Source organism: Oenanthe melanoleuca, chromosome 9 (genome assembly GCF_029582105.1).
Source record: "Oenanthe melanoleuca isolate GR-GAL-2019-014 chromosome 9, OMel1.0, whole genome shotgun sequence".
NCBI lineage: Eukaryota > Metazoa > Chordata > Aves > Passeriformes > Muscicapidae > Oenanthe > Oenanthe melanoleuca.
Genome location: NC_079343.1, coordinates 4390673 through 4448964, shown reverse-complemented (window position 1 = coordinate 4448964; position 58292 = coordinate 4390673). Strand labels below are relative to the sequence as shown.

The window sequence follows — 58292 nt, the reverse complement described above, 5'->3', positions numbered from 1 at the left end:
TTCTAGTAACTTGAACTTAGCTCAGTGTTCACCCATTTCTCCAAACCAGGAGCTGACACTTTCCTGACCGTTCACTTCTGAGAAATGCCCTTTCTGCTCACTGAGGTCATCAGACAGAACCATCTGTGGCTGGCTGTGTGGTTTGGGAGTCCTTGCTAGCAGAGAATGTTTTGGGAGGAATTATCTTACTGTATAAAACCTCCTCTTCAGCCCCAAACCTGGCAGCTTTCAGAGAAAAATCAGAAGATGTGGGCAAAGCTTCTTCCCTCAGTCTACCCACCTCCCTGCAGATTTCCTAAATCCATGAAACTGGGTGGAGGAGGCTGTTCCTTACTCTCAGAAATGCAAGGCTCAGGTTGGTTGTGCCAGACTCTTGGCCAGCCTGGTTCCTATGAGCATGAAAGAGCTCATTGAGAAGCTCTCCCCATCACATCAGCCCATATGAAAACCTGCTTCTGGAAAAGTACTTTCTTCCTGCCTTTTAAAAGCCAACTGCAGGGTGTTCCTGGCGGAGCAGGAATATTTTCCAAGGGCTAAATAATTATGTTTAATTAGTTTTCATTAAGGTGATGCCAATCCACCCTTCTCTTTGGAAACTCAGCTTCTGAAAGGGCTTGAAAACAATGAAGCAGGGAAAATATTGTACCTGACTTGGAAAAGGACCATCACACTCCCAAACTCCTTGGGGAAAGGGACCAGCAGGTTGCACATTAGATGTCCATCTAATCTTGGGAAGCTGTGGAATGTCCTGCTGGGGGACACAGGGGTTTCCCCTCTGGCACACTGTCTGCACAGCCAGGCTGGCACAAAACCAGCTGTGGCAGCAGATCCTTGGAACACAACTGAGTCACTGGTTTCCAGTTCACAGAATCATCATTCCATCTGGAGCATTAAACCCTAGAAACACAGAATGGTTTGGGTGGGAAGGGACCTGTCCATTCCATTCCATTCCATTCCATTCCATTCCATTCCATTCCATTCCATTCCATTCCATTCCATTCCATTCACCTTCCACTGTCCCAAGCTGCTCCCAGCCCCATCCAACCTGGCCTTGGACAATTCCAGGGATGGGGCAGCCACAGCTTCTTTAGAAACCCATGAATGAATCAACCCTGCTTGAATCCATGGTGTTTGATCAAAAAATGATTTCCTCAAGTTCTGCTCTTATTGGTCTCATTTCTGCTGTTTTCCATTGAGCTCGAGTGCAACACATTCCCATTTAATTGAGGAATTGAATTTGGGAGCAAAATCTCTTTGGATCTGCTTTTACCTGGGTGCACACTTGTTTTGGGCTTTTCTCAGCTGAAATCATTGATTTTCTTCCTGAACCCTTCCCGAGGAGAACCCTTCCTGCAAGAGTTTCTTGTACACAGTGTAATGGGAGAAAACAAATCCCACAGCCCAGATGTCTCCACTCCTCCAGCTGTGTTACCAACCCAGCAACCTCTGTCTGGTCCTGATCCAAGCCCCAGCAGTGGCAGGGGAAGTTCCCTGTCCAGAGGAAGCCATACCAACATTCCAGCCAGCCTTTTCAAAATACTTGCTGAGGAAGGGCACACACCCTTGTTTGAGACCATCCAGTGTTCTGTTTACCTTTCTTCTTGGACGCTGCAGGAGAATGTCCCTGCATCACCCAGAAAAAGGGAATTATCCATGAGGGCTTAAAAATCCTCTGTCCTGGCACTTCTCTGAGTTGAAGAGGTGCCAGCAGCCCAGGTGAGAATTCCTGGGATGGGGATTGCAAAAGAGGCTAAAAAACATTTGAGACTTGGCAGTGCCACTTGTGGCTCTGCCCTAAGGAGCTACAGGTCTGCTTTCCCTTTCTGCATCCCATGAGATTCTGCTTCTGTGAATTGTGTTGTCCAGTGAGTAGAAAGGGAGAGGGAAATGTTTGCCTGGGAACCCATCAGAGTGCTCCTGGACAGGATGGAGGGGCTGGATTTCCCTGGGTATGTTGTTGTGCAAAGAATGAGAAATTGCTTCTTAAAGGACCTCACCATATAAACACTGATTGTGTTGAATCAAACCCCACATCACACTCACCATTCCTCTGTGATTCCCAGAGAGCCAAGCTGGCAGTCAAAGCACAGCACCCTGCACGCTCCATGTGGATGGAGCCTGGTCTAGTGGAAGGTGTCCCTGCCCTTGGAATGAGGTGGTCTTTGAATGAAATGGTCTTGAAATGATCCCAAACCATCCTGGGATTCAGTGGTTCCATGATCTGCCTGCAGCTCCAGGGAACTGCAAACTCTCCGTATGGAGCAATTTTGGAGTGTCCCAAGGGTAGCTGGAACCCCCAGGCTCCAGTGAGACCCCAGCCCAGTACTGTGTCCCCAGCAGGGCTGTCCATTCCCTGGGAGGGAGCACTGCCATGCCCTGGGATGTGTCCAGGCAGGAGAAGCCCGTGGGTGCTGGTGGGAGACCTGCAGCCCCCACTCTGTGCCCTCCTCCCCACCAGGGGCACAACCTGCTGCCCTCCCCGGGGTTTGGGTGCTGAGGGTGATGCTCCCCAGGCTGTCCCTCCAGGAGAGGTGTCACCCAGCACTCCATGAGTGGCTGTGCCGCTTATCTCTGGCGATGGAGGGCTGTGCTCAGAACAAGGAGTGCCGGGCCAGCATCCAGCTGGGGATGCCAGCAGCTCTGCACGGGCTGTTCACAGAACGATCCCTCCCGGCTCGGTGCTCCCTTGTGAAACCTCCTGGCTGCACCCAGCCTCAGGGCTGGGAGGCAGGGAAAGGCTGGGGGGCAGAGGCAGTGCTGCCAATCCTGCTCTCCCTGTGCCCATCCCCTGTGAGGAGGATGCCCTGTGTCTTTCATCAATGGTTGTTTTCCCAGGATCTGTCTCTAGACCGTGGCACAGCACTGCTCTGTGAGAACACAGAAATTGGGTCCATCTGATGGCACCAACTGCATCCAAGTGCCAGAGAGCTGCTGCCTGTGCCCAGCTGTCTGATGGGCTCTGTCCACACCAGGCTGTGATCTTTCCCCTCTAGGTTCCACTTAGCCCCAGGTTTCCATCATGTCCTTGACATCACTTCTGGGAGCTCTGGCTGACAGGACAGGTTGATGTGCCTGTCCTTGGGTCTTCCCCAGCATTCTGGAGGGGCAGCAGCTGCTACCAGCTCTAGCAACCTCTGCAGGAGTTAATTTCCCTTAATTTGGGTGAGTTGGGAACCTGCTTCCCGATGGATGGACCAGGCAGGATCTTCACTGCTGTTTGTAGCAGCAGAGGGGAACTGGCTGAGTCTTAATTTCTGATGGCACCTTCCCATCCCTCTGCTGCTGCTCTGTTGTGCCCAGACTGGGTTTGAGCTGACATGGTTCACCTGCTGGGGCTGGAAAAGGAGATGAGTCTCCAGGTGCCTGCTGTTGCCATCAGGATCCCACAGAGAAGGCAGCTTGGGTCCCTGGAAGACCCCAAATGCCAGAGCCTCTGGGGATGGGAGGAGGTACAGCCTGAGTCATGCAGGGAGGAACTGCTGCTGTGCTCCACCTATTCCAGTTATGTTCCATCCCCTGCCCTGCTCACTCTAGCAGGGGAGCACACGATGAGTCAGGCATTGTCCAGAGAGTCCCCACGGGACAAACATCATGCTATCATCTTTCCTTGGCCATCTCCTCAACAACTGCATCCTACAGCTGCTCTGGCTTCTCCTCCTGCTTTGTTTGCTTCCTCCTGGCTGCAGACTGCTGTCGCTGGAAGGGGAAGTGTCCACGGTGCCTCTCAGTCTATTCTACCTAAATTTAAACCACTATTCTTGTCTTTCCAGGCACATTGTGTTTTAAATTTGGAATAAAGAAGTCACGTGAGGGAAGCTGTTGTCTGATGTTTGGTGCCTTGGTGATGAAGACCTCGGGCTGGGACAGCCCAGTCTCTCCACTGAGCATCCTGACTGTGAGGGACAGAGTTGTGGTGGGAAGGTTTTATTCTGAACCCTTTTGTTCTTTTAGGTCGTTAATAAAGGTTTTTCTTTACACCCATCAAGTTTTAAGCCTGCCTTGCTTTTGCTCCTAATCCTATCTCACAGGAGGAAATGAGTCTATTGAAACTGGTAAATCAAAACCACCACATTAAATTGGTGTTTCTGCCTGGTCTGGAGCTGAAACCAGGACACAGACATTCCCCAAAGGAGCAGGGAGGAGGCAGGAGCAGGATGGGATGTCCCATTTCTCTTCCCAGTTGAGTGTTTCCAGTCAGGAGGCTCTTTCAGCAGCGTGTCAACACAGAGATAACAGAGGTGGGCACGTTTTGGGAAGCAGTTCCCAGAAGTGGGTTGACAATTCTCACTGGTGTGACCTGGGCTGAGGGGTGACCTTGCAAAAGAAGGAAAAGCAAAGCCAGAGGTCAGACAGCAGGAACAGGCATTGAGGAAATGACCCCTTGCTGAAATTACTGAGCTCTTGTGGGCAGCATGTCTTTGGGTGTGAGTCAGAGCTTTTCCCTTGGTGCTGAGGGAGCTCTGGGGTGGGGGATCCTGGGCTGCCATGGATGCTGGGTCTGGGCTGGATGGGGTGAGCACTTTGGTGGCTCCTCACCAAAGGAAGGGCAGTCCTTGGGTTGGGATGGGATGGCTGGGCAGCCCCCTACTGAAATCACCCCACAGGAGGTTTGTGGAGAGCTCAACTGGCCCCAAAAAGCATGGTGGTGTCCAGGCTGCTCTGCCTAGACTGTGCCTACCCCTGCCAGGTGAGGCCAGTTCTCCTGAACTCCAGCTCCCAAGGAGATCTGAGAAGGGAGGGAGCTGAAGGATGAGTGTGAATTGCAAATGCTGACCAAAGCCCCCAGTGCTCTGCCATCCCACCCCCCCAGCAGCAGTGCATGGGTGAGCAGCTCAGGGAGTTTCTTCTCTCAAGAACAGCAGCTCCTGTCCCTCTCCTTTCTCTCAGGATGCAGGGAAACTTTAAAATGCCACTTCCAAGGGAAAGCAGGCAGCTTGTTCCACGAGCTGGCAGCTCACTGTTGCAATGGATGATTTTGGGAGAGCTTCAGGGCAGCACCATTGACCACATCCTTTTTACTGGAATGTGTCTCCCCTTACAGCCCTGTGCTGGGGTCTCTGTGCAGTATGGATCCAGCTGGTGGGATTTCAGCCATCCCTTCTGCTCTGGAATTCAAACCTTATCACAAATCCTTTACCTGACTGTCAGCTGTCAGATACAGATGAGGAACACAATGCTCCTGATCCAAAACAAATAATTTCTAAGGTAAGTAAAGTCAAGCCCATCAGGAAGAGGAGTTTTCTGGGTGGGAGTGCTCCATCAGAGCTGTCAGAACAATTTACTGATTTCCCTGTAGAAATAAACATCTGCCCCAGTGTTTGGGGTGAGGCTGAGCAGCCGTGGCAGAGCCAGAGAAGTCACTCAGCCACTCTCCCTGTCACCTGTGGGGTGGCTCTGGAGTGGCTCAGGTGAAGGCAGATTGTGTGTGATGGGAGCTGGCAGCTCCTCACCACACCTGCCCTGGCCCCAGGGCACTCCCTGCTTGTGTGACCCGGTCCTTGCTGCCCTGGGAGCAGCTGAGGACAGTCAGATCCCCCTGCTGACCCTGATGTGCTGATTCCCCAGGCAGGGACTGTGTGGAAAGAATCCTCTTTCCAACACATTTGACTGGAATACTGTGATTTTTTTTATCCTGTTGATGTTAATTTTTTGTTCTTTTTTTTTTTATTTCAAACCCAAAGCTTTTCACAATCATTTAGAGTGTGGGTGGGGGAGATGAGGGGAGGAAGGTGTTTCAGAGTCCTCAGCCCATTTTTGAAAGGAAGCAGCAGCAGATTATTTTGTTCAGAAATGATTGTTTAGGAATGTGAGCTAATCACATAGTGCTAAAAAAACCATCATCTAAAGGAAATGTTTTGAAATTGTGAAAGGGCAACGCTGCAGCCAACCTGAGACTGCAACTTTCTTCTGCTGATGAAGCTTTCCAAGAACAGAGTTTTTGCCTGGATTGGAGATGGGAGGGGCTGGAGGTTCCTTGAGTTCTCCAGGTACGAGAAACCTGAGACTACAACAAAGCAGGGCTCAGATTTCTCATTGTTACCAGCTTTCTTTATGGAAAACTGACTGGGGTTTTCCTGGAAAACTGACAGGGGTTTTCATGGAAAGCTGACAGGACAGTGCTCCTCCAGTGCCCTGGATGTGGGTGACAGGGATTTGCTCCCACCCAGCCCATGGAGGAGATGCAAAAAGAAACCAAGAGCTTTAAGATCCATCCCCAGCTCTCCTGTTGACCTGTCCTGTGATATGTCACATCCCAGTACTAATTTTCTCATTTGTTGGCCTTCCCTCAAGGTCTTGGGGCTCCTCAGTCCAAAACAATCCCACTGGATGTCTTGCCCTCCAATTCCCCATTTAATGGGTGTTTCCATGAGCTGTGCCCATGGAGGGCTCTCCATCCCCCTGGATGGGATGGTTGGATGCCTCTCCACCTCTCCTGCTTGTGGTTCCAGGGATCCCTCCTGCTGAAGTGGGAAGGGCCAGAGAAGGATGGAAACTGTGATGGGAACCACTCCTGTGTTTATCAGCAGAAACAAAATGTCATTTCCATCGGAAAATATTTCAAGGTGTTGCAGCCTTTCAAGATGAAACAAAATCTTTCCTTGCAAAGTGTCGATTCCAGCCATTGTTCCACTTGGACTTGGCTGTTCCAAGGAAAACAAATTTCACTTGCAATGGCTCATGTCAATAGCAGCTCAAAATCAGCTCTTCCCTGCCCACACTCAGAGCTTGGAGAGGCTCTTGAGATCCAAAACCTTTTCACTGTTTTGATTCCAGCTTCTCCAAACAGAAAGTTTCCAGCACTTTTTTTTTTGTAGGATGGACATTGAATTTTTCCATCCTGCCTTGGGCAACGCCCTCGTTCTCCTCTTGGAACAACCCCTGGGATGGAGCCAGAGCTGCCTGCACCAAGGTATGGCCAAGCCTTCACCCTAATTTTGGGGTCTGAGCTGCTAAATCTCAGTGCTGGAGGGAAGAGACACCCTCCAAAGGAGTTTTGTGTGGGGATGTAAAGAGCTCAGAGTGGTGTCTCCTTGGGAAATCTGGGAGGAATGAAAAGGTGAAACTGGGAGGAATGAAAAGATGAAACCTGGGAGGAATGAAAAGGTGAAACTGGGAGGAATGAAAACCTTGGGGAGGAATGAAAAGGTGAAACCTGGGAGGAATGAAGAGATGAAACCTGGGAGGAATTAAAACTTTGGGGAGGAATGAAGAGATGAAACCTGGGAGGAAAGAAAATCCTGGGGAGGAATGAAGAGATGAAACCTGGGAGGAATGAAAAATTTGGGGAGGAATGAAGAGAGGAAACATGGGAGGAATGCAAATCCTGGGGAGGAATGAAAAGATGAAACCTGGGAGGAATAAAAATATGAAACCTGTGAGGAATGAAAATCCTGGAGAGGAATGAAAGGGTGAAACCTGGGAGGAATGAAGAGATGAGACATGGGAGGAATGAAAAGGTGAAACTGGGAGGAATAAAAATCCTGGGGAGGAATGAAGAGATCCAACAGCTTTGAGCATCCAGAATTGGGTCTGCCATCCCAGATTCCCAAATCAGGGCTCTACCAAACTCATGCCAGCAGGGCTTGGTGCTGCCAAACCTCATGCCCAGCCTGAGCAAAGCAGGTTTTGTGGTTTTGCCCTGGGGTTTGCTGCCTGAAATCCAGCCTGGATTATGGAGGGGCTGACCCTTCCCCAGTGACAGCCAAACCATGCAGTGATACCCTGCAGCACTCTGGAGATCTGCAACATTTCCAACCAAACAAGGAGTTTTTATGGAACTTCTGAGCAGCTGAAAAACAAAATGGAAAAAAACCAAAAAAGATGATTATACAACTTTGTTGGCACTCCTGCTGCCATCATCATTTATTAAGTCAATATATAGTATAATAAAAATATTTTGCTGCCTATTAGTGGAGAGTGAAGCATTTTCCTTGCAAACACATCACTCTCATTCCATATTTAACAATGCCCAGAGCTTCAGGACTTGCAGCAGTGTGAGTGCAGCCAGAGCCAGAGATATTAGGAATGAGATGTGCTGAATTCAGTCTTGCTTATCCTCTTTTTATTGAATTTAACCTTTTCTCCAGAGGGAAGCCTACAAGCATCCAAAGTCTGTGGTTTTACTGTCCTTAGAATGGCTTCAGAGCTGTGATCTCTGCACAGTGCTTGGACCAGCTCCTGTCATGTAATGGGGTAAGAGCCATTAAAGCTTTTGGATATTTTGCTTTTTTTAGCTTGATTTCCATTCAGTGGTGGCTGCCAGAGCACTCTGAGGTCTTTTAAAGGAGGTAAAACAGCTGAAGAGAATAATTTCCACGTTTAAGGGTGGTAGAAGCTGTGGCTGCAGGGGCAGCTTGGGCAGGGCTTGGAGCACCCTGGGGTGGTGGAAGGTGAGGTGTCTCCACCTTCTTCCTGGGCTGGGATGAGGCTCTGGGTGTCCCTGTGGACAGGACCCTCCTTGAGCTGCAAGGATTTGGGACATTCCTACAGGTTTTGGTGCTGCTGGATGCAGCAGCTTTGCCCATTTTGGGGCAGAGGAGAGCCTGGCAAAGTCTGTGTCTCCAGCCCATGGAGGTGTGGAGGTCAGGGAATTTTACATAAACACTTGACTCTGCCTTTTTCAGGCAGCAGAACCGTGGCTCAGGGGCACTGTTCCTGAAATATTTACCAGCTGTGCAGTTCACTGGCAGTGGGCAGGAGCAATTTAGATTGTCTCAAAGAGATCCCTTGCAGCAGCTTCAAGGAAATGCAATCCTGCTTTGAATGGCTCCGTCAGATCCTTGTCTGCCTCATTTAATTGCTTTTCCTACAGGATACTGATGCTTTAGATTGCAAATCCTCTTGTTCTGGTGTGCAGTGAAGGCCAGGCTCTGGCTGAGATGCTGGGTGACCCCTAGAATGCCCAGCACCACATCCCACTGAGGGATGCACATCATCCTCCCTCCTCCCAGCTGCTCCTGTTCACAGATGGGCAGGCTGTGGAATCAATAACCTGAACTCCAATCTCCCACCTCCTCCTTTAAGCAGCCAGAGGAGTTTCTCCTCTGGAGTGTCCTGAGCTGAAGGTCCCACAGGTGACACTTGGGGGGCTGGCATCTCCAAAAGCTCCTGAGGAGAAAGGAGAGGGGGCAAGGTGACATGGAGAATGGAGAGTTTGGCTGTGTCACAGCACCAGCCCTGGGGTTGCTGTGCTGCTCTGCAGCCCCAGGGACTGCCTCTGCTAACGTGGAGGGGGTTCTGATCTTTGTACTTGCAATTCTGAAACCCCCTGGGAGCCCAGGGGCTTCGTGTTTGCTCCCCCAGCAATTAAATTAAATTAATTTCCATTCTGTGGTGGCTGTCAGGGCACTCTGAGGTCTTCTAGAGGCAGGAGAAGCTAAAGGAAAAAATTTCTTCAGCAAAATAAGTAAGTAAATAACTAAAGTTCAGGGAAGCTGTGGCTGCCCCATCCCTGGAAGTGTTCCAGGCTGGACAGGGCTTGGAGCAGCCTGGGATGGTGGAAGGTGTCCCTGCACTTCCAGGCACTTTAACATCAACCCCATCACCCTGACCAAGCACAACGAGGAGAATGTGAAACCCAGCTCTCCTCCCCTTGTCAGGACCACCACAAAACACTTCTCTCCTGTGCACTCATCTTCAGGATGAGCCACTCCTTGCCAAGAAAGTGAAGTGCAGCAGACAATGCTCAAAAAGAGGCAAGAGTCCCCCATTTTCTCACTTGCAGCTCATTTTGTTAACTCCTGTTGCACAATCTGATTTAAAAGCAGTGTTGGTGTAAGAGAGCTGGAGATGAACGTGTGTCCCAGGGCTGGAGTTTCTCTTCCAGCAGAATAAAAGCTTTGGAGATGCCAGCAGTGTCTTCTGATGGTCAGAGATGTGTGGACTTTAAATTCAGATTGTCAAATTTTATTGTCACTATGGCTATTTCAGCTGCCAAGGCTCGACCAGCTCGGGGGAAATGTTCACTGGAGCAAACCCAGGACGTGGAGTGGGGTGGGTCAGTGTAGGAAATTCTGATCCCAAATCCCAGCTACAGGTCAGCAGGGTGTGCAGCCCCTGGGGTTCCCTGAGCAGTCCATGGCTCCTGGCTGAGCAGGAACCAGCTGCTTTCTTGCCTTGCCTATTGCAAGAGCTGCAGGTTGAGAAATACAAGGGCAGTGTGGTTTGCCAGCAGCATTTCTCCCTGTCCTCCAGCAAAGCAGCCACCCTGGGACACCTCTCCATGTCTGGGATCCAGCAGGGGCTTGCTGGGGGTGGCCAGAGCCAGGGAGGACAGTGGTGCCTGGGGGCACAGGTCCTGTGCTGAGTGGGGTGTGTGGTCATTCCCACTGGAATTGCATCCATGAAGGATCTGGGGCACCAGGAGAGGCTGAGGGAGCTGGAAAGGGGCTCAGCCTGGAGAAAAGGAGGCTCAGGGGGAACCTTGTGGCTCTGCACAGCTCCCTGACAGGAGGGGACAGCTGGGGGGTCAGGATCTGCTCCCAGGAACAGGAGGAGAGGGAACGGCCTCAGGCTGTGCCAGGGAGGTTTAGGTTGGATATTGGGAAAATTCCTTCCCAGAAGGGGTGGGCAGGCATTGGAAGGGGCTGCTCAGGGCAGTGGTGGGGTCCCCATTCCTGCAGGGATTTCAGAGAGGTGTGGATGTGGCACTGGGGACACGGGTTGGGGCTGGGCTTGGCAGTGCTGGGGGAGCAGCTGGACTCCATGGCCTTAGGGGGCTTTTCCAATGGAAACAATTCCAGTGGGGCAGGACATCCAGCCCCCAGAGGCAGATGCAGAGGGTCCTGATTCCCTTTTGGCCCATCAGAGCCTTTCTCCTCCCCTTGTGGGGGTCACCAACCCCTCTCACAGGATGTCCAACCCCTTCCATGGCACAGGACATCAGGGCAGGAGAGTTTCCCTGCTCAGGCTTGTCAGGCCCCTTCCCTGCTGTGTTTTGCTGCATGGAGACAAACGAGCAGGGAAAAGCTGGAGCCAGTGGCCAGAACAGCTGCTGCTCCAGGGGGATGTTATGACAAGGGGAGCGTCACGGCTGCTGCGGGATAAACGGAGCAGGGAGAGGGTCAGGCACTGCCTGAGAAACCAGGTCAGTGGCACTCTGGCTCCAGGGAGGATGGGAGAGGAGCAGAGATGTTGGTTTGTTTGAGCTTTTCTCTTGGTAAGGCTGAAACTTCCACGTCCTGCCATAGAATGTTGGGTAGAAGGGCTTGGCTAAATGATGGGGGATAAAGGGTGTCTTCCCCAGATCTGGCAAATTCGGGGATGGGACAGAAAAATAAAACTCTTTTGCCACCCCAAAGCTGGTGATACCCACCCATCCTGGGCCAGGGATCAGAAGCTGGGAAGCTGGCTCTTTTCATGAGCTCTTTTTCTGTCGGCAGTGCCGATTGTCAGGCTGCCCCCGGCAGGGTCAGACCGCAGGGTCCTCACCTGGGGGTCGGCAGGGAGCTCAGCAGCGCTGGGAGCGCTTCCCCCGGGCTCCAGGCACCCTCTCGTGGCGAGGTGGGCGGGATGTGGGGCTGGGGGTGGCACTGAGAGCCCTTGGCACCGCACACAGGGACCCTCCAGGGACCCCATCCCTGCAGCTGGGTTTGTTTTCCAGCCTCAGCACAGCCAGGGTGGGTCTCGCTGTCTGGCGGGGGTCCCCCGGCTCTCCCCACCTGCTTTACTGAGGATAATGTGGACAAAACACTTGAAGCTGGTTTCTCCTCCGGCTGGATCAACCTGCCCTTCTCCTTCTGACGCGTTTCCCCCTGAGAGGAGCTTGCAAAATAAATCAGTGCTTTGCATAAACAAAGCCCCGAGAGGTGTTGATGAAAAAAAACAGCGCTCAGGAGCTTCACAAATGCAGATTTTTCTATGAAAACAAACACAGATTTTTTTTTTTTTTTTTTTTTTCCCTCCAAAACCCCTCGGCCCAGGGGAAGGATTTCTCCATCTCCCCCTCCCACCAGCTGGAGCTGCTGCTGAAAGGTGCCTCCCCTTCCTCTCGCCCCTTCAGGGGGGCTTTGAATTAAGATCCCAGCGCGTTTTCCCCGCTCCGCTGCCGCTTTCCTTGTCCTGCAGCCTGGCACACGAGCACAGGGGTGGCTCGGGTGTCCCCAAGGTGGGTAGAGCACTGTCCCCACCCCGAGTGTCCGACCCTCGCCCCACCTGCTCCGTGCGCGCTGCCTTGGCTCCCTGCGGCTTTAAAGTTCCCTCGGCGAGCAGAGCGAAGGAGGGAGGAGGAAGCGTTTCATCATCGCTCCCGGGAGCTGCTTTATAAGAAGTTGGCGCTGCCGCTGCCGCGCTCACTCGCGGCTCGCAGGGGCTCGGGCACGGCCCGCCGATCCCGGGATCCCCTCGCCATGGGAGTCCGCCCCGAAGTTGGCAAATCGCCGGTCGACATCCCCAAGAGCTCCAGCACCTGCTCCAGGAGTGTCTTCTGCAACATCAAGGTGAGGATGGGGCCGGGATGCGGGGAGGGAGGGAGGGGGTTCCTGCCCGCAGCGGGACCCCAGCCCAGCATCCCGCGGTGGCACCGGGGGTGTTTGGTGATGCGGCATCTGAACGTGGCTCTGGGGCAGCCGTGGGGACCCTGCCCTGCCCGGGGGGCTCTGTGGGACCGGAGCGATGCCCTGCACGGCAACACGGGCGCTTCTCCCCATGGAGCAGCCCCACGGCGGCCGGGACACGGTGTGCGGCTGCCCGGGGAATGATTAACCACAGCCTGCTGCGGGAGAGAGCGCTGCCCTAGAACAGCACGGGCTTGCTTTCAAAAACTTGTGTGAGCGGGGGTTTTGAGCGACAGAAAGGAAAGCTCGGTGGGTAGAGGTGAGTTTCCCGGTGCTGGCTGCCCCGCTCCTCACCTGGTGTCACCTGAGAGCCACCCTGCCTGTGTGACAGCACAGGCTGAGCCCGGCTGTGTCACACCCTGCGGCCGTCCTGCCTTCACACCGCTGCTGGAGTCAGTGGGTCAGGGGTCTCTCTGAATTCTTCAGAGAGCAGGGGTTGAATTAAAGCCTTTGGAGGGATTGAAGTATATTAATCCGCTCACACATAAAGCAGGCATTTAAGTAGAAGCAAGTCAGTAGTTTTAGGGTGAGTTCTAATGCTTTTAGTAAGTGAAAGGTCTGGATTCCACAGCAGTAGCTCAAGTTCTAGTGAAGGTTGAAAACACACTGATATTTTCAGCAAAAGGCACACAGTTGTAGACAGGACTTAAACATAACAGAGCTATAGTAAGAATATTGCTTACATTTTTTAGGTAGAACAAGATAGATTGTATGTGTAGTTCTATACATAACCTGGCGTGCTAAGAAACTAGAATTCTAATAGGTTAAAGAGTTTGTGTTTGAGTCTGAGTTTGTGTCTTAGCTCGTTGGAAAAATCCTATATAAGAGTTTGTACTGGGGAGAGTTGGTGCTTTTAGCCATTCTGGCTTCTAGTCATTTGCTTATTGCTATTGCTTTGCCATTGCTGTTGCTATTGCCTTTTCAGACTGATGTGCTTTGCAATAAGATGTGCTTTGTAATAAATAACCTTTTTAACTATTAGCTGCTTTGCTTATTTAAGATAACCCAACGAAGTAAGAGCCCAAGAGCTCTGGAGTTGGTGCCTGGAGCACTGGAGGTCCAAGAACCTCACACACTGCCCCTCACCTGCCTTCCCCCCGTTTTTGGATGTGCACCGTGCTGGCTCCTGCCCTGGGGACATTCTCCTGGATGTCCCTGGAGCTGGGGGATTTCCGTGCCTCGCTTGGCAGCAGCTCTGCACATCAGCACCTGGAGCAGCCAGGTGTGGATTTTGGGAAGGCTCCAGGGATGTGCCAGGGGTGGGCAGAGCCCCTGGCGCTCCTGGATCCGTGGTGTGTCAGCACTTCCCAGCCGGGGGTTTCAGGATGTGTGGCCATGGATCAGGAGTCAGGATGGGTTTGGGGTTTGTTTGCCATCAAGCTTGCCTCACCTGGATGGTGCTGCCCGCTCCTCCCTGGCTGTGCTGGGTTCTCTGGGAATGCTGTAGGGTCCAGCTCCTCCTGACAGCTGGAGGCATGATCCCAGATGTTGTCTCCCAGCCCCAGACCCTGAAGGTCCCCACTGCCCAGGCTGGTGACTTGGTGACACTTTCTGTCTGTGGGCTCCAGGGGCAAGAGCTTGAGGTCACCCTGTGTGATTTGGGGCTGCCTCTGTGCTACACTGATATTCCTCTGTCCCCTGCTCTGCTGGAGGTGCAAAATGTGCCCCCAGCCCCCTCCAGGCTGCTGCAGTAATGCCCCTGACTTGGGGTGAGTCAAGTCACCCAAAACCAGAGCCCTTCTTGCAGTTCATGCTCCTTCCTGGAAACTGGCAGCAAGCAAAAATATCCTGGAGTGAAAGAAACATTGCCAGACCCTCTTTCAGGGTGTCAGACTTCTGGATTAAAAGACAAAAGCCCCAACAAATAAATGCTACTCCATTTGTACAGCCCATAGGCAGCCACAGGGTGTGGGGTTTGGGGTGTGGGTGCCCCAGAGTCAGGCTGGGTGCTCAGCACCCCACGTCCCACACTTGGATGGGAACTTTTAGGGGCAGATGGCTTGGGGGTGTCACTTTGCCAGTGGCAGGAAAACCATTGCTTGAAGAAAAGCTTTAAAACTGCTTTTAAAAGGTCTAGATTAAAATCATTTCTGGTTTAAAAAGTCAACAGTCTGGCAGTGGCACCGTGCAAGAGCGTGAAGGGACAGTTTGAGCTCTGCCCAAACCTGGTCCTTGGCATCAGGGGGGTGATGTGCTCCATCTGGGATGGTGGGCAGTCAGGACACCCACCCCTCAGAGAAATATTCTTGCTTTTGAGAGCAAATGTATAAATTGACAGGCAGCAAGATCCCCCACCCTTTCCTGACCTATTCACTCTTCCTGTCCTGTGATATTTGCATTAAAAATATACATTAACAGAAGGGCTGCTTCAGGGTCAGAAAGCACCAGCCTGTGTGCAGTGTCCTCTCAGTCCCCAAAAATGAGTAGGGAGTCAAAGTGTCACAGTTGAATTTCCAAGTTTGGGGAGTTTTGGAAAGAATGGTCATCAGAGGGCGAGGTGTGGTCAACATCTGGATTTGAAAGGGTTTGTAGCTTTTATTTGTACAAGAAGCCACTGATGCTCTGAATGATGGATTATAAAAAAGCCTCATCCAGCCCCAATTTTATGGGAAGCTGTGGACATCTCCCTGCCCAGAGCCATCAGACACATACAGGCCATGGCAATTTCTGATGGGGAGAGTATTTCCAGCACAACAAAATTCCCTACTTTTAACAGGCTTGGAAGGACACGATTAAGACTTGGAAGACTTAACCACAAATTTCATATTTAATCCCCAAAGCCCATGTGATGGGATCATATTCAGGGTGTCTTTTGCAGGGCTGGGGCCAAAATAACAAATTATTTTTCCATGTGAACAGTCTTGCCCCTCCATGATCCCTGGGACAGGGACCTGCACCTGACCCCGTCTCTCTCAGGGTGTTTTCCAGAACTGGATCCATTGGCACTGACATTTGGAGTGTGGGAATACAGTGGTGCCAGGGATGGGCATCAGGGAAGGAGGAGTCCTGCTGGGAAGGGGCAGCTTGAGGGATTCTGAAGAGTGGGATGGGGTTGGAGTCATGGGGACACTGCTCGGGATGCAGGAAGGAATTCCCTGGGATATTGGGTAGAAATTCTTCCCTGTGATGGTGCTGAGGCCCTGGCACAGGTTTTCCAGAGAAGCTGTGGCTGCCCCATCCCTGGAAGTGTCCAAGGCCAGGTTGGACAGGGCTTGGAGCAGCCTGGGACAGTGGAAGGTTACCCATGGCAGGGGGTGGAACTGGATGGGCTTTAAGATCCCTTCCCACCCAAAACATTCTGGGATTCTGTGATTTCTGTGCTGAGCAGAGAATCCCAGCTTGGGCATCCACCAGAGCTGCCAGGGTTGAGCTGGCTGGCACTGGGGCTTGGGGGGATCTGCAGCTGGGCTGCTCAGCAAACGCAGGATGAACCCAACCTCCAGGTGGATGCCAGCACTTGGTGGCACTGGGGACACCAAGAACCTCACAGCCTGAAGGATTAAACAGGTTTAAAAGGTGGAGAAGGTGCTTGGTCCTTTTGATACCCACACATGGCCAGGGACCCCCTCAGAGTCCCCCAGTCCAGAGCCCCAAAAATGTGATTTAAGCTCATGCTTGGCTTGATGATCTTGGAGGTCTTTTCCAGCCTTAATGATGCTATGATTCTAAGTCCATTTACTTCTCCCAGACAACCACTGGAAAAGGATTATTTCACAGGAATTCTCTGTTTACAGAGCCTCAGATATTTTGGCTTCTTCTCCTTCACTGTCTCATTCGTGGTTTTGAACTATTTTAATTGATTTTGGGATCCCCAGAAAGATGACAAGGAGGAGAGCTTTATAAATATCTTTTGATTTAGAGGAGCTGGACTGGTTTCAGCTGGAAGCTGGAGAGCACAGAGGAGCAGTGTGAAAGTGATGTGAGTGCAGGCAAGGAGAGGCTTTATTTTCCATGCCTGCAGACTGCCTGGCATGGAAAAAGAAACAGGAGGACAACAGAGAATTATTCTCACTTATGTCAGATCCAGAGAGAGATTTAAAAGCCTTAGGGGAGGTTTAAATTGGGTGTTGTGCTGGGGCAGGGAGAGGGAGGGGATGGGAGAGGGTAGGAGAGGGGACAACAAGGTCAGGAGGAGATTCTGGACTCTCAGGGTGTGGCAAGGCTTGGAAGCATCCTGGGCAGAAGGTGTTGGGAGCACTCAGGGAGCTCCCACCTCCCTGGATGGATGGGAGGATGGATGTCTCCTGCAGAGGAAATGGAGCCTGGCCTTGGGGGCTGAGGGCCCAACAGCAGCAGGGCAAGTTCTTTGTCCCTTCCTTCCAAGGGACTAAAGGAATTTGCTGAGGAGTGTATTCCAGAAGCCTGGAGATGTACCAGTTGTGCTCTCACATCCTGTTGGAAAAGATTATGAATTGCTGTGTTTACCCAGAGCAGGAGATTCATCAAGTCACAGATCTGGAAGCAGCGTGGCTGTAGGTTTGGAGAGGGAAACCCAGAAAGGAGAAAGCCATGGCTGGTTAGAGCCATTGATTTAAGCAAGAAAACCAAAGCAATATTGCAGCCCTGGCACTGTGCAGGCAGGCAGCAGGGGTTGGATGAGACAAAAAAACAACCCCCAACAGACACAAAGAGGGTCCTTAGTGACATGAGGAGAAGAACCTGCAGTGACCAGGATCTTCCAGCATTTGTGGTGATGGTGCTGGCACCAGACAGGTTGGCTTTGGATGGTCCAGCACTGTGGTCACATCTGCTTTTGGTGGGATCAGGCTCCAGAAGGGAAGGACCACCTGGTGCTCACCAGCACCACCAGCAGCGGGGTAAGGAGAAAGATGGGTTGGAAAGTTCAGTGGGATCAAGGTCTAGGAGACCTGGGAGAAGGTAATTTTATGAGGGGCGAGGTGGTTGGGTGCCCAAACACAAGCAAGGAGTGGTCAGCCCAGATAAGATTATGGGGAGCAGGAGGGGAGAGGAGTGACGCTGATAGGGAGCACGAGGCACGGGCTGTTTGCACACACTTCTGGGTCAGGCAAAGCCCAGCCAGCCTGCACCTGCCCTCAGGGAACCCTGAAACTCACATCCTGATGGCCCAGAGTGGAAAGAGACCTTTGGGAAAGAATGAAGGAAAGCTGAAGGCTGCGGGATGCTCAGCATCCCGTTTTTTGGGAGCATCCCACACTGAGGGTCTGTCTCAGCAATCCTCCACAGCCAAAATCCTCCATTCTGGGCAAAGCTGGGCTCACATGGGCCTTGCAAAGCTATCAGGATGCAGTGCCAGGAAATCTTGTGTCTTGTGTTGCAAAAAGAGCAAACATTGTCTTTGCACGTGACAGCTGTGGGGTGTGAAACGTGCGTGGCTTGGCAGCAGACAGTTGTCATTCCAGCATGCTCCAGGCAATCCCTCACCAGGTTAATTTTTATGTTGTTATTTGCAGTGGAAGTCCCACTTAGAAGCCAGCTTCTGCCATCAGACCAGGCCCAGGGCTCTGTGCTGAAGGATGGGCTCTGTGCAGGGTATTTGGTGCCTTTTTTCATCTTTCATGGTGCTTTATGATCCACAAATCCAGGCAGCTGCCCACAGGAAAGTGATGCCAAGGAGGCATGTACTTCCCCACATATCCCTACACTTTCCATGTCCAGCTGAGACATTTCTTTTGGACTGAGTGACCTGAGCTATCCTACTGCAGGAGGATCTCCCAGTGGAGTAAGAGCTGATCATTTGCAAACTCTAAAATAAACACTCTGCCTTCTCCCTATTAAAATTTTGGGGATATTCTTATCAATTCCTACAGTGCCCTCTAAAATAAACACTGTCTTCTCCTTATTAACATTTTGGGGATATTCTTATCAATTCCTACAGTTCTTCCCTCTCTTTCCTTTTTTTTTTTTTCCTCTTGCTCAGGAGATTAAAGTGGAGGGAGTCTCCAGAGGTGGGCAGCTTGGAGTCTGCTGCTTTGGGAGGAATGTTCCCTGATTTTAGAAGGAAAGTCTTCTGACTTTCCATTCAGGTCAAACAATTGTGCTTTGAACTCAGCTCCAGTTGTACCCTGCATAGGGAAAGAACTAATGGAGCATCCTTACTCCTTTCCAAAGGTTTGCTCCATCCAGCCAGACTAATTTTGCTCTTGGCCACGTCCTTGGTGTCATCAGTCACCTGGAGCAGTTCTGTGAGGGTGTCCAGCTCTCCAGGCAGTTCTTGTGTCCATCTGGTGAACAAAGCCCTGGCTCTTCCCTCCCCAGGGCCGTGGGAAAAGTGCTGGGCACGGAGATTAGCACAAGTGCCGTCAGCATTTCCACCCTCTTTATCTCCAGCTGGGGCTGCCAAGGGGAAGACACTGAAAAATGAGGTGAGGGATGGCTGTGGGCATGAGCTGTGGAAGCAGAGCAAGGGATTAACCCTTAACTCACTCCTCCAGGTGGAGCAATGGCCATGCCACATGTGGCAGGATCCTACCAAACCTGTGTTAGGCTCCTGCCTGGAAGAGTTTATCCTGACTCCTGGAGAACCATAGAGATGGTTCACTCCTATGAAACAAAACCTGAGTATTTGTTGGACACATCTCAGACAGGAGTTTAGGCTGGGGTTGGCTGAATCCTTGCCAGCTCCTGTTGTCCAGAGCATGGAAGGACCAGTCCTCCCCCTTCCCTGCCACGGGGTGGGTTTCTCTTCCTTTGGAAAAAGCACTGCCCTGGGAGGTGCTGGTCCCCACCAGCTGGGTGGGGGCAGCAGCCTCTGTCCCCCAGGAGTTTGCTTCCCTCCTAAATGCAGCTCCTTTTGGAAAGGAGTCAAGTGCCTTGTGTAAACAGCCAGGATTGCTCTGACAGAAGCACAGGGATGATTACCAGGGCATTTTGGGGGGTCCATGTGGGTGCATGCCTTTGGCCTTGCTGCTCCCTGCCTGTCTGCAGCTCCAAAAACACACCAGGCTCCCGTGGGAGGGTCAGCACTTGGGAGTGCCCCCAGCTCCTCACCCTCCCTCGCCCTCTGCCTCAGCCAAACCTCCCTGCTCGGGAGTGAGCGAGCTTGGCTCTCCTGGAGAGCCCTGAGAGCCCCTTCTGTCACCGGGGAAGATGGATCAGGGCAGCTCCCTCCCCTCCTGGGGCAGCACAGCACATCTGGTGCAGGGCTGGTTTCCAGGCACCAGCGGGTTGTGGGTGGTCAGCATGGGGATGGGAACACGTGGGGAGAGAGGCAGGGATGGGAGAGACCCGTGAGGGGACACAGGACAGTGGTGTCCCTCATTTCCACCAGCCCCAGGGGGTGCATGGACTCCTTTTGGGGAGTCCTCTAAGTAAGGCCCTCTCCCAGTTTTTTGCACTCAGAGCTTTCAAGGTTTGGGATGTTGTTATTTTCATTAAAACTGAGTCTGCTGAATGCAGGAGAAGTCTTGAATCAGGTCTCATCTCTCCTGCAGACACTCAGAGTATGCTCTTGTCCTGGAGCAAAGCTGTTTTCCTTTTCTCTGGCTCTTTTGGGTAGCAGGTTCTTCACAAGGAGAATAAATCACCCCTGCCCTTCCCCTCCCAGTCTCTGGGCTCTGCCCATCTGTGTGGTCTCAGGGTGGGATCAATCCCTGGAGCATCCGTCCGGCTCTCTGCCTTTCCTGTTCCCCTGCAGACCAGAGCTGGGCTACAAGGACCCATGGCAGGGGGAAGCAGTCACACCCCAGGGTTTTCCTCTCCCTTTGCTGCTGCTCTCCCACCCCTTGCCTCCTGGCAGGCAGCCCCAGCCTGTTCCCAGGCATCTCTGGATCCAGGGATTCTGGCCATCCCAGGATATCACCAAGGTATAAACACATCTCGGGCCATCTCCTGGCAGTGCTGCCTTTTCCTCCCTGCCCTCTCTACCTACAGCTTGTCCCTCTCCTCTCTCCTCTCCATCATTCCAGGGAGCCAGGCTGCCTCTCCTCCTCCCCTTCTCTCCATGCCAGCATCCTCTCTGTCCCCAGCACTCCATCTGCCCTGGGACTGGGCTGACATTTGCTGCTGAATTCAGCCCTGGTGATCCACCCTCTTCCCTCCCTGTTGGTAAACAGCTTTTCCTCTGCTGCTGACGCCTGGCTCCGGGACAGCTCCGTGTCCAGCTGCTCTGCAGTGGCTCCAGTGGCTTCAGCAGGGTCTGGCCAGAGCCACAGGAACAAAAACTGATGTTCTCTGGCAACGAGATCCCCTCTCCAGCTCCCATCCTCACAGGAGTCTGCTCCAGATCACCCCACAGTGATTGCAGGTCATGCCTGGGGAAGGTGGTGGGTGCAGCTTCCACCCACAGGATTTTGTCCTGGGATGGGATTTCGAGTGTGGGAGCTGATAGTGGGAGAGGAGAGAGGTCATTCAGCTTCAAGAGTTTACTGGCAGATATTTCACTTCCACTTTGGCCCTGTCTGGGAGGATTTCCCACGTTACACCCCAAATTCCTGTTCTGCAGCTTTTTGTCGGGGCAAAGTCCCAGCTGGGGACTTTGTCCTCTCCTGGTGATTGCAGTGGCAATGCCAGCCTGCTGCCAGCCTGTCTGATCTCACCCCTCCTAGAGGTGCCTGGGGACTCTGTGATGGTAGCCTGTGCCTGTGATCCCCTTTTTCCTCATTTTTTGGGTGTTTGCCTTTCTCCTTCATCCTCACCGTGGCTCCAGGTTTTTCCAAGCCTGCCCTCACACTACCAGAACTTCATTTTCTCCTTCATCTCCATCCTCTTCTCCTCTGCTGTCTGTCAGCATCTCTCCCATCCCTTATGCTTTTAGATTCCCAGCCAGGTCTTTTGGCTGGATCTCTCTTCCCTGACAGGAAAAGTCTTCTTACCCATCTTTTACCCAAATTTGCTACAATTACTGGGCCTGGCCCTGCATCACCCTCTGCTCCCAAAACACAGCTCCACCTGCTTATGGAATTTGCATCCTCCGAGCTGGGTGGACAATCTTGGTATTTTTTGATTTTTTTTTTTTATCATTTAGTGGGTCAGGGCTAATGGCTGCTACCACTCTTCCAAATAAATACTCATATTGCTGCTGTCCTGGCCAAGGACATGAGGAATTTATCAGCCTGCAGTACCTTTGATCCCCCATCCATCATCCCTCACTTCCTGACATTATCATTGAGGGACACTCTTCCGGTATTCAGCAAATATTTGATTTCCTGTGAATCTAAATTAAAATACTTTCCCCTATCTGGTTTTTTGTGTTGTTGTTGTTGTTTGATTGTCTTGATTTTTCCCTTTAATTGATTTTAAAATGCTTTTGGCACTGGGTAGGTGCATTCCATTCCAAGAAAAATAAAGGAAAGCTGTTCTGACTAAATATAGATCAAAAGGCACTTGTGAGCTGCCTCTTGCATCCCTGGCTGAGAGCACTCTCCTCTTGCAGCCCACCCGGGCTCTTTCCAGCAGATTTCTCCCCAAACTCTCTGTATTCCCTCCTCTGCCTCCACTCAGCTTGGCTCCTGCTCAGCTCACTGCCCAGCTCAGGGGAAGATGCTGGCTTTGGAATATTCTCTTGGAGTCTTCCAGCAGTGAGACCACGCTGTGCATATTTCATCCTCTCCCTCTGGGGCTTTTAACACTCTTTTTTGACTTTTTCTAGCAACACCCCTTGGAGCAGGTTTGGTTAACTGACTTTCCAGCTGAGTGAATCCCAGGATGCTCCATGCCAGAGGTGCAGCCACTGTCAAAACCAGCTGGAATAGAGTCCTGCAGGATGTGGCTGCCAGCAGGGCACAAAGGGAGCATGGAGAGGCTCACATCGTTTATCAGGGGAAGTTCTTCACTGAAAGAGTGGTTCATCATTGGAACAGGCTGCCCAGGGAGGTGGTGGGAAGTTTCTCAAACCTTCCCTGGAAGTTTCAAACAGATGTGGCTCTTCTCAATATGGTTTGGTGGGCATGGAGGTACTCGCTCAAAGGTTGGACCTGGTGACCTTGGAGGTCTTTCCAACCTTAATGAGTCAGTGATTCCAGCTGGATCCTCACTGGATCCTCACTCTCTGTTTGCCCACAGGTGTTTGTGCTGTGCCATGGGCTCCTCCAGCTCTCCCAGCTCCTCTACAGTGCCAACTTCAAGAGCAGCCTCACCACCATCGAGAAGCGCTTTGGGCTCTCCAGCCTCTCCTCAGGGTTCATCTCCAGCTTGCACGAGGTAAGGGGACAGAAACACCCAAAGGGTGGCCTGGGGACACCTTCCCAACTTCTCAGGGCTGTTCACAGCCAGGGCTTCCTCAGCCTCTGTGTGCTGGGAGGAGCAGCTGTGCTGTGCTCTGGGACCTCATCACACCTCGTTCTGCTCTGCCACATCCAGGGAACGGAGGCTCCAGTGGTGATGGCCCTTGGGCAAGAGCAGGATTCCACTGGATGGAATTCCAGAATGGTTTGGGTTGGAAGGGACCTTAAAGTTCATCCCATCTCATTCCACCACCTGCCACGGGCAGGGACACCTTCCACTAGCCAAGGTGGCTCCAAACCTGGCCTTGGACACTTCCAGGGATCCAGGGGCAGCCACAGCTTCTCTGGTAACTGTGCCAGGGCCTCCCCACCCTCACAGGGAGGAATTCCTCCCCAACATCCCATCCAAGCTGCCCTCAGGCAGTGTAAGGCACATTGCTGAGCTGGCTGAGGATTTTCTCACAAACACTCTCTTATCAAGAAATCCCTTGGAATAAGTTTTCTCATTCACATTTTCAGGAATTCTGTCCTTCCTAGCAGCTCTTCAAGGCCTGGCAAAGGCCAGGAAATGTGAGCACATGAGATGCTCCATCAAAAAGCTGGACACTGGGAGTCTCCCTGGGTCCTTGGGGAGGTGGATGCCCAAGTCTTTCCTCAATCAGCATGAACATTCTGGGATTAAAAAGATGCCTCAGTGAGACTTCCTGCTGTCTGTGACTGTGTGAGGTGCCCTGCCTGTCTAGGGCAACAATCTTATTACGTTGGTGCCTACAGCAATTCCAAGAACAAAACCCACAAAGAGACAAACAAGGGAGCCCACACAAACATAAATACAAAGTTCTCTTTGCCATACATAGAATCACAGGATGGTTTGGGTTGGAAGGGACCTTTAAAGGCCATCTTGCCCAGCCTCCTGCAATGAGCAGGGACAGCTTCAGCATGCCAAACTTTAAAGGATGTTTAGCTTGCCTGGAGCTCTCAGAGCCCATGTAATGGGAATTTTTTGGTGTTCACCCACTTGCCTGAGTGAGCTGTGTGGTTTCATGGCTTTCTAGCTGATGCTGTCTGCAAATGTCCAGGGTCATAAATATTTGCAGTGAGCTGGACATTGTAGCAGGGCTCATTGTTTGAGTCACAGGGATGGAGGCAATATGTTCCATTCCTTGCTGGTTTTGGAGGAGTTGTCAGTTTATGCCACATCAGTCCATCTCTTCTCCCAGGGAACAAGGGGCAGGACAAGAGGAATTGGCCTCAAGTTGTGCCAGAGGAGGTTTAGTTTGTGTATGAGAGAAAATTTCTCCACTGGAAGGGTTTTTCAGCCCTGGCACAGCTGCCTAGGGCCATGGTGGGGTCCCCATCCCTGGAGGGATTTAACAGATGTGTGGATGTGGCACTGGGGACATGGGGCAGTGGTGGCTTTGGTGGCTGGGGGAGCAGCTGGACTTGATGGTTTTGGAGGGGTTTTCCAACCTAAATGATTCTGTGATGCCTGTGGGATGGGGGACAGGTGTGGGTGCTGGAAAGCCCCAGATCCCAGGGAGACTGTGGTGTTCCTGTGTCCTGGTTTGAAGGACAGGTGTCTGCCAATAATGGCAGAAGTTTCTCTTTGAAATGGAGACTGTAAACCCCTTCCCCCAAATTATTATAATTTTGAAATTAAGGGGCTCTCAGGCAAAGATATGGGAACAGGAATAACAATTCTTTACTAGGAAAATTAAAATAGAAATACAGTATTACAAAGAACAATCCCAAAACACTGACAGAGTCAGAATCCAAGCTGACACCTGTCAGTCAGTCAGGGTGTTGGCACAGTCCCATTCAATGGTGGCTGCATCCTCCTGCAGTGGCAGATGTGGTTCAGCTGGAGCAGTGCTCCTGTAGAAGGTGCAGTTTTCCTCTGAAGGTCCAGTGAGGATGTGGAAAGATCCAGTTTTCCTCTGGAATTCAATGGGAAAAGGCTGCTTTGGTGTTCCAAATCTCAGTTTTTATCTGGGTAGGAAATGTTTGGCTCCTCCCCCTGGCTGGAGCATCTCCCAGTGGGGTGATGTAATTTTATCAGTCATACAGTGGGACTCAATGGCCATTAACAGGAGATATCTCCTGGAGGGAGGATGGGCTGTGGGAAAGATAAAGATGATTGCCCCAGCTGGTTTAAAGATGGCCCATTAGCAGATAATATGTGCCACGGAGATAAGGAATCACTGCCCCACCCAGCTTCAGCAGATAGTGACAGAATACACATTTCTGGCCACATCAACCCAACAGATCCTGCCAACAAGGGATGCCCAGGGGAGGCTGAGGAGTGACGCTCTGGCTGGAGGTGAGAGTGCTGTGAACACAGGGAGAGGGGATGAAACACCATGAGAGACCTGCCCACCCACCCAGACACAGCCATAGGGTCTGGATGCCCTCTGTGACATCTTCTCACATCCCTCCTGCTTCTCTGTGCCTTCTGCAGATCGGCAACGTGGTGCTCATCATCTTCGTCAGCTACTTCGGCAGCCGCGTGCACCGCCCGCGCGTCATCGGGGCCGGGGGGCTGCTGCTGGCCCTGGGGGCTTTCCTGGTGACCCTGCCCCACTTCCTGTCGGGCCCCTACGAGTACACTGCCCTCAGCACCGGTGAGTGCCACCAGCCCTGCCCCACGCACACAGAGGCCCAAGAAAAGGGAGTGTTTCCAGGGCACATGTGGTTTGAACAGTGGTTGAAGGCACAGCCCTAAGATGGGCAGTTGCTGCTTAAACCTGATGTTGTTGTAGCTTTGGAACCCCCTCTGAATGCAAAAGTTACATGTGGGATTTCTTCTGTCTCTCCTGCACATTATTCCAGCTGTTGTTACAGAATCATGGTTTGATTTTGAAGGAACCTTGAAGACCATCCAGTTCCCCTCCCTGCCATGGGCAGGGACACCTTCCACTAGCTCATGTTGCTCCAGGTTTGTCCTTGAACACTTCCAGGGATGGGGCAGCCACTGTTTCTCTGAAAGAGAGTAGGTTTAGATTAAATATTAGGGTGAAATTCTTTGTGAGGGTGCTGAGGCCCTGGCACAGGTTGCCCAGAGAAGCTGTTGCTGCCCCTGGATCCCTGGAAGTGTCCAAGGACAGGCTGGAGAGGGCTTGGAGCAGCAAAAACCAGCCATGGGTTAGGTCTGCCCTCATTAAACCTTCATTCAATGGCATGAGCTCTTTAACCATTCACAGCCTGGTTGTTTGCTACCCTGACCTCAGTGTAATACTCCAAAGGAAGGGCAAGGTGAACTGCTGAATAAAATGAGCAATCCATCCAAAATCCAGCACTCTGTGCCTACTCAGCAGGTTTGGGAGATTCCTGCTCTTTGGGGATTTAGTGTGGTAGGAGGCAGGGGATATACCCAGTGTTGAAATGCTCGCTTCTCTCCGTTCCAGGTAACAAAAGCCAGGGGCAGGTTGAGCTGTGCTATGCAGAGAGCAGGTTTGTGTGCCCAAACACCACCAGGGACCCCCAGAAGGAGGCCAGCAGCATGTGGGCCATGATGGTGATTGCCCAGCTGCTGGCTGGGATTGGCACTGTGCCCATCCAGCCCTTTGGGATATCCTACGTGGACGACTTTGCAGATGCCAACAACTCCCCACTCTATGTTGGTAAGTGGCACCATTGCTCTACATTGTTTTGTTTCACAGAATCCCAGGATGGTTTGGGTTGGAAGGGACCTAAAAACTCATCCAGGGACACCTTCCACTAGACCAAGTTCTTCAAGCTCCAGCATTCTTGTCTTCCCTCTGCAGTAAGGGATCACTCTCCCAATGGATTGTCCCACTGATCCCTTAGAATTCCCAAATCTGCAAGGAATATGAAGGAAAGAGGACTAAAGGAACCTGAAAGGTTCTGAAGAGGAAGGAAAGTGGGACTGGTGTGTTGTTTATAACACAGGTGCTCCCTTTAGGGCTGTGGGAATGTCTGTCAGGGTGAATGGCTCAATACAGCAGAAATTCCACCTCCCCAAGTCCCATTTCATTTTATGTCTGATGCAGCTCAAGCTCAGTGTTTCCTTTTAAACATCCTGAGAAGGCTGTGCAGAGTTTCTCTCAAGGAGGAAACTTGGATCCTGTCATTGCAAACAAGTCACAAGAAAATGTTCTGACCTTCTGAGTTATCTATTTCAGAATGGGAGGGTTCAGCTGCACCCAGGGTGGTCTGGTGGCCCTTTTGCCCTCAGAATCTTTCACATTTGTACCAAATGTTTTTCACTGGACTGGGGATTAGGGTGTGTTTGTTTCCCTGGCATCCTAGAGGAAATGAAGGTCTCGATCACCTGTGTGAGCCCAGGATGTCACTGCCCTGCTGCTCCCTGGGGTTCATGAGTATCATGGATATTCATGGTGGAGCTGAGAACTTGTATTGTGCCAGCAAAGCCCTGATGGCAGCAGAGCAGAGGGACCTTTTCCACAGGCAGCTGCCTTCCCCCTCCTGCTGCTGTCAGATAAACAGTGTTGGGGCACTGAAGGGTGGTTTCTCCCCTCTGTGTGTTGTGCCCCATCCCTGCATCTCCTGGGAAGACAGAATCCATATCTGCATGGAAGCTGCCATTCCCTGCTGACAGGGGCTCTCTGCTCCCTTTCCAGCCATCCTCTTTGCCATTGCTGTGTTTGGCCCTGCCTTTGGGTACCTGCTGGGCTCCGTGGTGCTGCGGCTCTTCGTGGATATCGGCAGGGTTGACACTGGTGAGTCTTGCTCGGGTACCAGCGGTCCTGAAGGTGCCACAGAAAGTCACTCTGAGATGAAAGGTGATAGAAACCACCAGTCCTGTGGGCCATAAAACCTGCTGCCCTGGAAAAGCACCCCCAGCATATCCTGACCCCGTAAGGACAGATAGAGGCAGTCCTGACACCACCACTGGAGCAGAGCCCTGGGGTAGGGACATTCCAGTGCCCAGCTCCTGGTGCTGCACTGGAGGTCATGGCTGGGGTCTGCCCATCACACTGAGGAGATATCCCACAACCCCAGCATGGTGGTGGAGAGGAACAGGGAAATCTGAGGAAGACATCCACAGAGCAAGCAACCCTGTGGATACAGAGAACTTGAGTCTCTACTCATCCTCCTCCCCAGCACCCACCACCAGCACCTGCAGAGAGAGAGGCTGAGCTGATGCCCCCACAGGGATAATTTGCTTTATCCCTTTCATGTGCTTATTATTTCTGGTAACTTAATCACTAAAGAATTCTCCCCAGCTCCATCACTAACATGGCTTTTCCTGTGTTTCCTTAGAGAGATCAGAGCCTGCCTGACATTTTTGTCCTGATAAGAATAATAAATGAACGTGGGCAGGAAACACCAAAAAAGCACTTGGCCCACTCCCCAGCCTCTGCCTGTCGCTCCATGATGACGTCCCAGCTGCAGAGTGGAGTGCTGCTGTCTGGGGAAGTGGGGTGATTGTCCCAGTGGGGTGTGGGCTGGCATGGAGCTCCCAAGGAGCTGGCTGCTGGTTCCTTCCCAGCCATGGAGAGCCCAGGCCAAGGCAGCAATCTGCCAAGTGTCCCGTGAGCATCCCTGGCCCAGCCAAAGGATGTGTGTGCTGCAGACAGAGCGGCTCTCACCTTCTCCTCCTTCTTCCGGACACGGCGCCCGGGGCTGGGCCCACTCGGAAACCAGGAGCTTCTGCCAGCACAGGGCCTTCCCTCTGTCCCTGCAAGAGAGGGACCAAGGAACAATGGAGAGCAGCTTGTGCCAGGAAAGCAGTGCCCTTTCCCAGTCCCTGTCTTGGCAGGCAGCATGGTCCAACCCATGTGTTCTCCAGGCAGAGCATGGAGTCAGACCTCACTCATCTCTGCCTCACTGGTTGACTCGGGGCTCAGAGTTGAACCTGTGCCTCCAGAGTGCTCCCATGCTGACCAAATCCACCCTGCAGCCCCCTGGGAGGCTCAGTGCAGCACTACAGGGCCCTGGCCAGGGAAAACACAGATCAAACACAACCAGGGCCAGTCTTGCTGCCAGCACTGGGGGAGCTCCCACCTCCATCCATTTGCCAGTGGAGAGACCCTTGGGCTGTGCCCCCTGGGACTCTTCATGCTGCACCAGCCCATGGGTGACAGGAGATTTGTCCCTTTCACCTTGGAGCTCTTAGAGCTGTCCTTGTGTCTTGCTGGCAGTGGACCTGACGCCCGGTGACCAGCGCTGGATCGGAGCCTGGTGGCTGGGGCTGCTCATCTCCTCGGGCTGCCTGGTGCTCACCTCCATCCCTTACTTCTTCTTCCCTCGGTACATGCTGAAAGGAGAGGTGAGAACTCATCTCCAGAGCCTGGAATGCCCTGGAGCCAGGGATGTGCTCAGGGAGGGAATACCTGTCCCCAGAGGAGAGGGGTGGGAGGGAGGAAGGCAGTCCTGCAACTCTTTCCAATTAAAACAAAATTTAAAAGATGGAAAATAATTAACATGTATCATTTTGGTGTTTTCAAACCAAACCCCACTGGTTTTGTTATAAAAATACTTTAGTTCTGTTTTGAAATTGCTTACTCACTGATTCTTTAAAGGTAAAATCAAACACAAAATATTTCACAGTTATGGCTACTGAACCATCTCTAACTTTCATTTTCAGACTTTTTTGCAGAATTAAAAGAGAAGTGTTTTTTCAGGGTTCGGGGGAGGAAAGATTTCCAGGTTTTTAAATCCTCCCAACAACAAGCTGTTGTCTTGCTGCTCTGCTCAGGGGCTGCAGTGATGTTTGAGATAATTCACCCCTTTAATCACAGAATCTCAGGATGGTTTGGGTTGGAAGGACCTTAAAGCTCATTCTGTTCCGTTTCCTGCCATGGCAGGGACACCTCCCACTATCCCAGGTTGCTCCAAGCCCTGTCCAACCTGGCCTTGGAAATTCCAGGGATGTGGCAGCCACAGCTTCTCTGGGCACCCTGTGCCAGGGCCTTGCCACCTCAAGGATTTGTACCCAAAAATGGCAGTGGGAAGCCACTCCCCACTGTCCTGGCATTCCAGGCCCTTGTCCAAAGCCCCTCTCCAGCTCTCTTGGAGCTCCTTCAGGCCCTGGAAGGGGCTCTCCAGAGCCTCCTCCTCTCCAGGTGAACACTCCCAGCTCTCCCAGCCTGGAGAAGTGCTCAGGGCATACAGGATGGGGCTTTGCTCTAATGGTCAGGTTTGGCTGGGGGAGTCAAAAGCTGCTGTGACAGACCCTGCCCCTCCTGAGCCTTGCTGTGCCAGGCCAGTGGCAGCCCCTCTCACCAGTGCTGCTCCTCTCTCCCTCCCAGGAGCGGAACACGGAGGCTGGGATGCTCAGGAAGATGGAGACAGGGGCTGCTGAGGAGACCTCCCTGCTGGAGTTCATAAAAAGTAAACTCCTGGAGGGTCCAGCAGAGGGTGGATGGGGATGCTGGGCTGGGCTGGGTGGGTGGGGACCACCACACCTGAGATTTACACCAAGGGGGACTGTTGGGAGTTCCTGGGAGCCCAGCACCACAGGAGGGTGGGCACAACCTCCCTCTGCCTACAGACTTCTTCTGTGGGGCCTGAATTGTTTCCAGATTTTGCACTAAGGACCTTCAAGTGGTAGGAGTGTGCTGGAGAAGGGTCCCTGGGAGGTTTAACCCCAGCCCCAGGAGTGGGCACAGGGCTGCTGGCGTCAGAAGCTCCTCGACGAGGTCACCCCACTGCAGCTGACACTGTTTATGTGGAGCCAAAACAGGCTGGAGAGGGATGTCCTGCAGAGGGACCAGATTAATTAATGATTCTTTTAGCTCCAGGAGGATTTCTTCCCAGATCAAGCCCCTCCCTCCTTGCCTCTTCCTCTACTGCAGTCATATCCTGGAGCTGCCAGTTCCCTCTTCTCCCCTCTTTGGGCTCTAATGGATGCTGGCTCTCCGCTGCTCTCTGCTAATTAGAAAACTCAGAAGAGACCAAATAAACAGAGCTGCTCCTCTGTTGACAGAGCCAGAGGACACAATGTCCCACCAGGAAAACACATCCATGGTCCTGCCAGCTGCTGGGACACTTCAGGGTGTCTCCCCTCCTGCTTTCCCATGCCCATAGACGTCCCCACATCATCATCATCATCCCACAGACATCCTTACTGGGAACAGGCTAAGGGTGGGGGTTTCTTCCCAGGATCACACACCTAAAAGACATCTTTCCTGTGGCTTCCCTGTAGGATTCCCAAAGATCTTCCTCAGGCTGCTGCTCAACCCCCTCTTCATCCTCCTGGTGCTGGCTCAGTGCAGCTTCTCGTCCGTCATTGCGGGTCTGGCCACCTTCCTCAACAAATTCCTGGAGAAGCAGTATGGTGCCTCCCCCTCCCAGGCCAACTTCCTCATAGGTGAGCATGGATGGAGGCAAAAAACACCCACCAGCAGGGAGCCAACACATTCCCCAAGCTTTTTAAATCCTGGAGAGGAAGTCACTGAAAGCTCATTTTTGGGGTTCGCCCAGGTGACTTTCCTGACTTGTGACAACAGCTGGTTCTCCCAGCTCCTGTGAGGCCCAGGGAGGGGCTGTGGGCAGGCAGGACCCCCCTGATGGCCCCACTCCCTGCAGGAGCTGTGAACCTGCCGGCAGCAGCGCTCGGGATGCTGCTGGGGGGGATCATCATGAAGCGCTTCTCCTTCTCGCTGCGCGCCATCCCGCGCTTCGCCGTCGTGGTGCTCGTCTTCTCCATCCTCATCTGCCTGCCCATCTTCTTCATGGGCTGCTCCACAGGCCACATCGAGGGCATCTTCCACCCCAGGTAAGGCAGGTGCAGCTCCTTGTTCCTCCAGCTCTTATCTGTGGGGAGGGATACACGCTGGTGTATCACCATGCTGCTCCTTGATCCCCGCTGCATGGGGGAGATCTGGGTGTGGCACAGCCCAGAGAGCTCAGGAAGGTGTTTATCCATGATTTTCTGGGCCAAACAAGCAGGGTGTAATTTTTCACTCTGAATTTTTAGGGGAAAATTAGTGATATCGTGTTCACATCACTTCACACGCACCCAGTGTTCCAGCTGGACATCATCTTTCTCCTCACCTCAGTGAATATTTTTGGTCCTTACCATGACTCCTTGAGATAAAAATGACATTTATACACAACCAAGGCTTGATGTCAAGTGCATTGAGCTCATTTCCCAGCTCACTGCCAGCAAGGAAAGGATTTCTGATGCCATCTTCCCGCAGGAGGTGGAGCAGCCCCATCCCAGCCTGGCCAAGGGCAGCTCCCCTGTGCCATATTCCTGCAGGATTCAGGCTGTGACCCCAGCAGATGCACTCCTAGGGGCAGTGAGGGAGGACAGGGCAGATTTGGGGTTGTCCTCTTCACTTCCAGTCACCAGGCTCGTCTGGGAACATGCCCACTTTCAGTTTGTGTCCGTGTGGTGCTTCCAGCTGTGGCTGTTCACACATCTGTTTGTGCAGCTCTGGATGGAGCCCAGATCCATTTCTCCAGGCTTATGGCCAATTAATTTTCGGCTCCAGAAAAACAAGAAAAAGGAGAAAAGAAGCGTGTGAGCACTTGTTTGTAGACATAACATAATTCCTGTGACATTGACTGCACACTTCCAGAGGTACCTGCAGGGATCAGGGGCTGGCAGAAGGCCAGGCAGCTGCTGGCAGTGTCCCAGCCCAAACAGGATCTGGAAAACTGCTCAACTAGTAAAAGGGATTTTTTTTTTTTTTTTTAATTGCTTCTGTCTTACTTCTTAATTTTTTTACCAATTTTCCCCCCTCTTTTCTGGCAGTACACCCAATTCCCAGCAGCAGGTTAAGGCAAGGGTTGGGTGCCAATGCTCTAAGCAGATCTTCAACCCTGTGTGCCGGAAAAACACCACGGAATACATCTCACCCTGCTTTGCTGGCTGCACCAACAGCACCACCAACCCCTCCAATCCCAGAGAAGTGGTGAGTAAAGCAAGGCTAGCAAAGCAGCCTTGCTGGGAATAGTGGAGTGATGCTGCAGGATCCCCAAAAATGCAATAAGGAGGGTGGAACCTTTTCCACACAATGTGCTGAGCCCTGGAAGGTGCCATGGAGAATTGCTATAATGCCCTGGGAACCTGCTTGGAGGAACAGGAGTGGTGGCAAATCCCATTACAGGATGCCATGGCTGTGCCTTAACACTCTTACTGGTGTCCTGCACAGGGATGTGGGACAATGGATCACAGAAACCTGCTCCTGGTGCTGGGAGTCTGACATCTGTTTTGTTCCAACAGATCTACCACAACTGTTCCCTGAATGGGAATGAGCTGTTCTCTGCCTCCGCGGGCTCTTGTCCAGTCAGCTGCTCCCATATGCTCCTTCCTGCCATATTCCTCATCTCCTTTGCTGCCCTGGTCGCCTGCCTGTCCCACAACCCCCTCTACATGATGGTGCTACGGTGAGTGAGGGTGTGTCCTGAGTTGATAGGATGGTTCTTGTGTTGGGATCAATGGCATGTCATAAACCAGCCCAAGTCTTGGCCACATCCAGCAGCTCTGATCTCCCGTGGATTCTCCCCTGCAGGGTGGTGAACCAGGATGAGAAGTCCTTTGCCATCGGAGTGCAGTTCTTACTGATGAGACTGCTGGGTGAGTGTTCATCTCTGAGTGGGAGCCGTGGGAGGCACTGAACCTGCTGGGATCAGCACCTGACTCCATCGTCTCTTCCCTCCAGCCTGGCTGCCAGCCCCAGCCATGTTTGGAGCCCTCATTGACTCCTCCTGCATCCACTGGCAGCAGCAGTGCTCCCAGCGCCGCTTCTGCGCCTACTACAACAACGACTTCCTCCGAAACAGGTACCTGAGCCCGGCCAGGGCAGGGGAGGGAGCCCAGCTCCAGCTGTGACACGTCCCTGCTCTTCTCCTGCCAGGTACCTGGGGCTGCAGGTGGGCTACAAGGTGGTGGGCACCGTGCTGCTCGCCCTCATCAGCTGGAAGGTGAAGAGGAGCAAGGAGTACAACGTGCAGGAGAAGGCAGCAGGGCTGGTGTAGCCCCAGGACTGACTCTCACCCCATCACCCACTGCCACACTTTGTCTTGTTTGGGTTTGTTTCACTCCCCACCGGAGCGACTCCCAGCGCCTCTCCTGCAGCCCAGGTGCTCCTGGTGAGGGATGCTCTGAGCCAGCCCCATCCTGGGAATGGCTCCTCCTGGGAAAGGCTCCTCCTGGGAATGGCTCCTCCTGGGAATGGGATCACCTGGGAATGGGATCACCTGGGAATGGGATCACCTGGGAAAGGCACATGCTGGGAATGGCAGCTCCTGGGAATGGGATCACCTGGGAAAGGCAGCTCCTGGGAATGGGATCACCTAGGAATGGCACATCCTGGGAAAGGCAGCTCCTGGGACTGGCTCCTCCTGGGAATGGGATCTCCCAGGGTCTCCAGCACCCTGGGGAGGAGCAGCCCCCAGCCAGCTGGAGCAGGAGGCAGAGAAGTGCCTGCTGTGTGCCATGGTCCCGCTCTGCTGTGACATTCCTGGCTGGGACAGGAGCAGGGGAGGTGGCTGCCAGCCCTGGTGTCCCCACAGCCCCAAGAGAGGAGAGCAGGGACACAGCACACGTGTTGGGACAAGTCAGCACAAGGGGTTTATTGCAGAACATCTGGGGTTTGTTGCTCTTTTTATTTTTTAAATAAAGGTCACTTTTCCAACTGTGGTGCTTTCTTGGGTCTCCCCCCCACAGGCAAGACAAGAGCTGGGGAGGCTGAAGGACACAGTCTGGCACATTCCAGCTGGGAGAGGGGAAGAAATGGCAGAGGGGGACATTCTTCTCCTGCAGTTCCATCAGTGATGAGGGAGGGCTGGTAGGGGCTGCACAGAGCTCAGGGCCCAGCCCTGCCTGCATCTCCCTGATGGGCAGGGGCAGAAGGGTTTGACCTGAGGTTCTCATCCCTGATAGGTCTATTGGCCCAGATCAATTCTGGTATTTGCTTGCTTGAGTTGGTGGCTTAGAAGAGGGACCACGAACAAAGCAATGTCTGGCAATTAAAAATTTTCATTCCTCCTCCCTCACACCACAGTCCTGAGGGTCTGGGGTCCTTCTCACCCTTCACTGTGTTGCTGGTTTTGGTTGTTTCACACCCCTCAGGTGGGTTTTGGTGGGTTCTGTTAGTCCTCACTGTGATTAGGTTTTTACAGTACACAGACCACAATCTGCTCCAGCATTTTAAAATAATATTTTAACTGCAGCTTTGCCTATTCTATCAGTAATGATTTTTACAATTATTAATTGATCAGACTGTCAAGCTCCAGGTTTCCTTCTGATCCATCTCTGCTGACACAGGGTTCACATCAAGTTCAACCCATGGCCTAACACATCCAGCTACTTATGTCAACCATTAAGCTACTTTAAAATCCTGTAATTTTTTTCAATGCAGCAGGCTCTGGGCAGGGTACAGTGGGTTTGGAGCTTTCTTTCAGGGCTTTTATGGGCTGAATGTATTCATGCACCATGGCTTTTCCCTGTGCTCTTGGCCACCTTGTGTTCATGGAGGGAGTCAGAGGAAAGGACAGGAGGGGACCTGCCCTGGATTTCTCTGGATCACCAAAGTCTTCACAAAAAAAGAGCTCTCTCCATGTTATCCCTATTCCTGTTCCACCTCCACATGGCAGATTTTCTCTGAACACCCACATGACCTTCTCTAAGTGTCTCCACTTTCTCCCAGCAAGAAAAGCTCCAGGAGGGGCTGGTCACAAAGTGCCATGAGGTGACCCAAACAGGGCCAACAAAGCTCCTGGCCCTCAAGGTGCCAAGGCTCTGTGCACAGGGAAGGTCTTTTCCAAGGGAACAAATCAGAGTACAACCCATAGGAAAAAACACAAAGCTTAGCACAGTGACCACAGCAGGTTCCTGACTCAGGGTCAGGCAGCTGGAGCAAGAAGGGCTTGAGTTTATCACATCCCACTGTCCAGCCAAAGCCATCCCAGCACAGCCCTGCCAAGCTGCAGCCTCAGCAGCAGCACTCCCAGCCATGGCTGGGAACAAGGTCAGAAGAGCAAAGAACAAAGCACAGAGCTGACTGGGGAATAAAGAAAAACAAGAAAACAACACTCAGAGCTGCCAGTTCTGCTCTTTTCCCTGAGCCACTGGGGAAAAGCAGCCCTGAGTATTTAAATATTTAAAAAGTCATGGAGTGAGGCCCATAAACTCCTGGAGTTCTGCTCTGTGCTCCAGCACGAGCAGCTCTGAGCAGAGCTTGGCTGTGCAGCCACTCTCCAGCCTGGGAAAGCTGAGGCATCTCATCTCCATCCAGGAAAGCCACTGGGTGCCACAGCCACCTCCAGGCACAGCAGTGCTGCTCTGCCACCACAGCTGGCTGGAGCTCTCCAGTGCAAATCACCAAACTGCCTTTCCATTATGATTTATGAGCAATTTTTCCTATGTGATTATCAATTTCTCAATTAATCAAGGAGTAAATAGAAAACAAACAAAAAAAACCACCAACCCCCAAAGCCCTCTGTGTTCAAAAAACAATGTTTTTTGACAACACAGACCTGGCCACAGAGCAGGAAGGTTGATCCCCAACACTGCTGAGCAGGAACAGAGCCCCATCCATGTGGATCTGACACTGCTGGGAAGGGCCAAGGCAAACACACAGACTGAAGCAAGACTTGAGAACAAACATTTAAGCAAAAAAAGAATTTACTTAAGGAATACCTTTAAAAAGAATAACTTAAAACCCACCATGGCCTCATGGTACCTTCCCCCTTAAACTAAGGCTGGTGTTTGGCCTCTGTATCTTTCCGAGAACAATTATCAAAAAAACAGCAATTTTTGCCCAAAATCACTCCAGCATTATGGACTCAAAGCAGGCAGCCCAAGACCTCCAGCTAAAGGAGTTCAAAGCATGACAAACATGTTTCAACAGGACTGTGCCTGCAGGAAGCAGAAGAATGTAACATGTTTGGTAAATACAACCCTCCCCACCTCCAGCAAGGATGTTCCTGAGGCTGGAAATGCAAGGACCAGCTTCATTATGGGCACAGGGCTTTGCTGAAGGCTGGTCCTGCTCTTCCCAGCACTTGGCAATGCTGCAGGAAAAGCCCCAGAACAAAACAGGTGAGCCAAGTGATGAAGGAGGCATCAAACCACAGGGGAGAGGGGGCTATAAACTATAAAAAGGGTCTGCCAGGAGCCAGCCACCCCCTCAACCCTAAAACAACAGGGGAAGCCACAAACAAAGGGAAAATGTCACTGCACTAGGACTCTGCAGTGTGCAGTGAGACACAAACTGGGAAAATCTCCCATTTCTTTTCCCTCTTCCTCGAGTATTTCTGTCAGGAGGAGGAAGCACACCCACGTGCTGGCAGCTCCTTGACTTTCCCTCTCACTCTGCCACAAGTGCTGACTAATTAATTATGCACAAAGCAAGACCTTCCTGCAGCCACTGGAGCAGGAGACTGCACAGCAAATGCCTGGCACAACAGGTGCCAGAGGCAGGTATGGATCTGAGATTGTGCCCATCTCAGTTTCATGCCATGACCCCCTGCAGCTCTGCCACTCTTGGAGTGGTTGTTCCTGGCTGTGTGAGGAGAGCCTGGAAGGAGAAGCAGAGTGAAGCTGTCAGGACACAGCCCACAGCTGAAGAAAAACTCCCAGGAGTTGATCAAGAGAGGAAATCACCAGACATGGGCACAGAGCTAGGAGTAAAGCAGGGCAGGCAGTCTGGTTTGGGCATTTCACACTCCTCCAGCCCCACAGAAATGGGGCTGCACCAGTTTGGAACAAAGAGGAAACCAACTTTCATACTCTCTCAATGCCTGCCCAGCTTAGGGAGCTTGTGCAGTGGTTGCATAAGGTGATCAGTGGCTCTGAGAGGCAACAGGGGTCTAAACCATGGCAGGAAACAACAGGCACACTCCAGTCTCTAAAAACTCACCTGCCAGTGCATTCCTTCCTAATTTGCTTGGCAACTACCAAATGAAAAGCCTGAAGATTAAGGAAAAAGAAAAGCCCAGAGGAGGGCAAGGGAAGAGGGGAGAGGATAAAGCATGTCAGCATGAAGGGACACTCAGAGGGAACCACACCAGCAGTTGTCACGTCGCTCCCAAGCCCACGAGCAGCAGAGGAAGACACCAAATGCTGACTTCCAGCTGAAGTTCCTTCTTTTTACATCAAGATGAGATTTGAGTGCTTCAGATCATTCTTTTCCCTTCAGCCCCCCATCCCTGTTCATCTCTGTTCAGGCCACCTTCACCAGCCACTTCTCCAGGCCCTCCAAGTCAGCCTCTCCCTCCTCTCCCTTGCTGCCTCGAGCACTGCACTCCACAAATTCCACCTTCATGGGCAGCTGGGAGAAGTCAAAGTCCTTGCCCTTCTTCCCCAGCTGGGCAGGGCCCCCTGTGCCTGAGCCATCCAGGCTGGTGGGGGCTGCAGAGCGTGTCACCCGCAGGGTATTGCTGCAGGGAGAGAAGGGAAAGGGTCAGGAACTGAGCAGCAGCAAAACATCACCTGCACCATGGCTCTGGCATGTCTGGGATGCAGCTCTGCCAGCAGCAAGCCAGCTACACCAAGGGCACAAGTGCAGAGGTTTAAGGGAGTAGCAGGGCACTCATGGAGAGGTGTTCTAACAGGTTTAGTTTTGTAATAAAGGACAGCAGAAGACAGGTGATGATGATGATGTCCTTATCCCACTTTGCCCATGGTAAAGACTGGAATAACAGTGCCTAACAGGGCACAGTAACTACCTAGAATTCCAACAGGCAGTTGGCAAATGCTTGTCCTTATTTTCCTGGAAAATGTGAATATTAGGCCACTAACTCCTCTGCTACAAACCAGAAGTTGGGTGTTCAGCCTGGAAGAGGCACAGCACAAACACCCCTGCTGCCGTCTGCTGGCCAAAGGCATTATAGATCCAGGGAACCATTCAGCTTGGAAAAGCCCTCTAAGACCATGGAGCACAACTGTAAACCCACCAACACCAACCCACAGACTGAACAGACTGTTCCCAGTTCCACAGGAATTCACACACAGCTCAAGGGATCTCACTGAGCTAAGAAAAAAAGGACAGGAAAAGCTCAGAGGGACTGAGATCCCATTCCATACTTACAGCTCTTTCTCCAGCTGCTGCTGGATGAGTTTTGCTGATTTTGCCATTGTGACATCTGAAGAAAAAAATAAAGAAATCAGTTCTTTGGTTGTCAGAATTCAGAACATGGGTCCTCTCCCTAAAGCAAGGGCAGTTCATACTGTGCAGTCACTGGAGTTATCAGGACAAGGACAGCTGTGCCTGCAGCAGGATGAGGGATGCTGGAGCTCTGGGATCACAGGCATCAATGGGAACAACCCAACAGTCTGATATAATGCAGGGAATTAATTTCTTCTTGCTGGGCAGGAAGATAGCTCAGAGGATGGGTTTGATGCACCACCACTCCCTCCTGTCCTGTGCTCTCCACCCATGGCACACAGAGCCATGAAGGCCTCAGGCAGCTCCTGAGTTAGTGCAGGAAATAATTACAAAACCCAACTGTTACAGAAAGACCCAATGTAGAACTTGCAGGGATCTGAAAATTGAGTCTTTTTCAGTAGCTGGATTCAGGCTACTCCAGAAAAAACATGGAAGCCTGGCAGCTGAACAACTCATTTTACTTTGAAGCTGCTGAGTGTGTAGGGATAGTTCATTATGCTCCAGCTGATCCTATTTCCTGCTGCCTGAAGGCTGAGGAACAGCCCTGCACAAAACAAGCAGAACCCAAAAGCCACACTTACACCCACCCAAAGAGCTGCAGCTCTCTCAAGCAGTCCTCCAGACACTCCAGCTGAGCAGTCAAAGTTTAAACCTAAATGCCAGCCTTCCTCTTGCTGAGATGCCCACTGGCAGGCTGAGCAGGCAGGCCTGGGCAGGGCCAGGGCAGTACCTTGCTTGTTGCAGGCGATGAGCAGCGCGGGCGCGTTCCGCAGCACGGTGCTGTCCACCAGCACCTGGTACAGGAACTCGGCCACGTCCTTCACCTCCCGCTGGAAGGCCACGCTGTCCACCACAAACACCATGGCTCTGGGGCAAGAGGGAAGGACACGGGCTGGGGGTGAAGTTCTGCAGTCACCTCACCCTGCAGCCCTTACCTTGGGCTGAGATTTCCACACCTGGTGTCACCCAGCCCAAGCGCAGGCTGAAATACACCCCAGGACTCCAGCAGGAATTCCTGCCCTCTCTACTGCACTACAAGCACAGGTAAGTAGGAAATGCGTGGTGTGATTTTTGGGATTATTCTGAGCAGAGTCAGGAGCTGGACTCAATGATCCTTGTGGATCCCTTCCCATTCAGGATATTCTTTGAAGGCAAAGCAAAAATTAACCAGCAGCACCCCACAGCAGAGCTCTGTCTCTTGGGGCACAGCCCAGCTCACAGCATTCCCAGCACCACCACTTGGTTTATCCCTTTCCAAAGGATCATCCTCCCCTGCTGATCCCCTCCACATTACCTGGCTGCAGCCTTGAACCTCTCCAAGAACTGCAGCCTCAGACTCTCGTGGCCTGGAAGGTCGATCAAGGTCACATTAGTGCTCTGGAACACAGGCAAGAAGGAATTAACAACACCTGATCTGGGGCTCCTGTGACCACAGACTGGGGAAAACCAGCCTGGATTTGTGCCCTGAAGGCCTTGTGCCCCTGACACAGAATATAAACCTACAGCCTCACCTATTCACATACACACCAAGTCTCCCAAATACACCAAACTTTGCTGGGAATAACACAAAAATGCCTTTTTTAACTGAAAGCTGCAAAGGTTTCCCTTCCCAGGAAAGGAAACAGCCAAAGGCAGACGTAGGAGAGGACAAACAGCCAAGCAGGGCCACATCACTGCTCTCAAGATAAGGCTGCAGGATTCCCTTCCTGCCCACTGCTCCTGGATTTTATTGGCTATGATTTAAAAAAAAAAAGGGATCAAAAAATCAGCAATCTGCCTTGCAGCATTCCACTGCCTCACCCCCTCCAAATACTTGTCTGCGCAATTAAAGAGACACAAAAATGGAAAAAAAAAATTTAAAACTGTGCATGTACTTTTACCAAGTTTGTAACCTTATTATTACTGTTGCTGGTAATGACTGAGAAGGTGAAGCCACAAAAACACCTTCAGAGTTCACCAGCAGTTAAGGTGCTGCCAGCATTTTGCTCTCCCTGCCACGTGTGCATCCAGCACAAGAGATTTCCAGAATGAAAGAACTGCCAAAAACTGAAAATAACCAGGTGTGTGACAGCCCAGGACCTAAAAACAACAAAATCCTTTCTGACACCATGTAAAGTGCAGCTGAAGCCTCTGCTTAAACCTGATAAAGCTTTTAATTTCAGGTTTTCATGGGAGAAACAGCAATTACTGCTGAGAAAATAAATCAATGCAACAGAACAGTGAATGCCCCCAAATCTCTCTCCTGCTCCAACCCACAGGTGTGGTTTTCAGTCAGGAAGGTTTCCCTATTTTACAAGCAAAGAAAAAGGAACCTGTGGAGCCCAGCAGCATTTAATACATCCCAGTATTTCCTGGCTTTCCCAGCGTGCACTGCCTGAAAAATCCCTATCCTACACTGGGACCACACTGAGGCTGAGCAGCACAAAAAATGCAGAGGTTTAGCAGAGGGAGCAGGGCAAGGCAGCAGGCAGAGCAGGGTGTGCACTCACCTTGTCCTGGCTGACCCTGTACACGGCAGAGCTGTCGGTGATGGAGGTCTGGGTGTCACGGTACCGCCCCGACAGCAGCTGGGGGGACAGCACAGCTTCAGCACAAACAGCCCCAAAGCAGCACCTGCATCATGTTCCATCCCCCCAGAAACTGAAATGCTCTGACAGGGTGATGGCATCAGGGATCTGATCCCAGTTTTCTGCAGGAAATGACTGCTGGGGTCACCTTCCCCAGTTAATTAAAAAATGGTCATTAAAAAAAATAAGTATATGTTTATCTTGTGAATCTCCACTAAACAACAAGGAAGAGAGTGTGCCTACAAATCCTTCAGAGTTTTCCAGCTGGCACCACGGTAAGCATGGCTGTGCCCCTTTAATTTTCAGACTTACAATAGCAAAACACCCAGGGTTGGAAGGGACCCACCAGGATCATCAGCCCAACCCCTGTCCCTGCAGAGACACCCCAACAATCCCACCCTGTGCATCTCTGGAAGTATTATCCAAATGCTCCTGGAGCTCTGGCAGCCTTGGGGCTGTGCCAATCCCTGTGCCTATCCACTGTTCCACCACCCTCTGGGGGAAGAACTTTTCCCTGATATCCGACCTAAACTCTCTTGGCACAGCTCCAGCCGCTCCCTCGGGTGCTGTCCCTGGTCCCTCCGCTATCCCTCGGGAGGAGCTTCAGACTGCGCTGAGGTCAAGCATCCCTAAGCCTTTTACTATGACAAATTCAAACCAAAACGCAATTTCTTTTGACACTCCGTGGCAGACAAAAATCGGTCTCCATCCCTCTTCACACCCATAAACCTCAACTTTCAGGTTTCATGAAAAGATTAAAAACTGAACTAAAGGGAATTCCTTCACCTCCGTACAAGAGCCCCCCGCTCACCCGCGCGAAGAGCAGCGTCTTCCCCGCGTCGCAGAGGCCCAGCAGCAGCACGGCCTTGCGGCTGCTCCTCCTGCCCTGCACGAACCGCCAGATCACTGCGGGAGAGACGAGCATGAGGGGGAGAAGGGGACACCTGAGCCCGCGGGGGGAAAGGCAGGTCCCCGCAACTCACGGAAGGTGATGGCGACGGCGAGAAGCGCGACGAGCACGGAGAGCACGGCGGGGCCGTGCAGCTCCCGCCGCAGCGCCTCCAGGTGCGGCTCCAGCGCGCCCGCCATGCTGCGCACACGTGGACACGCCGCACTTCCGCTTCCGGCCCCGCGGCACGCCGGAAGTGCGGGGCGCGGGGGCTCATGGGAGTGGTAGTTCTCCCCTCCTGTGGGGGCGCAGAGCTGACCCCGGGACTGGAGGTGCCGCAGGGGCCATTGGCCTCTTGCCCACATGGGCTCGTGTCCAGCCGCTGTCCCAAACCTTTCCAGCCACTCTGTCCCAAACCTTGAGCATTCCATGGGGCTGTTTTGTCCCAGGAAGATTCGGCTGTTTGTGCCGAGCTTCCCACAGTGGTGCAGGGCGAGGAGAAGCAGGAATACACTGAAACTATGAGAGGAATGTTCTCCTTTGGGGGCTGCCAGGAGCAGGACAGCCTGCCCAGTGTTATAAATGAGAAACAAAAGTATCGATATTTAGCAAAATTTAGACTGCTTTATTTTATATAGACAGAGCAAGCAGCGCTGGGGATACATGGGGGTCACTGCCCACTCCATGCTCCACCGAACTTTGGTTTGCAGCTCCCTTTTACAGCAAGATTTCCTTGTAGTCATCAATAATTATTATTTTTTGCTGTCATAATTCTGCCAGGTAAGCAGTGGTGGTCCGTGGGATCTCTGGACGTGCGTCTCTAGACAATTTGTCAAGTCCCAGAGATAACCATCAGGTCTTGGTAGATAAGAAATGGCAGAAGTCAGGCAGTCTGGTCTCAGGGATAGGCTGCAATTGATTTCACAAAGGCAGGAAACCTGATTTTGCAGAATCTGTTGGGCTGTGTGAAATCCTTGTTTTGCAAGCTGTCAGTAGATACAACTTATTTAGAAAACATAATATTTATAACAGGGGGATTTAAAACAGAATGATTTAATCATATATTTCCCTTTCTTTAGTGTCATGCTTCATTTCAGACTTAAGCATTTATACAAACTCCAATACTTTTATGATTAACACTAATCTTTAATCAATTATCACACCATGGAGGTTGTTGAGTTGCCATCATTGGAGGCCAAGCCCTGAGCACGCTGGCTGATCCCTTTCCTTGAGCAGGAGATTGGACTGGAGACCCCCAGTGATCCCCTAGTGAGGATCCTTCTATCCCTTCTCTTTATGGGAGAAGGGCTTACACCTGGCATGAAATGCAGATAGTGCAGTTTTTTAGGGGAAAAGTTTCCTAACTGTAGCCATACTGAGTTGTAGAAACAGCCTGTTAGAGGCATTGATTCTCTTTCTTTGCTGGTTTTGAAGAATTGTTAAAAACCCACCTGTCCAGTGTATTCATCCTGAGGGATTACATTTCATCCTTTCCTGTCACAATCTGCATTCTGCCATCCAGGGAGATTTTCAGTCAGGCTGGTGGACTTCTCACACTTACCATATGAATCTAAAAATAATCAAAATATTCATTCCCTCAAAGCCAGGCAGCTCCTCTATGCCAGAATTGGGACACTCTGGATGAGCCCAGGATGTTCCTCTGGAGCAGAGAGCTTCAGCAGCCCTTTTTATTTCACCTTTGTAGTTTTGCTGTGGCTCAGAATCAGGCAAAACAAACCACATGTTTGGTTTCAGGTCAGCAACACAAAATCAGGCAGAATACCAAAACAAACATGTTTCTGAGCAAATCCTAGATTTTTCCAGAAAGGAAGCCTGAGCCTGAAGTCTCCCCATCAATGCATGTATGTGCCTGGTGCAAGGGACTCAGACCCAGCCAGCTGAGATCTGAGACACAGTAGTTTCTGTTCACACCTCCCATCTTATTCCCACTGTATTATTTTGGTTTGGAGTGGCTTTTATTCCTTCTTCAGGTTCCCTGACACAAACACTCTCCCTTTTCATGTGTCCCAACCACACTGGAGAACCATCACCTGCCAGGGAGACAATGGGATAATTTGGGTGAAGCAAAAGCACAGAGAGTACAATTAACAGAGAGTTAATTAGGCTCCAGGGTATATTAAATCCATTTTGCTTTGGCAAATGGTGCAAGAAATTTCCCCTAAGGGGCAGCACTAAGTGACAACAGCCATGCTGGTATCTTCGAGATGCACTGAGGAAGGAATGGGCTTAAGGACCATTTGTAAAAATCTCAGGACACCAGTTTAGATTAGAGGTTTTATTTTTTTGCTGTGCTGGCAGCAGAGAATGTAAAGTGTCAAAGAGCTACTTTCAGAGTGATGAGGGAGGGCAGAGAAAGCAGTGAAGGCAGAGGGTCCTCTGTGGGTCAGTGTTTGGTGCTGAGGGCACGAGAGGAGTCATGGCTTGAGGTTTTCTCCCCCACCTCGAGGATCCTTCCCATCTCACTACTTGTCTCCAAGGAAGGTGCACACCTGGAGAAGATCTGGGAAGGAAAAAGAGAAGGAAAAATTCAGATCCTACTTTTAAACACTCCCATCCCACCAGCACACACCCAGTCATGCCAACAATGTCACACCATGGAAAATCCACAGTGTGCCACAAAGAAAGAGCTTTAACCACAAATCCCACACTGATGCACCCAGGGGTGTTCTCTGTGCTGTTTCTCAAAGTCCATATTTTCTGAAGGTGAGGAAAAGTCTTTTATTCACATTGCTGCCAGAGCAGCAGATTTTAAGTCTGTTCTCAGTTCACCCAAGGAACTTTGAGAAAAATAATACTGGCATCTTCTTCCTTTAAAGGCATTGAATGGACAGTTCCAGAAGATAATGCTCATGCCTGCAAGGTAAGAACTGCAATTCAGGACTTCCTCTGGGGCTGTTCCAGTTACCTGATGGATTGCAGGTGTTGAGGCTGGCAAGTGAAGCATAGTATTTATCTCCAAGGAATTCCTTGTACGACATTCCTTCACGGAGCTTGATCAGGCACTTTGTCCGGTCTTTAAACAGAAGATCCTTGGATTCGTATGCAAACATGTTGAAATCTTTATTCCTGGTTCCTTTTGCTCCAAAGAGCCTCTGGGGGAAAAAAGAGGCACAAAGAGAAGTAGAAAGCTGGCCTACTTCTTGTTCTTTGTTCTTCACCATCAGCCTGGGGAGCCCCAAGCCAGGCTCCAGAAATTTAGGATTGAACCTTCTGTCTGTATTGCCATGGTGGCAGAAGAGAAAGAGCAGTTGGGAAGGGATAGAAGCAGGGGGAGGCCAAGGGACAGCAAGGCTGTGACCCCATAGCAGTGAGGTAAAAGCTTCCACCTTACACTGACTTGGGGAAAACCAGAGCAACCCCACAATATTTTTTCAGCTCTCAGCACTACACACCTCTTGGCTCTCCAGCATCTCACGGACTTGCTGTGCTTTCTCAGGACGTGCCATCACAGCGTGGGTAGGGACTTTGGCCAGGTTGCATCTCCTGTAATCCATCACGTTTGCCCTCTGCCCATCAGTGCACAGCAACTCAAAATCACCCATCTTCAAATTTTTGGCCCAGCTTTCTGTATTTTTGCCTTTAAAGAGAATGGGTTTGGAGATTCAGAGATCTTGTGTGGCAGGAGAACACCAGCTAAGCAATCATGCAGATGGGGAAGGCAGCCCTGGCCACGTACCATCAGTGTTCTCCTCAACGATGGAATGCTTGATAAAGGCCACATCCCCCTTCTCAACCAGACACCTGGGAAGTAGGAAAAAAGGCCAGTGATGTAAGTGCTTGAATCCTGTCCTTTCCCCACAGATTTGATTTAGACTTGAGTCTTATACTGTACAATTAATTTCCAAGGACATCCAAGTCTAGGAGCCCTGCCACAAATATATTACATAGATCTGAAACACAGTCTTTACACTCCTTATTTATGTTAAAAAAGGAGCACTTCTGCCATTGTGGGAAGGCTTGTGCCTCTGTGAGCAGCCCCAGGACTCTGGGGCAGCCTGGGTGTCCAGCACGTACCGTAAAGCTCCGGTGTATCCGTAGTACTGCTCGTGGCTGCTGGCAACGCAGTTCTCCGGGGGGACCCCTCCTGAGCCCTTGCACAGCTGGCACAGGCGGGACGTGGGAGGAGACCCAGGAGCACAGCCCTGGCTGAAGTATTCATCTGGAGGCAGGAATTGGAGAAATTCACTTTTCCTGCCCTGAGAAGGTTTGATTTTAACAGCACGTTCTCGCCCTGAGTTTGTATTAGTGCTCGCTCGGGAGCTGGAAATGGGCTGGGAGAAGGAGCATGACTTAGTGGGCAGCAAATCATGTGCATCCAGCTTTGACCATGGAACTTGGGTCCTGTTATTATTGGTAATTGTTGTTGTTGCTGCCCAGAGAAGCTGTGGCTGCCCATGGAACCCTGGAAGTGTCCAAGGCCAGGCTGGATGGGGCTTGGAGCAACCTGGGACAGTGGAAGATGTCCTTGTCCATGGCAGGGAGTAGAATGAGATGGACTTCAAAGTCCTTTTCCACCCAAACCAATCCAAGATTCTGTGATTTTGTGACTCTCTAACTCTGTAATTCTGTGATGAAGCAGGGCCTAAGGTTCAAGAGCAATAGGCACTATCTTATCATAAAAAGCGGAATGTTTTCCCTGCAAACCATTCCCAGCTCACACAGAGCCACCCCAAACCTTCACAGCCTTTATGGGTCAGCAGAGGTGCATTTGGCAGCAGTGTCAGAGCTCTTGGGGTAGAAGGGACAGTGGGAAAAGTAAGCAGGAATAAAACTTACTAACACTAATATCTTCATGTGGTTAGATATTTCCTTTTAATAATTATATGCTCACTTTTTCTTGGTTGATAACACTGATAACGTTTCCAAATTATTTTTGGTTGGACTATAACTCTCAGTGAATTCTCAGGCAGTCAGATCAAACCCTTTAAGTTTGTTGAAGATCAGCCTCTGTCCGGTGTTCTCAGCCCTTACCCTCCTTTTGAGTTTCATCCTTTATCCCCACGCTACACCCTGCACAAGCACCATGCCCATGTGGGGCAGTCCATATTCCCTTTCTGGGAATATCTCTTGGGCTGCTGCAAAGGGATGTGGAGAGATGTGAAAAGACCCCCCAGAGTAGCTGATGTGCCTTATCTTACTCTAAAGCAGACACTAAAAATCTAAAATTTTGCTCAGTGAAACCTTAAATAACAGAGTCGTCTCCATTTCCTCCCTCCAGGACAGAATCTTTAAGGCACAAGAAACTTTGACAACCCCATGAAGGATGATAAAATATTTTTTTGTGAGCAGATTCCCAAGCAATGGATGCCAAACTGGACTCACCAAAGTTGCAGTTGCCTGTCCTGTTGTGGATCAGGCCCATGGGGATGTTCCAGCCAGCAGTTCTGCCCACAGCAGTGTGACACGACTTCTTCCCCTGCAGGTTGTTCCAGCTGATGTCCTTGTCAGACTTCTTCACAACAGCCACAGCAAAGTAGGTTGCTTTCAGAAGATAAAATAGAGAAGAATTGAGGTCTGGCCCAAGGATGCCACTGTGATCCCTTAGGAGAGAGCACTGCCTTCACTTGGGAAAGGGCACCTATGAGCAGCACAGAATTACTTTGGGCTTATAAACACTTGGCCAGACAGCAACAATAGAAGAGGTCATAGATGTGATGCATCTACTTCCACCACACTCCTGGGAAATTATTATCCCTGACATTTCCCTGCCCTCCAAAGCTCTGACAGCTGAGTTTATGAGAAGGCAAGACACATGTGAGGATTTTGTACCCACTCCTGATTTCTTATTCTCTCCTTAGCAAAGGACAAAACCCTCCCCTCCTCTCCCCCTTTCCATTTGCAGAAAGAACAATTTCCCAATGCTGCAGCCCAGACCCTCTTTGTCTGTTCACAGCCCTGACACTGTTATGGTGTGACCACCCCAATCTCTGCCACTACCAAATGCTTCACCTTGATCTTATTGCAGCCCCTAAATTTCCCTCCAACTGCTAAACCTATCTCCCAAAATTCTAATATCTACACTGGACATTCTTTAGGTGGAGACTGGTCATTTATTCTCCACTCATAACTCTTATCTACTTTTCTACTTATATCCATCTGAACTGTTTTCTGTCCCTCTGTTGGCAGTAATTACCTGGTTCTTCTTCTGATTCACAGTGATTATCTGTGGGAGGGGAGAAGAAGAAGATGTTAAGTTAAAGACATCTCAAACCCAAAAGAAGAATCCAGCTTGCTAATTTCTGGAGAAACTCAGTTGTAGAAGTGACCATTTCAGGTAACATCTTTTGCATCAGCAGAACAAAGCACAGCCTCCAGCTGCTCCTTTGAGCTAAAACAAGCAGTTTTACCAAGGCTGGTGCTAAAGGACCAGGGCATGCTAGTTAAAACAAAGAAGAGTTCCTGACTATCCATGCCTGCTCCACCAGGGCTGTTCAGCTTTCATGGAAAGACAAGGAGTGCAGTGGTGAGCAGAGTTGCCTCAGAGTACCATGTATTAGTTTGGATATCAGGAAAAGCTTCTTCCCCAGAGGGTGCTGGGGCACTGCCCAGGCTCCCCAGGGAATGGGCACAGCCCCCAGGCTGCCAGAGCTCCAGGAGCATTCAGACAATGCTCCCAGGCACAGGGTGGGATTGCTAGGCTGTGTGTGCAGGGCCATGATGATCCTGGTGGGTCCCTTCCAACCCAGGATATTCTATAATTTCTGCAGGATGCAGCACTGCAGCTTCTTTGTGAGATTCCAGAATGAAAGTTTGGCACCAGCCCATTCCCCACCACCTGGACCCTGAGACAGAGCTGTGCTTACCCTCATAGCTCTCTGCCATCACTGGCACCAAGCCACACATGCCAGCAGTGTAGACAAAGCCTCCATCTAAGCTGATGGCATCTGCTTCACCTTTCTGCAAGGGAAAGGCACAGAAATGAAACACTGTGCATCCCCAGGCCAGCTCTTTGCAGAGCTCAGATGGCAAAAGCAGCACCTGAGAAGTTCACAGTGAGGAGGAAAGGGAGAGAAAAGCTGTACCATGATCTTAGTGATGCATTCCTTGGTGTCCTCTGCCACAACACACTCCACATCCCCATTGCTCATCACACTCCAGACATCACACTTCTTCTTCTCATCCCTGCCAATGGCACACCACTGGACCTTGCTGCCTCTGCGGCTGGGGGTCAGGCGGTCTGCACAGGGAAACAGGGAAACAGGGATGAGCCTGCAGAGCCCTGGGCACCAGGGACTCAGCCACAAACCACCTGGGCACACCAGCCTGCTGCTGCTCAGGGCAAGCAGCTCTTGTTAATTAAGCCCTGAGCTGGTGAGAATAGAAAAGGTGGTGCTTGAGCTGAAGTAGGCTCAAAAATCAACTTACAGGTCAGAAAGGTGAATTGCTGCATAACATAAGCCATTCAGGCAGATTTCTGTTAGCTAAAACAGCACAACCACTGAATGCTCCTGTGGTAACTTGGAATTGCTGCCTGTGATTTGTCCCACATTTCTGCACTCCTCACAGCCCAGACAGCATGAGACTAAGACCAGACTGAGCTCAAAAATTACAACCCAGTTATGTTTCTGTAGAACAGCACTTGAATTATCTGCTTTGATGATATGTGAAGTCCATTCACCCCCTTCCATAAATGCCACTTAACAGAAGTGAGGTACTTTAAATTCTACTGAATGAATTCTAAGTGGATTTCAGAGATAATTTGTGGGGTGTTTGACTCTGAGAAAGCTATCAGAAAATGCTTGATGAGTCTTGATGGAAATCAAGGACATTGTTTTCCTTAAGTGTGTGAACCTTCTTTTTACATCCCAGAAATGTCTTTTGCAAGCAGCAGTTTTGACCGTGCCCAATCTCTACCACCAGCTGAATAACTGGTGTGGAGTTTGTGTAAATTTTCCATATTTGTCAGTGTGGTGATTTGGGTTTGGATACAACGAATTCCTTTGTTGATGCAAGTGAAAGTTTTGAAGGTTGTGATTTCACAGGACATATTTTACAGATGATACAATCTGTGCCTGAAAAAATCACATTCCTTTTGCCTGGCTGTATTTGCCAGTGCCAACTCTTCCACACAGCCCATGCTGGCATGACATTGGTGTTTGATGTCCTGCCTACCTTTCTGGAGGCTCTGGACAGCACTGTAGTACTCAAAGCCCAGGTAGAGCTGAGCATCCATCAGGGAGGGGATTTGCTTCAGCTCTACTGCAGAGTCTTTGAAAAGCAAGTCTTTGGAGCCTGGGTCCTTCTTGCCAGGTGGCCCAAAGAGGTGGAAGGTGCTGGTTGTGCCCACACCATATTTTTCCTGCCACAGGGAAAAACAATCAGCAAATAACCACACCAAAACTCTCAGAAAGCTGGAGAAAACAATCCAAACCAGAGGACAGGGGATGTTAGAGGAAGGAAAGGAGGGATGGGTGATACCTGTGCTTTGGAGAGGAAGTTCCAGATGTCATTGGCCTTGCTGTCATCTCGAGCCACAACAGCATGAGCAGGAACCCTGGCCCAGTGACAGTCCTTGTAGTTGTCCACGGGCTGGCGGGTGCCATCCAGGCACAGGAGCTCGTACTCATCCTTCTCAGCTGGGGCATTTTCTGAAGGAAGGGAGCAACCATGAGATGCAAGACCATGGAAATGGACAGGAAGGCAAGTTCAGGAAGCTTTGTAAACAATTTATTTCTTTTGAAGCTCTGGGGGGCTGCATTGGGGTTATCTTGGGCATATGGAGGCAATACCTTTGGAAGAGAGATCACCTCAGCCTCTGCCATAACTAACCCAACAGCACAAGGATTTAAGCACAAAGGGATACAAACAGGTTTACAAATCCCATACAAATAGGTGGAGCAGGTCAGGAGCTGCACGTGGTTTGTGAAGGCCAATAGGTGACTAATGTCAAGGCTGAAGACAAAGCCCAGGACTGAGATCACAAGGTTACAGGAGAATTCAAGTGTGAAGGGACTTTTGAAGATCCCTGGTCAGGGCAGGGTGTTCCCTGCAGGAATGGAACAGGATGTTCTGGGTAGATCTTGAAACCCTTCAGGGATGGAGAGCACACAGCTGTCCTGGACAACCTGTCCCACTATCTCACTGTCCTCAAGGGGAAAAAAATTCCCCTTGTATCCAGTCCCCAGGCTGATCAAGCCCATCCCACAGTTATCCCTGCCCTATGACAACCTTGGTGACCCTCCACTGAGCTCACTGCAGGTCCTGGCTGTGCCAGGCCATCCTTGGTCTCTACAGAGTAATAAAAAAATATAAATAAAATAAATAAATCATAAATACCTATTATTAGTAGATATTTAGACTAGAGACTCAGCAAGGTGGAGGCCTTGTTAAGCTTCTAAAGGAGGGAATGATGCTTTAAGTTTGAGCTTTCATATATTCCAGATTCTGTACTGCATTAGTGTATAACTCTGAGCTTCATATAAAGTGTTACAAGTTCTCCTCACAGCTCAGTCACACAAAACAATTCTTTTCCACCCCCAGAACCAAGGACACTGCTGCAGCTTCAGCCCAAAAAGTGCAAACAGCAGTGAATTGAGGAGAGAATCTGGGAGGATGGGACTGCAGAACCTGGAGCTGGAACTGGACAATGAACCCCAATGTGTAAATGGACCAAAACTTATAAAAGTGTGAAAACTTGTGACCAGGGATCCATCTTGGGTGTAGCTACAGCCAGGCTCTTGTACTGCCCAAGGTGAATCCTTTGAAGGCTTTTTAATAAACAGCTACCTTATTCCTTTAACTCTGTCCAGCCTCTGTTCCAGGGAGCCTCTCAAGGCATCATAGTGGCCTCTTGCTGTGGGCTGAATTCCCTCCAAAATCCCTTCCAGAGGGATGAGTGACCTGCTCAACAGCTCACATTACAGCTGGCTCTGACATATGGCACCAAGGTTTTCCAACTATGAAGAAGAACCTCAGAGAAGATAAAGTGGATCCACCACAATCCCATTTCTCAATAACAAGGATGAGTCAGTTCACAATGTGCAAAACTTTTTTCAAGAGATGAAAGGAACATTTGGGCCTGGAGAGGAATGAAAGCTGCACAGTGTAGACAAATTGCAGGATGGAGTGGCAGTGAGGGACCCAGAAAGAGAAGAAATGAGGGATCTTGCAGGTGTACCTTGAACAGTTGTGTGTTTCACAAAGGCCACATCTCCTTTCCCATCTTTCAGACAGCTGCAGGTGGGAGGAACAGAAGAGAAGTTAGAAAAACAGACATTGTGACTCCTTGTCTCCCATTTCGACAAATTATTTTTGGCATAAACTGCAGCCATAGAGCAATGGTCTCCCACAAAAAAGTTATGCTGGAAGGGAAGAAATTGTAATTGCAGAGAAGTAATTCAGTCTCCTCAGGACCCCTGATTCCAACACAGCCCTGCTTGGTATAATAAACTTGCATGTGTCTGGGCTATGATGTTTGCCCAAAGGAAAAACAACTCTCACTCACTGAAAAGCTCCAGAATATCCAGAGTAAGGTCCTGTACGGGACATTTTGGTCTTGGCATCCCCCTTGCACTGACGGTACAGTTTGGGTTCAGTGGTGGCACCAGGAACACAGCTGGCAGAGAAGAAATTGGCCACGGCTGCGGATGAGAAGGAAGCAAGAGTTGGTCCAAAACTCACTTTTAGGAGGACTGGGAAGGGAGGGGATCCACAAGAAATGTCAGTGTCCTGCCAGCTACCTCTGGATCCCCACACCCCTCTGACCCTGGCTGAACTCCCAATGTCACTGTCACCTCACCTTGCTCGATGGAGCCCGAGTCTTTGCCGTCCCACTCGATGTCCCCACGGCGGATGAGGGTCCCAATGGGGATGACCCAGCCTGCAGACCTGCCCAGCCCTGTGTGGCAGGAGGTTTTGCCCTGCAGCTCATCTATTGAGAAGCCTGTTCCTTTCTTCACGACAGCCACGGCGTAGTAGCTGGTAGTGGAGCCTGCAGTGCAGGAAAAAAGGAATAAAGCAATGAGAAAAGAGGACTTGGGAACATTTCAAATCCTGCCAAACCCCCAGTTTCAGGGAACAAAGTGCTGCATTTCCAGGCAATCAGTGGATTTGGTTGAACACTTGTGGTTTTCTCATTTTCTTGGGGTGCTTTTTTCATTGAGCTAATGCTGCCCATATTAAACTAATGCTGCACACTACAGCTTACAGTAAAGGACCTGAAAATGCTATCACATTCAAGGTGCAATAGTTTTGTAAGGAACTTCAAATATTTTTGTAAGTCTCCACTGGCAAGTCTCTTCTCAAATTCCATTGCCTTGTGAGACTGAAACTTCATATTTAGTCTTCAGAATTTCACCCAGTCTGTCACATGCTCTATATGGATACAATGACTGAGTTTTGGGGTTGGTAAAGACCTCAGCCTTTAGGTTTAAGATCTTTTTCTTAGCTACTACATTGGGAATAACTCTTTAGCATTCCTTTGATCCTGAATATTGCACACAAACAGGCTGAACTCCAGGGAAGAGGTCAAAAGAGATTGGGAGCTTTGGATGTGGCAGGGAAATAGCATCTGTTTGGCTCCCAGGAAAAAGATGGGAGAGATGAAGGATGGTACAATGAGTGAATAGGGATGGAGCCATGGATCTCACTCTGATCAGAAGGGATTGTTGCAGAGCCCTTTTTAAGCTTCTTTTTTCCTGGGGATTGCCTGCATTTCTTGCCTCAACTGGGTGTCACTCCCAACCACTAGTAATGCTGTTGCCTCTCCAATATTTTTTTCCTGTCTTGATGACTGCACTGGAAATCACAGAACTTATCTGTGCCTCCCAACTCCATGTTTTACCCACAGAGTTCAAACCACTGAAAGCAGAAGATCTCTGGGACCAGCACAATTGTTGTGCCATGTTTCAGGAGGGCCATGATTTCTGCTCATGGGATCAGAAACCTTCACTGCAGCAAATGACAAGAAATGGGGCACTGGATCCTGGGTGATGGTTCATATTTTGCTGAACTGCCCCCCACACCTTCCACTCTGGGAGCTGGAAACCAGGGGCAATATATCAGATCCCCAACCAAAATATGTAGGAACTCTGCATGGAAAGGATGGCCTTTGCACTCTTAGTTTGTTCCCACCACTTGGCTTAAAAATATCTCATGGAAATGTACCTTCACTGTGTTCATAGACCTCAGCAGCGATGGGCTTCAGCTTGTAGGGAGCGAGGCCTGCCTCAAAAATTTGACCTCCATCCAAGCTAATGGCATCTGCTTCACTGTTCTGAACAACAAAGAGATTTCATCAATTAACAAAGAGCAGGAAAAGTGCTTCCCAGAGTCTCTCCTGGATCCTTGTGTATAACGGGGGATCACAGGTAACAACCAAGGACTGAAAGGAAACTCTGTCTCCAGATGCAACAGGCTGCTGAAACATCCCAGCAGAGGAATTTCCTGCCCACTCACCGAAATGGCTTTTATGCAGTCGAGGTAAGATGCTTTCTCCAGGCAGCTGAAAGCAAAGTTCTCCTGTTGCATGTGGTCCCTCAGGTTATTGCATTTTTTCTCTTCTGCTGCGGATATTGTGCACCACCTGATGCTTGGCTTTTGGGGAGCAGCAAAACACAGAGCTGTAGAAAGAACCAGAAATAAATAGTCTCAGAGAGGTAGAAAGACATTGATTGGAGGGAAACAGCATCTCTGTGAGCACAAGGTCAATGGTTCCCTGTGGTCATGGCCTTGGGTGATGGCCATGTGCAGGATCTCCCAAGCCATGCAGGAAGGTCCTTCTTTCCTTCTTTCCTTCTTTCCTTCTTTCCTTCTTTCCTTCTTTCCTTCTTTCCTTCCTTCCTTGTGCACCATCAGGAACATCTGGGACAACCTTTCCGGTCCCTGGACTATTGTGATTCAAGCAGCCTGGACTCACAGCAGCATTCCCAGGATTAGGAGAACAAATCCACACACTTCAATAGAAATCAAGCTCAAAAACTGAGAGAACAATTGGAGCACTGAAGCAGTGCCTGTGCCAATAACCCCAGAGGGAGAGCAGCTCTGACCTGGCCAGGCTGGGTGCAGTGCACTGCCACTCTCACCTCCTTGGCACTGAATAATCTGATACATTGAACTGTCTCTATGTCTCACCTGCTCCATTGCACCTCATGAGAGAAGCCATAGCACCACCACAGTTCTTCCATGAGCCCCCCAACCAGCAAAAGCAGCTGAATGGCTGCTCTGGGGGACCAGAACAAAGCAAAAGCCTCAGGTGGATGCAGATTTATGTCTCCTCCAGAAACCTGAACCCAAAAATGCTGGAAACTTGCAGTTCAAGGATGTAGCCAGCCTGTGCTGACACTTCACCTTTTCTCTGCCCCTTCCAGGCAGGGCTGTGCAGACCAAGAGGCCACTTGCACCCCTCTCTCCCTCCAAACCATCAATGGCACATTTCATCCAAACACCTCCAGATTAACCTGTGTCGTTTCCATCATCTCTTCCATCTCAGAAACAGCCTCTCTTGATTTCTGAGCCTCCCAGTGGAGGTGCTGAATTTGGCCCCAGGGAGAATGCTTAGCCTCAGTTCTTCTGGCCACCACCCCTTTTTTCTTATGTTTTTCAAGTTCATCATACATTTTTCAAGTGTAGGCTGCACAAAGCCATGGTCACCTTAACCTAATGCTGGCAAGCATCCTGCCTGGGGCAGAGGCTGGGTGGGGACCTCCCGAGGGAGTCAAACCAGCTGCACTGGTGACACTGGGAAGGTACTGGCAGCCTGAGTGCCCCAGCCACTGCCACAGACCTTTTGGGTGACCTCTTGTCTCTTTCTGTGCAGAAGAGGAAGAACCATTAAAAAAAACATTTCTTGCATGCTAATATTCAGCAGAGGAGCTGAAGGACTTCCTGATGCCAGAGGCTCAGGGAGCACTTCCTTCCAGAGGACATTAATCCACCACACTTTATGGGGGATCAGAGGAGACCTGCTGCCTACTCCAGGAAGGAGATCCCTCTTTCCCTGTCCAGGCATCACTCCCCAGGCCGGGTGAAGCCAGCAGTCTCCTGGCCATGGCTACCTGCACGTTGCCTGCCAGAGCTGTGAGCAGAGAAAGAGGAAGGAATTGCTCCAAGCAGCACAAATTTGGCATAAAATAGGCAGGAGCCTGAGCAAAGTGCAGGACGGAGCAGAGTGGGAAACGCTGCATCTTTCAATATTTAAGCTCTATTTTATTGTCACTGCCCTCAGGTTTAACCAAACACATCTACAAGCTTGCAGGCAGGTCTTGCAATGATTTCTGCCCTCTGGCTGAGCCCGTGCTGCTCTCCCAGCCCAGCTGATGGCCGGAGGATGATTTCCCCCTTCTCCCGGTGTCAGCAGGAGCGCGGAGCCTGTCCCGAGCGTTCTCCTCCGTGGTGGTGGGAGCGGAGCATCCCTCCTCCTTGCAGGGTGGGCATGGGCAGGGTGGGGGCTGCCCCCTCCCTCCATCCCATGGTAACACTCAGAACGCTCAGAACTCCTTGACAGATGCACCGCTGCCAAAGCCAGCAGCGCTTCTTGTCCCGGCTTTTCCCAAACTGCTGCCGGGCTCCGGCGTGTGCCGCACCAGAGCAGCTCTGTCTGGGGTAAACCACGGAGGTTTTGACTTCTTTCCCCCAAAGGCTGCAGTCAGCAGACACTTACCCGCTATCCCGAAGGACAGCACAGTGAAGAGTGCGAGTTTCATGCTGGTCGGGTGCCGAGGGAGGGGTGCAGCAGCCTTTGGTCACAGACCGTCCCCTCCAAGTCTGTGATGGCTCTGGAACCGCTTTCTGCCCCTTTTATAGAGGAACAGCCTTGGCTGTGTTTGCAGAAGCAATGACCTAACACTGTTTGTCCTTCCTTGTTTCTCAATAGCTCCTAAATCGCCCCCCTCCCTGGATCAGCCCATTTTTAGGAAGCCTTTCACTTTGGCACTGAACCCTTCCGCAGGCAGGAGTCGGAGCAGGGCAAAGCGCTTTGCGCTTCACAAGGGGCTTCAGATGGAAAATTCCCGAGTTGTGACATTTGAATTCTCCTGCGGGCTGAAACGCCGCAGGAGGGGCGATTTTCTTTGTGCTGCCCACCCACCCCCTGCCTTGGCCAGAACTAATCTCAGAAAGTCCCTGCTGGATGCAGAGCCGAGCTTTGTGCGTTTGCCAGTAAGGGCTGCCGAGGTGCCCGTCGCCCCTTGGCTCGCAGCACCGAGTGCCTGCCCGCTCCCTTGCGGGCTCCGGGCAATGGCAGCGGATTGAAAGGCAGTAAATGATTCTGACACATGATCTAGCAAAAAAAACCCAACCCAACAGCAGTGACCAGACAGCTAGAAAAGTGCCCTGCAGAGAGAAGGAAGCATCACGCTGCAGTCTGGGTAAATTTTGAGGATGGATTTGGGAAGAAATGCTGAGATTAGCAGTCAGCCTCCTCCCACTTTTTCTGCAAACCTTCTCCACCCTGGCCTGTCCTCTGGGGTCAGTGGGGCATGGCTTGATTTATTCACAGCCCTTGTGATGTTGTCCCAGCCTTCATGTCCCCACCTTTGCTAGCAGGTACAGGACCAGCTCCAGCCTTTGGCACATGCACACAAACTGAGAATTCCCTGGACCACATCAGCCAGCCCTTGAGCCTGGACAGCATCCCTAGACCTAGGGCTGGTCCACTCACCATGACCACCCCACAGAGGCTACAGGCTTGCTGTTGGAAGCCCAGACCTCCTGACTTTCCAGAGCATGAGGCTCTCTTGGAGGGATGATCTCCTGTACCTCCTGCACAGGTCCTTCCTCTCCTACAGCCTTCACTCCTTACACAGCTGGAGGGTGTCTGGAAGCACCTGGGTTGGCTCTTGTCCCTTCTCCCAGCAGGTTGAGGGCAAAGTGACCTGCAGGTGGTGGTGGTGGTGCCCAGAGTGGCTTCAGCACAGGTGGGAGCCCAGTGCCAGGCCAAGGATTTGGCTCTACAGAGTGACCCAGGGAGGGTGGAGGCCCTCAGGCAATGCCCACCTGCACTGGGGTACCAGGGGCCCACCCTGCCTGTGACTAAGAGGCACTCTTGGCCACACTGGTTATTTCAGCATCATCCCCAGCACTTCCTTCAGCATGGCTGGTTCCTATTTCTCATCCCTTCATCCCTGCTTTCC

At 51.2% G+C, this 58292-nt stretch overlaps 2 protein-coding genes across 4 annotated transcripts; one reads left to right on the top strand and one right to left on the bottom strand.

The window, feature by feature from the left end:
- Positions 1-7986: 7986 nt before the first annotated feature.
- On the top strand, positions 7987-34270 carry SLCO2A1 (solute carrier organic anion transporter family member 2A1). 3 transcript variants are annotated; one of them, XM_056499332.1, is made up of 15 exons: positions 7987-8193; positions 12067-12437; positions 22536-22673; positions 25155-25317; positions 26101-26316; positions 27298-27396; positions 28822-28949; positions 29932-30013; positions 30828-30992; positions 31211-31400; positions 32385-32544; positions 32856-33019; positions 33145-33209; positions 33295-33415; positions 33490-34270. In XM_056499332.1, exons 2-15 carry the CDS (start codon positions 12348-12350, stop codon positions 33608-33610), a joined length of 1902 nt encoding a protein of 633 aa, XP_056355307.1. In that variant the 5' UTR covers positions 7987-8193; positions 12067-12347; the 3' UTR covers positions 33611-34270. The 3 variants fall into 3 exon arrangements, with proteins under 3 accessions (XP_056355307.1, XP_056355306.1, XP_056355305.1); XM_056499331.1 differs by having other exon boundaries at positions 11922-12437; XM_056499330.1 differs by lacking the exon at positions 7987-8193 and having other exon boundaries at positions 11798-12437.
- TF (transferrin) lies at positions 34183-57044 on the bottom strand. The gene is made up of 24 exons (XM_056499092.1): positions 56822-57044; positions 54619-54782; positions 54328-54436; positions 52961-53152; positions 52667-52802; positions 52340-52395; positions 50641-50810; positions 50335-50521; positions 49245-49399; positions 49026-49119; positions 48356-48385; positions 47545-47703; positions 46237-46381; positions 45899-45963; positions 45615-45799; positions 45128-45314; positions 44686-44722; positions 42296-42720; positions 42124-42218; positions 41235-41312; positions 40040-40122; positions 39476-39612; positions 38668-38722; positions 34183-38017 (listed from the first exon to the last, which is right to left on the bottom strand). Exons 1-24 carry the CDS (start codon positions 56862-56864, stop codon positions 37801-37803), a joined length of 3204 nt encoding a protein of 1067 aa, XP_056355067.1. The 5' UTR covers positions 56865-57044; the 3' UTR covers positions 34183-37800.
- Between the last annotated feature and the right edge of the window lie 1248 nt (positions 57045-58292).

Excerpts from the sequence above, each read along its gene's own strand:
- TF (XM_056499092.1), bottom strand. The coding sequence starts at position 56,864 with ATGAAACTCGCACTCTTCACTGTGCTGTCCTTCGGGATAGCGG. Across the intron at positions 50,522-50,640 it reads ACTTCCTCTCCAAAGCACAG|GAAAAATATGGTGTGGGCAC; the intron begins GTATCACCCATC and ends TCCCTGTGGCAG. Across the intron at positions 45,800-45,898 it reads CGTTGAGGAGAACACTGATG|GCAAAAATACAGAAAGCTGG; the intron begins GTACGTGGCCAG and ends TTCTCTTTAAAG.
- SLCO2A1 (XM_056499332.1), top strand. The coding sequence starts at position 12,348 with ATGGGAGTCCGCCCCGAAGTTGGCAAATCGCCGGTCGACATCCCCAAG. Across the intron at positions 12,438-22,535 it reads GTGTCTTCTGCAACATCAAG|GTGTTTGTGCTGTGCCATGG; the intron begins GTGAGGATGGGG and ends GTTTGCCCACAG. Across the intron at positions 30,993-31,210 it reads CCAGGCCAACTTCCTCATAG|GAGCTGTGAACCTGCCGGCA; the intron begins GTGAGCATGGAT and ends CACTCCCTGCAG.